This window comes from Rhipicephalus microplus, chromosome 1 (assembly GCF_043290135.1).
Source record: "Rhipicephalus microplus isolate Deutch F79 chromosome 1, USDA_Rmic, whole genome shotgun sequence".
In the NCBI taxonomy this organism is placed as follows: Eukaryota; Metazoa; Arthropoda; class Arachnida; order Ixodida; family Ixodidae; genus Rhipicephalus; species Rhipicephalus microplus.
This window is the reverse complement of record NC_134700.1, coordinates 64394343-64454675: the sequence shown is the minus strand read 5'-3', so window position 1 is coordinate 64454675 and position 60333 is coordinate 64394343. Positions and strand designations below refer to the sequence as shown.

The 60333-nt window shown below is 46.6% G+C and overlaps 1 protein-coding gene across 1 annotated transcript; it reads right to left on the bottom strand.

Annotated features, from left to right (window-relative positions):
- Positions 1-22529: 22529 nt before the first annotated feature.
- LOC119178443 (uncharacterized) lies at positions 22530-59058 on the bottom strand. The gene is made up of 11 exons (XM_075866205.1): positions 58923-59058; positions 58476-58714; positions 30057-30228; positions 27806-27997; positions 25748-25909; positions 25180-25259; positions 24781-24861; positions 24411-24491; positions 24018-24098; positions 23200-23359; positions 22530-22624 (listed from the first exon to the last, which is right to left on the bottom strand). The coding sequence occupies exons 1-9, from the start codon at positions 59056-59058 to the stop codon at positions 24051-24053; spliced, it is 1191 nt and encodes a 396-aa protein (XP_075722320.1). The 3' UTR covers positions 22530-22624; positions 23200-23359; positions 24018-24050.
- Positions 59059-60333: the final 1275 nt, after the last annotated feature.

The window sequence follows — 60333 nt, the reverse complement described above, 5'->3', positions numbered from 1 at the left end:
GCAGACAAGTGTCTGTGGGTACTTCGGCAGTGAAGCTAAGTCCACGTCCATGCTCTTTGAAAACGCTTAACACTTCCTCACAATAAATACGCTCTACTTCATATAAGGCATCCTTACTACACATACTTGTTGAGGTACAACCAGACTGTTGAAAATTTAAAATGTTATCGGGGGGGTGTATAGGGCGCCCGTTTTCGTAAAAGATTTAAGAAGTCGTCAACATATCTAAAAATCTTTAAAACCTTCCCCCCACTTAAAAAGTTATCCAATGTCCTATCTACGTCAGATAAAAAATATCGCACAGAACTGGGGCGACACCGGATCTTATACAGATTCCTTGTCGTTGTAGATAGGGCTTGTCCTGAAAGGTAATAAATGTGACGTTAAGATAAAATTCTAAAAGCACTAGAAAGTTGTCAACGGACACGCTCACATCGTTCATAAAAAAAACGTCACCGTTATCTTCTATGCACTTTTGGACAGACTCTAAAAGCTTATTGTGAGGAACAGAACAGAACAAGTCTTCAACATCTACCGAAAAAGCAAAGAAAATCTGCTGGTTAGACCGAAAGAAATCACCAACATCACTGGAGCTCTTGGTGCGGAAAGGATCATTCACATAAAGAGTCTTTAGTTTGCTTAAAAGGAACTTTATGTTCCCCAGCCATGAACCCCTTTCACTAACGATGGTTCTGAAAGGTATGTCCACTTTGTGGGTTTTCGCGGAAAAAAAACACATTCAAGTTGATGCTTTTGCTGCTTGCTAGGGTGCTAGCTAGCGTTGGTAAACCTACTTTTCTACAGAACGCGGCAAATTTTGATTTTACGCGCACAGCACTCCTTTTAGCAGGCCGGAAATATTTGTCAATAGTGCTAATCGCCTTCTCATTGTATAAACCCTGAGGCATAACAACAAAACCGCCCTCCTTGTCAGCTTGTACTAACATCAAATTCTGCCTCTTAAAAAATGACACCACCCTATTCAATCTTCTGCTGCAGCTACTATCCGGAACTTGGGCTGTACATTTGGTGATGCAGTCCATACCATCTAGTAGGCATCTTTTTGATCCTGGTTGGCCTTGGCTGAGAGATCCCTGATCAGGCCAACCAGGTCATGGGCAAAAACCCTTAGTGTACACGCGTACTTTTGTCCCTTTCGTAGTAGCTTTTCAATGTCTTCAGGCAGCACTGCACCCCCGAGAACAATGATGTCCTGACTTCTTTCCATTCTTCATTTTCTTTGAAGCCTTAGTAGTGGGGTCAGCTCGCCCCTCCCACTTGATTCAGTTAAGTGAGTTACATGACGCTTGATTTTCCTGAGTTTATAAGCGGCAATTTGTTCCGGGCATTCACACTGATGGATCAAACATAGCCAGTCATAAAACAGCCTTACTTGGCGCCACAATTCCGCTTTAAGAATTTTCAGCACTCTTTTGACGTGTCCTCAAGAAGGTTTCACACACCCAAACAAGGCACTTACTTCTTCTGGAGTGATAGCTTTCCTGATGCAAAATGCGTAAGTCCTTGCTCTGCATGCGCACTCTGTTGTACGTATATAAGAAGGTCTTTTGCGGTGCAAAAACAGTTGGTAGTGAGCGCTGTAAGCTGTGTGTGTTACTCAGGTGGTTGTGTGAGTGATTGTGTGAGTGTTTGCGCAAGTCGAGGTTGCGCTAAATACCTTACAATATATCCTCTAACTGTCCCATGCATGCATCATTACCGATCAACTGAATTATTAAAGCAAAGTTTTCGATGCAATTTGCTGGTTTGGATAGGGCCATTTGATTAGGTTGGAATATGGTCAATCACTTGACGAGGGAATTTGTTCACTTAGACAAACAACAGCATTCGACTGCAGGATTTAATTGTGGGCACTCGGCTCAGCTGGTCAGTGCTGTCCCCAATCAGCCACAGTCGCAAATATAGAAAATTGTCTGAGTGTAGGTTGTGTTCCTGGTTGCTCCACCAATTTCAGTAAATGCTCTCGATAAGGTGAGCTTTAGGAGAATCGGGAATCGATTTGAATCATTATGGATTTGAATCATGAGTTCTCATAAATAAGACTCGGGAACATACTAACCTCTGTTGACATAAAACGCGCACATACATATACCTGCCTACCTGAAACTTGGGAGATTAAAAAAAAAAAAAGATGGGGGCAGAGGGGTCCACAGAAATTTTAGGGATGCTTGCCCTATGAAGAAAATGGGGGCAATTGAGCAAAGTTTGCTGTTTAAGTATTGCTATACTACTCAGGGGTGCAACAGCTGCGCCAATTGTGCCAATTCGATACAATTTCTCATGGTTGTAACGAGCTGCACCGAAACCACGAAGTTGACTGAAATTGCACCACGCTGCACCAAAATGCCTGACTAGCCTCAAAATTATCTCAGGTGCGCTAATTTCAGCGAGAAATAGAGGCGACTTTGGCCACCTGCACTTTGCGTCATCAATCAAACAAAGCGTGGAGACTCAAATCTTAAACCACGGTGTTATATACTCGTTAGGGGAGGACATTCGTGAGGCGCGATCGTCCAGATAAGCTATAGGATAAAAGGTCCGTTCGATTCACCTGCACCACGTGAACCAGTTTACGAGGTGCTGCACCTTGCCATTCGATTCAGCGGTGCAGTATTGACGACCGCTGAACCCTGCCATTCGTTTCGAAAGGTGCAGAAGAGGTGCAGCACTGGTTCACAATTTTCCTGCACCTGCTTTGCTGACGGTGCCGGCTTGGTGCAGGCGCGCGTGCAGCTGAGCAGACGACGCAGCACTTAGACGTAGGTGGCTTAGGCGCCGTACCCGCCTCTACAAATGCGGTGTGTTTTGCCAAGATGTTTGCGCCTCATAAACTGTCCGCATGTGCGTTTCGCCATAGATCAGTGTTTGCTGAACGATATAAATTAACCGAAAAGAAATAAGGCCAACACCTTGTCGGCACATCGTCATTTGTTTCGGGTGTCGTGCTGTGCCTGCACCGCTGAACTCACGCTGCACAATTTCTGAACTTCGCGTGCACATCCGTGAACCGGTTCCGACCGGTGCAGGTGAATCGAACGGACCTAAAGTAACACCGTGCGCCCATCGGTCCGCTGACCACAGCGGATGCCTATCAGTGGGATGATGGAACTTTAACCAAAAAAAAAAAGAAAAAAACCTTTGCTGTAGCCATTATTGCTTTCTGGGAAATATGGGTTTCCTAGTCCCCAACGTGATTGTGGCATGGTAGGAACACATGCCGGGTTTCCCGCACGCGAACAAGATTGATGTGCTGCGAACGCCGTCGTTGCCAGCCGTTACCTAGGTTTCCATAATAACGACATAAACATTTTTCTGGCTCAAAGAAGCGTCATTCCGGTGATGTGTATCTGGCGCCATCGCCAGGCCAACGGGTGTGCGCCGTTGTTACCTCATCTGGTCGAACGTGCCCTGCAAGCAAGCCGAGAAGTGGTGCACAAAATCTCAGCATGAAAGAAAAAAAAGAGGGGTGGGGTGTGTGTGTAGTGGTTCAAAAATTGCTTGACCTTGTTTTAACTTGTGCAGAATGCTGCTTAAGCAATAATGATGATCCTCATATGCTGGTACTCGCCCACAAAGGGGGATCGGCCAAGAACGACTGCCGCGGCTGCATTCGAAGCTGCAATACGGTTGAGTTTTCGGCTGTATTCGCACTGTTTAAGGTATATTGGAAACTTGCAAACGAGAATTGTGAAGCACCTGTCGTTCTGGGCACCGGTCCAGACCATTTTAAAGGCATATGTGTCGTTCTCAGCTACTTGATCGAGGCGCTCCCGCATCGTCTGCTAGGCCGAGAAAAGAGAGCGTGTGCGAGTGATCCGCTAAAATTGTTTTGTCATTGTTGTGTTCGCTTCACTAAGAGTTGGATTTCGGACTGAAAGGAAGTCGATTTTAGAAAGGAGCATTTGCCTGGAGCTAGTACTAAAAACTTGGGGGGCTTGTTCTCTGATATGCACGCTACTGCCTAGTGGTGTAGGGCATTATACCCAAACCTGGAGTTCATGTGCTAAATAGCACAAAATGCCACTAGACTGCTTCCAGCGATATGCGTGATCACCCATTCTCTTCGTAAAGCTTTTGAGTATTACATGAGTTGCGAACGAGAGATAAGCAATGTCCAGAAAATGGGGAACTATGCCAGATGATTCTACAATTTGAGGGCTTAAAGCAATGAAATCGTGGTGGTTTAGAAAACAAACATGAATAGCTGTATATGTGGCATGATTCCTGCAACCATGGCCGATGTTTTGAACAGGCACTACTGTTCAAGTCTAAAGTACATAGCAGACTCCCAACTTCAACCAATGTGACAGGTGTGAAAAATGCGGTCTCTTGTCAGTTGCTTGAGCTCACCTGTGTATTTGTTGACGGATTTTTGTAGCTGCAATGAAGAAGTAGTGGGTCATGCAAAGCTCCGCAAACACATCGTCAGTGCTAAGCACGAGATGCTCGGCCCAGACGTTGTCGCCGCTTTCGCTGGCTTGGCCTACGCTCCTACCTGGTCTCAAGTAACAGTTCTGGCTATCTAAGTTTTTTATTATATTTGGTGGAGTTTGCTGAGCCTCCTCGTAATCCTGGAGCTGCGAAGCCGGATTTGACCTGCCACCATAAACACTGCATCTGCTGCAAGCCCTCCACCTATGGCTCCCCAGGCCATCGTGTGCTCCGGCGCGGTCCGTCAGCGGGACCCTCCCATATTCAACGGCACTGACGATCACGACGTCGACGACTGGCTGGCTATCTACGAACTCGTGAGTGTCTTGAACAAAAGGGGCGAAGCCACGAGACTGGCCACCGTCGGTATTTACCTCAGTGGCATTTGTTGTGTCCGGGGCGCGTGCCGGCGCACGTTGCGTCCCGCGTTCAGTCGTCGGGCCCTCGCCGTCGGACGCCGCTCGCCGACACAACAATGGTGACGAGGATATTCTTCGCCTCGGTTCTCACCACGGCAGAAAGAACCCGTGAGGCCTAGCGCTCTTTGTGTGCAGACTCTGGCAAGCTCTTGCCTAGGCCTTCGCCCTTGCTCCGCTCCACACCTCTCTCTACTACCTCTCCTCTCAGCATGGCTCTCTTCGAGCACCTTCCTGTCTTCCTCTAGCTGCCGGGGCCACCCCCGGTTCCGTGGACTCATTGGAAAAATATGTTTCAGGCCAACCTCGAGGCGGCTGGCGGCAGCGACTGGAACGACGCGTGTCGTGCGTCGGCGCTCGGCAGCCTGCTGGGACGGGAAGGACAGCGGATGTATTTCGCGGCAGTCGAACAGGAAGAAGCCCGACACGAGACGAGCAATGCGGCGTCTACTCCGAGCAACGCGACGCCAATTACGCTGGCGTCTGACCCAGATTCTTCGGCTCTGGCCGTTACAAAGTATGACAGTCTCGTCAGGCAGCTCGACCGGCTTTTCGCCGCGTCCACTAATCCGCTATTTGAACGTCACGAGTTGACTAGTCGTCGTCAACTCCCCGGCGAGAGTTTCCTCGACTACGTGACAGTCCTGAAGGAGAGGGGGGCGCTGCGAGCGCGCGGAGCGAGCAGTCACGCTTCACATTGGCTCCATAGGAAATGCTAATTTTCGGCGGACCATCGACCCCTACAGGACTAATTTTGGTACGTGAGTGATCAACTCGGTGAGTGGACCCCGTCAATACCAAATTTGGGCCATTTCACCCAATTTGGGGAGTTTTAGAGCGATTTAATATGCGAAGCGGGGGAGGCCCCGCTATGCCTAACGACGGCTACCTTCGCTCCGACCATGTGCTCGGTCGGCGCGGCACTCGGGGTGGCCTTGGAGGCCTCCCCAGAGCTCGCCGGGCTTCGGAACGACGAGAACGACCAACACTACGAAGAATTCCAAGCCATGGACACCTCGGCCGCGGATATAAGTGCGGATTCTGCTCTTGCGAGCAGAATCCGCACTTATATCCGCATGGTCATCCGCACTTATATATCCGCATGGTCAGCTTATATCCGCACTTATATCCGCATGGTCAGCTAGGCCTAACCGCCGCGAAGAAGAAAGCCGCCGAACAACCGACCGGATCGCGACTCAACGCCAGCGGGAACTGCTCGACAACGATAGGCGACGGTTTCCCGACCACCACCGGCATCGGACAGTGTGTTACCGCGGTGAACACTGACTGTGACCCGCCGAACTCGTGTGCGGGTTGGACTGTAGTGGCCTCTCGACGCGAGAAGAAACGGCAAAAAACGGGCAGCCCATCGCAGCGGGATACCCTAACCGCAGGTGAGCAGAGCAAGTCTCTCTCGGCTTCGAACGCTGAGTTGAAGGAGGAGCGTAGGCGCGAACAGAAAGCGCAGTACGTTGCCAAAGTGAACGCTAATATGGCAAAGTCAGCCCGCATGCCTACTTTCGCCAAGAAAGACGAGTACCGCGTGGTTGTTGGGCCTCGAGGGGGACTCGTAGTGAGTGCCACCAAAATGACCACGCTGCGCACAGCCATCATAACAGCGGCTAACATTAAGATCGAAAAAGCGGAGGACGATTCGTTTGCGCCGAACGCCGCCCATAACATTATAGTGCTGAGCACTCCTAGCGAAGCGAGATCATTTCGCTACGGATCGATCCGTAATATCATGGTGGAGGAACGCACGTATGAAACGTTTGCGTATAAGAGCACCCCAGACAACACCTCACGGGGTGTAATAAGTGGAGTGGGCAGAGAGGAACCCGAGGAACAGATCACTCGGTTCCTAGTGAACAAGCATAACCCCACCGTTATGGCCGCATACCGGCTCGGAAATTCTGAGTCGGTGGTAATTCTATTTGAAGAAAACAAAGTACCGCGCTACGTAAAGTATGGCGGCTTTGTCACGAAGTGTACGCTGTACAGGCAGCACCGTGAGGTCTGCACTACATGTGGCCAGATAGGGCACAGGAAAGATGTGTGTCCAACTCCGAACGCTAGGGTGTTCTTCGCTTGCGGTAGAAAGAAGCCAGGAGAAGACCATGCAGAATACTGCAAACCAAGATGCAAGTTCTGCGGCGGCTCCCACGTCACGGGCGCGGGCAAATGCAAGAACAAATTCAAAACGCCGCTACAAATCAAGCAGCGGCAGAGGATAAAACAGAACACCGAAACTATAACCGAGATGGCGCCCGCGAAAGCGCCCGGGGAGGCTGCGCTTTCTAGAAGATTCGACTTCCCGGAGCCGGGAGCCAGCGGCACACGTCACGAACAGAACGGCGTGGCGAGCCGCGATAGGAGCAGAGCAGAACCGGAGGACGTGAAGTGGGCTGACGTCACCTCCGCAAGACCGAAAGGAGCGCGTCCGCCAAGACCGGCGCCACAGGTGCAAGCGCACCTGAGCCTGACAAACAAGTCTGATGTCAATCGCGCGGCGATGACGCAAAAGAGCGGGGCCCCGAACAGAGCAGCAGCTGCAACGCTGAAGGAGCCTGGCAAAATGCCAAGCGGCGGCGCCTGCAGCGAATGCAAGAAAGAGACGCGGGAGTTGGAAGCTACCGTTAAGAAAATGGAGAAGGTGATGGAGGAACCCCAGACGGTGATGGCGGCGACACAGCTCACCATCAAACAACAACGAGGCGTCATCGACCAACAACGAGACGCCATTAGAAGGCTTCAAGAGGGGGGATCAAGGAACGAAGCCAACAACAAGATGGCGACAGACGCCGATGAGGACGACAACGGAACCCCAACGAACATCGCGGGCAACGCCTTTGTCAACACTACAACCCCTAAGACCTACCAATTCACCGCCAAAGCGAAGACTCCGACAAGGGCATCCATGGTTGCGGTGGCAAGAGGGTTGGAAGCACAACCCGAAGAGGAACTAGAAAGCGAAAGCAACGAGGAAGAAGATGATAGCGCCTCGGTCATCTCGATGGCAGCTACAAACAATGGAGACAGGACCAAACCTCTCGGCCACGGGAGCTTCAGTAAGAAGATCGGTCGGAACGCGAGTGCTATAAAGAAATGGGGCAAGAGCTTTGAGGGCCTCGAGCACAGAATCCTCACGAAATGCACCCAAGTCATCCAACAACAACTTGCGCAAACGATTCAGCTCCAATTCGAGCAAGCGCTAGAGAGGGTTCTGAGGCCCGAGAAGCTGCAGCCGCTAATTGGTGAAGCGGTGCATCAATATTGCCAAACAGAAAAGGCTCTCCCTCATAATGGACAGCAACAATAAGATCAACATCTGGCACTGGAACGCCAATGGGTTCCGGTGCCGAAAAGCAATCCTATAACAGTACTTGAGATCGCTGGCACCGACGGCTCGCCCGGACGTGATAGCGGTCCAAGAAACCCACACCGAAGACACGCCGACGCTGCCAGGATATCGGACACACGCCTGCCCCCCGTCCTCTCGCACATGCGGGAAGGGTGCGGCGCAGGGCGTGTGCACGTTCATCCGGAAAGGCAAGAGGAGAGCAGTAGGGACTTAACGACGTTCATCACGCATGATGGCTTGTTCAGGTTTAAGCGTGTCTGTTTCAGTCTGGTGTCCGCGCCTGCAGTTTTTGAAAAAATGATGTCCCAGATTTTAAAAGATTGCAAGAATGTAATTTGCTATCTGGATGATGTCATTGTGTGGGGTAAGACTCAGTCTGAGCATGACGCGAGCCTAATTGAGGTCTTGACTTGCATAGCCAACAGTGGCATGAAGTTGAATAATAAATGTCTTTTTTCCGTGAAAGAACTTAGCTTCTTGGGACACCGGATTTCAGGTGATGGCATATCGCCGTTAGAAAGTAAAGTGAAGGCTATAGTAAATGCCCCAGCTCCTACAAATATTAAGTCTTTACAGTCATTTTTAGGCCTGGCAGGATACTTTGCCAAGTTCATTGATCACTATGCAGACCTAGTTGAACCGCTTCGTCTCATGCTCAGGCAGGGCCAAAAATTTTGCTGATCGGAGGAGGCCCAATGCAGTTTTAACCAGTTGAAAACGCGCCTGACTTGTTCGCCTGTCATTAAGGTGTTTAATCCTGAGCTACCTGTGGTGGTTACAACGGATGCATCTGACGTGGGCATCGGGGCTGTGTTACAGCAGCGGTATGGTCCTAAGCTTGAAACAGTAGCCTTTGCGTCGAGAACCTTGTCAGATACTGAAAGAAAGTACTCTGTGGGTGAACGCGAAGCGCTTGCCTGTCTATTCGCGTGTGAAAGGTGGCATATTTACCTCTGGGGTAGATGTTTCACGCTTAGAACCGACCATCAGGCTGTAGTTGCTTTGTTAGCCGCAGGTGATGCAGGCCGACGGCCTTTAAGGATTTCGCGGTGGTCAGCTAGACTTTTGTATTACAACTTTGACATAGAATTAGGCAAGGGCTCAGAAAATGTGGTCGCTGATGCCCTGTCTAGGCTGCCAATTCAGACCTGTCAAGAACTTAGCAAGGATGAAGAAATGGTGTCTTTAGTGACATCTGTAGTTGACAAAGAAACCGTCCAACTTGCAACGAATGGAGATGTGACGTTGCAAAAAGTCTGTGAATGTGTATCCAAGGGCTGGCCTTTTAAGAAGCATATAAACAATGAGTTGATGGCTTACTTTCATGTTAGGAGTGAACTCTCTTGTGTTGACGGATTACTCATGCGTGGTGACCGTGTAGTCATTCCTAGCGTTCTGGTACCTACTTTCCTCCAATTAGCACATGAAAATCATCAAGGGATAGTACGTACTAAGCAACTTCTGCGTGAAAGGTATTGGTGGCCCCAAATGGATCGTTCTGTAGAAGAACATGTCAAGCATTGTCACATATGTCAGCTGATAGACAAGCCGGCCAAGCCGCGTGTAGCACCGTTGCAGCCCGTTGAATGGCCTGAAGGGCCGTGCAAAAGTTGGGTATGGACATTGTCGGCCCGTTGAATGCATCTTTTCCCAGGTATCTTGTTACCTTAGTCGACTACTATTCAATATGGCCTGAGGTTCTTGGCACGAATTCTATCTCCACAGAGGATGTCATTAAGTTGTTGAAATTGTCGTTTAGCCGGGAAGGGCTACCAGAGTTCTTAGTAACTGACAATGGTCCACAATTCGTCTCTGTACAATTTCAGGAATATCTAAAGGAACAGGGCATCTGTCATATATTTTCGTCCAATTATTACCCCCAGGCCAACGGTCCAATAGAACGCCTTAACAGGGTTCTTAAGGAACATTTGCAGGTAGCCAGACTTGAATGTAAAGATGCCTCGAGGAGCATCACAGAATTTTTGAGTTCGTATAGGGTCACACCACATGCGGTGACTGGCCTGTCTCCAGCTTTTTTGCTGCACGGTCGACAACCTCGTTCCAAAGTAGACATTAGCAACTTTAGGATTCGTCCTGAAGTATCGGAGTCGCCCAATGGGTTGCCTCATGTCTGGAATCAGGTTGCAGCGAAACAGAATAAGAGCAAAGGGTATTTTGACAAAAGGAAAGGTGCGCAGCAAACCCGCATAAAGGTCGGCGATTTGGTTAAGGTAAGACTCCATAGGAAAGGCTTTTTCGATTATAGTAGGCCTCTTACAGTGAAGGCTCAGGTTGCACTGTCCACTTTTCTCCTCAGTGACGGAAAAGTGTGGAATGCATCCAAGTTAACAGTAATTCCTAGGGATTCTTCCCAGAATGCCGCCCTTTCTACTACACCCAAAGAACTTATTTACTCTTATTTCAGTTTAGATTTTTGTGGCAGTCAGTCCCCTGGTGCACCTACGTTGCAGGGCTCCACCCCCAGTTTTCAGCCAGAATCTGATTCGTCAGAGGTCTCTTTTAGTGAAGGGTCTGAATCAGTTGTTCCCCAAGGAACGTTAGGAAGTCAGCAGGGCCTGGTGCGGGTACCTTTTTCAAGTAATCCACTAAATCTCAACCCTAGGGAGGGGGAAAGTGAAGGGGCTACAAGGTTTTCAAAGACGACCGAACCTGGTCGCACTTCAACAAGTTCTATTGAGACTTTATTTATTTATTTATTTATTTACATATACTGCCAATCTCAATTAGGGATTATTGCAAGAAGGGCACATACATTGTGAAAGGGCAAGATTTATACAGAGGGAACTCACTGAATTATTATAATAACGAGTGAGACAAAGCCGACAGAAATACATTTGGTGACTACATCAGTACCACTAAAATACATTCAGTAGCATAGGACATCAATTCCAACTAGTACTGAAAAAAAGAATAGTGAGCACTTCAAACAGTGGACAAGAAAAAAAACAGAGTTCGTCAGTTCTGAAGACAATAAATAACATTCGAGCAGGGATGAAAAAGTTTCAATTGATTGACTGTTTGTTATACTGATTGGCAAGTTATCCCACTCGCGAATTGCTAGTGAAAAAAAAAGAATATTTCAGACAGTCCGTCCGGCACTGATATTCATTCAGTGTCTGAGAAGGCTTTTGTCGTGTTGGCCTTGTTTCTTTAAATGACATGTACTTTGAACTGTCTATATTTAGCTGTTGGTGAACTAACTGATAAAGGAATTTCTGACGTGCCAGTTTAGCGCGGTTTTTATTGTTAAGAGACCTGCTTTTTTTAAAAGTTCTGTGGGTGAGTCAGTTATTCTGTACTTGTTATAGACAAATCTTATCGCTTTTCGTTGTATTCGTTCTAGGGCATTTATGAGATTGATTGTAAAGGGAAACCACGCGACGTTTGCATATTCCAAGACAGGTCTGACGAATGCTTTGTAGGCTAGAAGTTTCGTTGCAGGTGGCGCGGAAGCGAGACTTCTACGAAGGAAAAACAGCCGTTTTATTGCAGCTGATGTGACTTGACTAACGTGGATATCCCATCTAAAATCTTGCGTTAACATTAAACCTAGATATTTGTGTTCAGTCACTACCGGAAGTGGAGAGTTATTTATAACGTAAACAAATTCAGATACTTGCTTTTTTCTTGTTATCCTCAAGAGAGCAGATTTTTTAACATTCAGGGTCATTTGCCAAAGAGCACACCACTGTTGCGAAAGACGGACCGATCCCGCCGAAGCCACCACTGTTGCGAAAGACGGACCGATCCCACCGAAGCCACCCCTGTTGCGAAAGACGGCGACGCCAACACGGTCCCGAAGGCGCCACTGCTTCCAACTCCGCCGGGAAGGTCACCAGCCGTTTGGTAGCGTATGTTTCTCAGCTCGCGACTGCTTCTGCGCAGAGCTGATAAGACGAGCGGACGAGACGACGATGAGTTAAATAAGGTTTATGTACAGCATATATACAGAGGCGTTACAATTTCGGCACTGGGGCCGACAGAGACTCGAAGAGCCGAGCTCTCCTCTCTAACACATAGGTCAGCTTTTCGCCTAAGACCGCTGACTCACACACATGTCGGCTCTCCGACATGGGGACTCCTCTCTCATAGGACCGCCGATCGCGACACGCCGCAGGGCTTCTTTTATTTGCACCGGGTCCAACCAAAATGTCCAATCAGAAGCGCCGCTGGTCGTCAGGGCAGACTCCTCCAATGGGGTCGCCGCGCAATGCGTCAGACCACCAGACATGAGGACGCCGGCTCGCTGTCACGTGCGCTGCTGACTCAATGCACGTGGGCCAGAGAGGCGCCGCGCGTGTTCACGCCGCTGAGTTGTTCGCGTCAGGCGGACTGCGGGCTGGCCTTGACCCAGATTGCCTTTTTCAGAGGCACGGACGTTTGACGAGGACTCGCTGGCATAACAGCACCCCCGCCGCCAGACAATGCACCGGAAAGACGAGCTGCTTCCACGGGGCTCGGATGTCAGGTGCGCTCGTTCGCCAGGTCCCTCCAGGTTCGCCTCCAGGGTCATGGGGAGAATACAGCTCCAGACTGTTCCGGGAACACATCCCATTTTTGACGACGGATCCCAGCTCCACTGGCTTGTCGCCACAACTTGTCGACCAGCTTCACTCGTCTCTTCTGACCACCTTCGGTTTCAGTACTTGTCGATGGTTCTGCAACTTGCCAAGAACGGATCGACAACAGACAACACACGACACACGCAAGTGCCTTCGGTCACCCGACAGAACACCAGACAAAGTATAGTACAACATATACCTATCTACGTGTTTATCGGAATTTTGTTCCCTCTACATCAAGAGGCACATGTGGGACAAAAGACCCTTAAAATGACAACTCAATTTTTTTCCCACGTACAACAACGTAACGGATTAGAATACCACATAAAGTTGGCCCCTTGAGATCACTCTGAACGAGAGCGCTCAGCCCAGGTCGTGATGAGGTCAAAATTTTGCCCCGAATCGCCAGCCAGAAACCGAAAGGTTGAGAAGTTACTAGCTGGAACGCACTGCTCAATGCACCTGCATTAGCGTTTACCTTTCCTTTTTTTCTTTAGCGAACGTCAAAGTTGCGCTGTGGAGCAACATGCTCCACTTCAGTAACCGGCCACTTTTAGGCGACGATACCTATGCGGCACCAAGAGCGGCTCACACTTTCGACGTCGCACAGGGGAACAACGATACGGCTTGCTACGGATTGACTCCTCACCGCTTAGCTCGATATCGTGTTCGATCACCCTCATGTTTCCGGGGCGGTCCGAAAACACGTTTTCAAACTCGGAACCAATCTTTCTCAGGTCCTCTTTCTCAGGTCCTCCTTCACTTAAGCTAGGCTCTAGGTTTATCTGCTCCCGGATTACTTTCGATCCCCCTTCGATTACCTCACTAGAACTCAAATTTTCTGCTTCCTCTCCCTCTGAAGCATTCAACAACAGATTTACGACCGCTTGATGTTGAACGTATGGTTTCATCAAGTTGTAAATTTTGTCCGGCCGCCTTCCTAATTTCACTTCATAATTTGAATCGCAAGGCTTCGATAATACTGTGGCGGGCCCTTCCCAATCAACCTCAAGCTTGTTCCTTTATGGACGGCTGCAGCAGCATTACCTGATTATCAACTTCAAAAGCGCGCTTCTTCCCCGATTTCTCGTAGTGCTCCTTCGACAGCACTTGTGCCGCGTTTTTCTGGCTTTCCACTAGCGCTTCAATTTGGCTTTCCACTAGCGCTTCAATCGAGAGATCCTCACGCTGCTCTCGAATGAGCGTCTCTCGATCAACTCTCGGCAGCTCGCTCAAACTTTCCGCTACAGGCGAGAGCGTTGCAACCCCCTTGCTCTGACTCAATGGCGCCATGTCGTCTCCCCTTTCTACGGAAACCGCGCCGGTCGGTTCGGCGACGGGCCGCTCGCGTGACTGCTCACATGACTCATGCGGAAACTTTCCTTTCTGGGGTTCCGTCGACCCGCCGACAAGGTCACTTGAGAGTTCACCGCATGGAACCAGATCAAGCTGCCGCGATAGCTTCCGCGCTTGCGATCGCGTGAGAGCCATGCACGCTAAGTTGGGGAAGAACGATTTACCCTGCTCTTTGAGAAGCTGCTCCGAGTTGTTGGAGAAAAGATAAGGAAAACGATCATTTAGCGCGGCAGACACAGCCGCTTCGGTGCGAAGCTCACCGAACGGGCCTTTAATGACAACCGTGGCGATTGGTAAGCGAACACTCTGCTCCTCGGCGACCTGCCTGATCCACGCGCATTCTCCTGTGAAGTCATCCGGAGACACCAATGAAGGATGGACAACGTCCATGGTTGCCGCTGAGTCTCTAAGTGCTCGGCACGTTTTCTCATTCACCCTAATTTCTTGGAGATACGGCTCCAACAACCGAATGTTTTTTTCTGATTCTCGGATCGTTGCGAAAGCAAACTTTTCCTGACAGTTTCTCGCGATGTGCCCTTCCTTTTTGCAGTTGTAGCAGATTAGCGGCTTCCGTTTGTTTTCCGATTCAAATGCCTGTGTGGTAGAAACCTCACTCGATTTCTCCGCTTCTGTTTGCCCTTCCCCTACACTGTCCTTCGTAAGAGACGGGTCCTTCTTAAAATTACGGTGCGGATCGGGTCTCCGTTGATCAGGTTTCTTTGAAAAGCCCTCTTTCCTTTCATCCTTTTCAACGCGCACTGCCCTGCTATGCAACTTTCGGCGAGTATAATACTCCTCAGCTAACTCAGCTGCCTTGTTTAACTGTACGTCCCCAAGTCTGTCCTGCAGCCAAAGTTTGACATCCTCCTCGATGCAGCGGTAGAATTGCTCCAATGCAACGCATTCCACCACTTTATCGCGGTCGTCATAAACACCTTCGCCCTTGAGCCATTCAATCAAATCGGCTTTAAGACGAAACGCGAAGTCAACGTGTGACTCATTCCGCTTTCTAGCATACCGGAACCTTTGCCTGAAAGCCTCGGGTGACAACTTATAACGTCTCAAGAGCACTTCCTTAACCTCGTCATAGCTCTCAAACGCTTCCCTCGACAAGCAAGTTATCGCGTCGGACACTTCGCCGGGAAGAAGAGCTAGCAGGTTCCGCGCCCAAAGAGGCCGCTCCAAAGCGTTTCGCTCACAGACGTGTTCAAACTTGACGAGATACTTCGCCATGTCCTCGCCTACTACGAACGGTGGCAGTTGGTCCCGAATTCTAAAACCGCTGACCTGAATCGTCGGAGAAGCTACGCTAGGCGCCTGCGAACACTGTAGGATTGCCAATTCTATTCGTTTCAACTCAAGGCGCTCCTGTCTCTCGGCCTCCTCGCGCTCGCGACGTTCGCGCCTTTCAGCTTCTTCACGTTCGCGAGCTTCGCGCCTTTCAGCTTCTTCACGTTCGCGAGCTTCTCGCCTTTCAGCCTCCTCGCGGCGTGCTTTGATATCCACCCAGGCCTCATCGACTTCCTCAGCCGACACTCCCTCATCCTTCATGATCTCAAGGATCGCTTGCTTTCGTTTCGCACGGCCCAAAGTAATGCCGAGTTCCTCACAAATTTCGATGAGTTCATTCACTTTAAGGTTCTCCATCGTTCACACTAGCCTCTTGCTGTTTGCCCCTGTTAAGAATCTACTTGCCGTACCCACTATAAGTCAACTAGCAAGACGCGCAAGCAACTTTTCACTCTCCCGTGTTTACCCCCTCCGCATTAACTTTGGTTTCAAAGCACTTCGACTTTGCTTGAAACGATCAAAGCTCACTTTAATGCTTCACACAGCCCTTCTCTAAACTGCTACAACCTGAGCTAGAGTAGTCTGGTGAACTGAGGGGAAAACATCAGGCGCTCACCGCATCGATGTCGCTGACGCCGGCCGATCCCGCAGCTGCCAACCACTGTTGCGAAAGACGGACCGATCCCACCGCTGCCACCACTGTTGCGAAAGACGGACCGATCCCGCCGAAGCCACCACTGTTGCGAAAGACGGCGACGCCAACACGGTCCCGAAGGCGCCACTGCTTTCAACTCCGCCGGGAAGGTCACCAGCCGTTTGGTAGCGTATGTTTCTCAGCTCGCGACTGCTTCTGCGCAGAGCTGATAAGACGAGCGGACGAGACGACGGTGAGTTAAACAAGGTTTATGTACAGCATATATACAGAGGCGTTACAATTTCGGCACTGGGGCCGACAGAGACTCGGAGAGCCGAGCTCTCCTCTCTAACACATAGGTCAACTTTTCGCCTAAGACCGCCGATTCACACACATGTCGGCTCTCCGACATGGGGACTCCTCTCTCATAGGACCGCCGATCGCGACACGCCGCAGGGCTTCTTTTTATTTGCACCGGGTTCAACCAAAATGTCCAATCAGAAGCGCCGCTGGTCGTCAGGGCAGACTCCTCCAATGGGGTCGCCGCGCAATGCGTCAGACCACCAGACATGAGGACGCCGGCTCGCTGTCACGTGCGCCGCTGACTCAATGCACGTGGGCCAGAGAGTCGCCGCGCGTGTTCACGCCGTTGAGTTGTTCGCGCCAGGCAGACTACGGGCTGGCCTTGACCCAGATTGCCTTTTTCAGAGGCACGGACGTTTGACGAGGACTCGCTGGCATAACACCACTTAGATATGAACTGCAAGGCATTGTTCACTTTTACATGATCTTCTGGGGCGTTAATTTCCTGGTAAAGTATACAATCATCGGCGAAAAGCCTCACATTAACACCAATTCCAACAGGTAAATCATTAATGAAGATCAAAAGTAAAATGGGGGCCAAAACACTGCCCTGCGGTACATCTGACGTAATGTTGGCTATGGTAGAACTTTCGCGATTGACTTGCACATACTGTGTTCGGTTACTCAGATAATTGTCGATCCAGTCAGTAAGTGGGCCTGCGCCTATCGTTGCTTCTAATTTATTTATAATTTGTTTGTGTGGCACCCGATCAAACGCCTTTTAGAAATCTAATAGAATTAAATCAGTTTGTTTTGTACAGTCTACATTGAGGGAGATGTCGTGAATTAGTTCAACCAGTTGGGTAACAGTAGATAGTCCTTTGCGAAAACCTTGTTGTAGTGGCGATAAGATGTGATTCTGGTCAAGGTACAACGTTAGATGTTTAAGAATAATGTGTTCCAGTAGTTTGCAAGTTGTGCTGGTTAATGAAATGGGTCTGAAATTTGAAGGGTCAGCTTCGCTACCAGATTTATGAACAGCAGCTACTTTTGCGATTTTCCATTCTTGGGGGAGGGAACAGGTTGATAGGGACTTATTGAAAAGTATACACAAGTATTTGGCTACCCATTCAGCATATCGCCTAAGAAATTCATTTGGCAAGTTATTGGGAGCGGCACCTTTCTTAGTATCTAATTTTAACAACAAATTAAGCACTCCGGACTCTGTCACAACAAGTGGTTCAACATGTCGGGTGTTGCAAATGTCAACATCAGGCACATTTCCATCATCAATCGTGAAAACAGATTGGAAATAGTTATTTAGCGAGTTTGCTTTATCTTTGCTTTCTTCCGGGGCCGCGGGCCTAATACGGTTTTTGGGATTAAGGTAGTTCCAGAACTTCTGGGGAGACGTTTTCAAAAAGTTGGGTAGCGTACTTGTAAAATAGTTTGCTTTGGACATTTTTATTTGGGATTTCATCTTAGTAATAGCTTGACTCAACTTGTTCCGAATTTGTGGAGTAGGTTTTGCCTTCAAAGTTTTTCTGAGGCGCTTTACTTTACGCTTGCAATGTATAATTTCACGCGTTATCCAGGGATTATGTTTTCGTGTTTTCTTTGTTTTAGATGGTACATAGTTAAGAACGCAATGTGTTACGACTGATTTGAAGCTTGCCCATAGTATTTCCACATTTGTGTTTGAATCATTCGCAAGTAGTTCAAATGAAGCAAGTTCATGGAAAAGATGATCAAGTATACTGGTGTCATCGGCATGGTTAAAGTCAAGATAGGCAGAAAAGGAGTTGGACGGTATAGGGATGCCAACTATAGAAACGGAGCCCTGAATAACTTCGTGGTCTGATATGCCCTCAAGAATTTCAACCGGTGCATTATCTGCAGGAAAATGATCGCTTAAGAACACCAAGTCGAGTATATTAGAACAGCACCCTTGGATACGGGTAGGCTGTTTTACGATTTGGGACAGATTAAATGTCAACATGATGTCAATGAGCGCATCCGTGCATGCGCTGTTGTGTTGCATTGTTCGCCAGTTGATATCGGGTAAGTTAAAGTCGCCGAGCAAAATTGGCCTGGCTCCGAGAACATACCGATGCATATACGTGTGCAATGCCTGCAAGCTATTCTTGTCTGAAGATGGGCTGCGATAAACGCAGCCAACAAATACTGGGTGAGAAGTGAAGAGAAGCTTGCAAAATATTGCCTCGACTCCGATAACCTCAGGAAGTATTTCAAAGGAAAGCTCTTTTTAAGTAGGATGGCCACACCTCCCCCGCGTGTCTGCCTATCTTTACGAATGATGACGTAGTTGGGGGGGTGTTACCTCAAAATCCTTTATCTCATTTGTCAGCCACGTTTCTGTTAAAAGCTACGAAGTCAGTTTCAATTCCAAGAAGTAAGGATTCAAGCGGTACTAATTTTTGAAGCATGCTGCGGGTGTTTATGGTCATCATCATCATCATCATCATCATCATCAGCCTGACTACGTCCACTGCAGGACAAAGGCCTCTCCCATGTTCCGCCAGTTTACCCGGTCCTGTGCTTGCTGCTGCCAATTTATACCCGCAAACTTCTTAATCTCATCTGCCCACCTAACCTTCTGTCTCCCCCTAACCCGCTTCCCTTCTCTGGGAATCCAGTCAGTTACCCTTAATGACCAGCGGTTATCCTGTCTACGCGCTACATGCCCTGCCCATGTCCATTTCTTCTTCTTGATTTCAGCTATGATATCCTTAACCCCCGTTTGTTCCCTAATCCACTCTGCTCTCTTCTTCTCTTAAGGTTACACCTACCATTTTTCTTTCCATTGCTCGCTGCATCGTCCTCAATTTAAGCTGAACCCTCTTTGTAAGTCTCCAGGTTTCTGCTCCGTAGCTAAGTACCGGCAAGATACAGCTGTTATATACCTTCCTCTTGAGGGATAGTGGCAATCTACCTGTCATAATTTGAGAGTGCTTGCTGAATGTGCTTCACCTCATTCTTATTCTTCTAGTTACTTCAATCTCGTGGTTCGGCTCTGCGGTTATTACCTGCCTTAAGTAGACATAGTCTTTTACAACTTCAAGTGCACTATTACCTATCTCGAAGCGCTGCTCCTTGCCGAGGTTGTTGTACATTACTTTCGTTTTCTGCAGATTAATTTTAAGACCCACCTTTCTGCTCTCCTTGTCTAACTCCGTAATCATGAGTTGCAAGTTGCAATTCGTCCCCCGAGTTACTCAGCAATGCAATGTCATCGGCGAAGCGCAGGTTACTAAGGTATTCTCCATTGACTCTTATCCCCAACTGTTCCCATTCTAGGCTTCTGAAAACCTCCTGTAAGTACGCGGTAAATAGCATTGGGGAAATTGTGTCCCCCTTGTTTATGGTAAGAAATGTTATTTCTTTCGTTGGTTGCGGCGTTGTGGCTCGCCTGATGCTTCCGCTTCGTCGTTTTTTTCATGGTTAATGGTGTGACGGCCAGCGCTTACGAGCACAATATCATTTGTATCGTCATCCCATCGGTAGAGATCTTCATTCACTTTTAACTTGTCATAGACCAGAAATACTTTGTCTGCGGCTTATTTTTTGGTTTTTGCAATTTGCCAAAGCTTTTTTCTGATGTATCTTACTCTATTTGAGAAGTCCTCTCCAACAGAGAAAGTGGTGCTCTTTAGTTTCGTGCAGTTTCTAAGAATGGTTACTTTGTCTCGGAAGTCGAGGAGTTTCAGCATCACTGGTATAGGTTTTTGAGTGTTTTGTTTTCCTATCCTGTGGATTCTTTCTATTGGAACAGGTTTCATCTTTAGTATGTTCTTAAGTATCTGCTCACTTATAGTTTGTTCGAGGGTTTCGGGGTGTTCGTCTGCCTCCTCCGGTACGCCATACACAAGTAAGTTTGACATTCTAGACCGGTTTTCTAAATTGTCTATTTTTAACTCCAAGTATTGAATGGTTTTTTGAAGATTGGTTACTTGGGAGACACAGGACGTGATCTTGTTTTCCAGTAACGTTACTTGTTCAAGTTTTGCTTCAATAGATTTTAAACGTTCTTCTTTTATTTCTTTTATGTCATCTGCAATTACTTGAAGCTGTTTCATGATCTTGTTCATATCGGGTCCCGCGTTTGTTTCAATGTCGCCACTGAGCAACAGTAATTCCTTGATACAGGTACACATGTCACTCCATAGGGCACAAATCTGCCTAGGGCACGGCAGCACTATTGGGCATAAGTAATTTGAACGAATACATTTGTCATAACGCCTGCTCACCTGCGGTAGATGAACGAACGGGTTGAGGTGTTGCATCCTGGCAGTGCTGCAGTGCCCTATGGCTTGAGTCGAGGGGTGTCCAGTCTTTATACCACTCCAGTCTGCCAGCAGCGCCATCTTCACGTTGTGGCGATCAGCGTCGGCGCTTCTATGTGTCCGCGCCGTCAGACAAAACGACCTGACTGGCTCGAAATTTTTGTCACTTAAGGTCAAAAGAGTTCTTCCTATAATGCCGTGGCTAGCGCGTCCAGCCACGACATCGCAGGAGACTTTCAGTTCTGTGTTTTTTTTTGCAGTGTATTTCGTTTCACAAGGTGTGACATATCTGTTGTATTAGGCCACTTGTGCCTGTGCGCGAACTGTTCTTCTCCCCGCCGCTCGTGTGACGTGAACATTCCTTAGTGGAGATCCTGGGAGTTTCTCTAGTGTTACCCTGTGATAATGCTCATTTTGTCCACGAGGGGGGGGGGGATGATGTGTCGTGGCGCCACCTGTGAGTGGCGCGCGCACTGAGTGCGCCCTAGTGTGTACTCTGTTCAACAGATGTCGTCTGTAACGGCACACACGTGATTGCATGCAGCCAATCGCGTGTGTGCCGTTACAGACGACATCTGTTGAACAGAGTACACACTAGGGCGCACTCAGTGTGCGCGCCACGACAATACAGAATTGTCCACTTGTGGCTTTGAAACCATGAATCCGACGTTCCAACCTGGACAGCATTCAAGACAAAGTTCAGCGAAGTCTTCGGTCGTCCTGCTGTTCGCAAACTTCGTGCGGAGCAGCGCCTTCAGTCAAGATTTCAACGGCCTGGGGAGAATTTCACCAGTTACATAGAGGACGTCATTGACTTGTACAAACGCGTCGATCGAACATAACAGAGATGGACCACATCAAGCATATTTTTAAGGGTATCGACGAGGACGCAATCCAGATGCTCATTTCAAAAAGCCCGGCTACTGTCGTCCAAGTTGCCAAGCTCTGCAAACTCTGCCAAAGCTATGATGAGCTTCGCCGGCAACGCCTCGTCACCCGCCGTGCTGTCCCACATCAGGAATCGATGTCCGGCTTAACTCCCGCGCAAGATCCCGTCCTCCTCTCGCAGATCAAACGTTTCGTACGCAAAGATGTTGTCCACCAACTCTCGCTCGTCTCCGGCCTACCGGAGCGCAGTGCGCCGCTTAGCCCTACACTACAGGCTATTATACAAGATCAAGATTCGGACGTCCTTCCTCCGCAGCTGGTGCTACCGGTCAATGCACCATTGACGTACGCCGAAGCAGTAGCACGACCACAGACGTTTTAAGCGCCGCCTCCACTGCCTGTTCCTGTTCATGCCGCCCAGCCGCCACGACCTCCAGTCCACCGAGTCTTTAATCCATGGCGCACTGCCGACAACCGATCGAAAGGCTTTTTGTGTAGTCTACTCGGACACGTCGCCTGTGCCGCCTCCGCCCACTCCACTCGCGTGAAAACCCACGTCCATATGAGTACGACCACACCCCAGACAACGCAATAACAACCTCAGTACATCCTCAGTACGCCTCCATGAGTACGTTAATATGTCCTCAGAATGTCCTCTTAAGGTACGAGAGTGGCCCTAATCTAGTCCTGTTGTCCGTACACATAACAACCTCAGGGCATACTCAGAATGACACTTCAGGACTTTTTCAGTATCTTTTTAAGACGACCTTTGTGCAGCCAGTTCAGTACTGTAGGCTCTAATATTATGTTTTATTACTACCTATGATTTATTTCTTTTCAACGTATTTACATGCGTCAAAAGAAAAATACCTCTAGAGGTGTGTACGTATACTGCATCAAGCAACAAAGAGGTGCTTGGCTGTGACAATAAAAGAAACAAAGTTTTTTGACAGAAAATAATTTATTCTAGCCTTAATTACAATTGGTGGTCAGAAGAGGTTTTCAGGCATCTGAGTCTGAGTAGTCCGAGGCAACATCTGGAAAAAGAAAGCAATATTCAGACGGAGAACACAGATTTGCAAAGATGCTGTTCTCGGACACTCCTCCGAAAAAAAATGTCAGAATGAAGGCAGTTACAATTTTAATGACACGATTAACACATGCAAAATGAACCTGATGCTGTCTCGTGTCGAACAACGATTCCATGAGTCTCACAGGTCAAATGTGTAAATAAACATGAAGGCCACTATCAACACCTACGCTCAGGCTGTATGCTTGCAGAGTTGCCGAGAACCTGTGACCTCTTCTTGCGGAGCTTTTCACCAGCATGACGAAGCCACACTTTTATGATGTTTTCGACATCGCTTCTCTTAGCGTCTTTGAAGGCCTGCTTCACCACTCTTGGAATACAAAAATTAGCAGATATGATATTTTAGATTTAAAACATTCTTCTTGAATGTTTCACCTGATTACTGAATAGTACTGTATTCCTAGGTATGTTCAACGGTGAGTTTACACAAATACTTGCCATACAGAAATTGTGCTACACTGAGCTGCACCATATCAAGCAGCTGAGGCTTTACTACATCAGATAAAATTATGGCAGACTTACTAAAGATAACCTCTGGTGTATTGAGGTTCATGAATTTTTTCTTTCCCTTTTGTCCTGCCCAGCTGTACTGCACAGGCACTTCATGGCTGAGCAGCAATTCTAGAATTCGTCTTGTGGCTGTGCCAACTGATGAACCTCCAATGCCAGATAACTGGTATAGCTATAAAAGCAAAATATGTTATTAGTAACATGCACCTACTCTACTTCAGCTAATTAATACGTATTCAAAAGAAAGGAACCATACCAACTGTGACTTCATGGTTGCATTGACGGCAAGTTCACTATCAAAGTTTTCAAATTCCTCGACGTCAAGAAATTGGTTCTCCACGACATCGTTGCTGCTTACTTCAGGTGTTTCGTGGCAGATGCGTCTTTGAATTGCATCCAGCTGCCTATCTTGCTCCTCGTTTCTGATTAAAACTGTCTGGAGCATCCGGTTCTCGGATGCTATTCACATGCTAACACATTCTCGGATGCTATCACTTCTAAAACATGCAACATGCATGAATATGTCTGTCCACAGTCTCGGTCAGTCAACACTTAGAGGACATAAAAAGTCAAATTAGGACAGTAGTAATTTAAAAATGTAGTTTAAATAAAAACTCAAGCAACATCCGAATTTCAGCACCTAAGTCTAGGAAATCCATTTGTAGCAACACACGTATCCTGTAGTATATGTAGTGGCTTAATACTACATCTATACCACAAACTTCTTGGTCTTGAGAAGTTGATGCAATTCACTTGCTTTTTCCATTAATCGCTGAAAATCTTATGGTCACACAACATACTGCATAGACATATCGTAGGGCACGCCTTACCACTATGTGCAGATCTCACTGATGGCCAAACACCTAGTGGGTCACTGGTAGGCCTTTGTATTGGACTAATATATCTTGTTCCTGGCCGAAAACAGAGCAGCAGAGGTCAGACACATCTTATAAGGTAAAAAAAGGATAGGATCTGAATTTCTCCAATGCTACGGTAGTTTAATTCTTTTCAATATCGCATTCCATCAATTTACAGCGCAGCACAAAACCCTTATATTAGGGCACCACACTTGATGTACAGTATACAACACAGTTTCGGGTAACATCTATGACACAAACATTTGGCCTAGAAAAGCTTCATCACTCGAAGCTTCTTTCACTAATTACTGAAACGTTTATGGCCCAACAAAAGACTCCCTCGATATATATTGTAGAAATTCTTACCACTCTGTGCTGAGCTTGCTGACTGCATAGCGGATGGTGGCTTGGTTGCAGGCCTTTGTGCTGGACTAACACATCTTGCTTCTGGTCAAAAATGGAAAAGTGCAGTGGAGACAGAAGTTATGCTTAAAGAAAGGCTAGGATCAACATTTCTACGATGCTAAATAAATCCCCAATGAAATTCCACCAGCTTACAGTGGATAACCGCCTCACACGTACCACAGTTGATGAGCAGTACGTGCCACGATTCAGGGTTACAGTTATGATAACATTTTGGCCTAGGGAAGCCTTTTTGATCGCCTTTTTAACTAATTACAGAAACATTTATGGCCCGAGAAAAGACTGCTTAGATATATATTGAAAAAAGCCTTACCACTCTGTGCCGAGCTTGCCGACTGCCAAGTAGACCGTGGCTCGGTGGCCGGCCTTTGTGCTGCACTAACACATCTTGGTTCTGGTCAAAAACGGAAAAGTGCAGTTGAGACAAACATTACACTAGAAGGATAAGATCTGAATTTCTCTGATGCTAATTTATTCCTTAACATAATTTTACCAGCTCCCAAACCATGACCATGCCTTAATGGTCCAGGAACTCAGTCATAGCACCACACATCTTGCACAATATGCTCAGTGGTTTGGGTTCGCAGCTATGCTACAAACTTTTCGGCCTTGAAAAGCTGCATTTAATTCCCTCAAAACTTGTGTCATTAACTACTGATAAGCTCGTGGTCTCCAAACAGAATGCATGGATATATAGTAGCGGTAAACTTACCACTGTGCACCGAGTTTGTTGGCAACAAAGGACAGAGTGGGTCTCTGGTAGACCTGCGTCCGGGCTAATATATCTTGCTCCTGGCCAAAATTAGAGAAGCATTGTGGAGACAGAAGTTAAGGTTCAAGAAAAATGGCTCTAAATTTCTCCAATGCTAATCTCATCTTCGGCAACATAGACAGCTTATCGTAGATAAGTCTTACTGGATGCAAGCTACACTAACAGATATAACAAGGAAACTAAAATTTCTAAAAACTTGCTCAGCTTGTATAAATGTATGCAAAGTCCCAATCCCTACACTTTGTTCCACTCAATTATTAAATATTTTGATGTGCTCCTTGAAGATTTCTTTTAAACATCTGTGTAAGCTGTTTTCTAGTTACTAAGGAGATGGTAAACAGTATTATATTGAAATAAGAAAGATATTATGAAAAAAATATTAATATTTAAATAAGAAAAATATTTTATATACTGAATTCTTAGATGCTCTTATCTAATATTAGTCTTGCACTTCGAAATTCATGTCAAGGTGCACTGGTTATAATTATGCAGAATTATTTTACAGTACTTTTAAGCATGGAAGCAGGTGGTGATGGAAGCTGCTCTTGTGGGAAGTCCATCGTCCTAGATTTTTTTTTGCGTTTCCCCTTTCGGTAACTTTTCTCATGAGCACTGAAGCTAGATGACCCTGATGCCTTGGACAGGTTCAGTCGTGCTTCAGCGTAGGTGTCTGAAAGAGGTAACTTACATGGACAAAATATACAGAACAATTTACTAAAAAGGAAGAGCACTAAGAAGGAGTAACATTTACTTCTATTTTATATTTATCAACCTTTCTTTCTGCCGAAGTTGTATAGCCCAGAGCACAATGTTTTCTTTGTATACTTGCAGAGCCTTTTTTTTTCACCAAGATTACGTAGGACAGAGAAGTGACACTTGAGTGTCGCAAGAATGATTGGTTCCTTACTGTGAACTTCGGAATTAGTCAAGCTTGACACAAAATGAGCTATAGATACCTGCTATAGAAAAGCTCACTGAATGGTATGTGCCTTTTTGCAGAACATGGACAATCTGCAATATATAGATATGTGTATGCGTGCAGGTGTTCTCGTTTACATAACTCAAAACTTCACACAAAAAAACTGCCCGACTCATTTTGTTAAGTGAATTAAGGCAGTGTCTTGTTACGTGAATCAGGGCAGTGAATCAAAGCAGTAGATTAGTTAAAGAGGTCGTGCAACGTTTTCTGGCTGTCCGTTCAATAATATACTCTCGCTCTTTTGACCATACAGGTTGTTTCAATAGCTATAAAAGCACAGAAATCGATTTCATATCAAGCATTAACCTCAGCTCTACAGCCCACGTCATCTTAGTCAGCCATTGGCCCAATCAAAATTCTGCTGACAAAACAATGGGACACGGCGAGGCCTGCTGGGCCATAATTGGCCAAAGCTCGAAAGATCATACCATGCTAATTGTAGTGCGGTGCTGACGGACTTTCCAAAATTTAGTGTTGTAGGTTAAAAATACAGTGGAGGAATATGAAACGTCTCTCTGTAGCGGTGCTTCGTTAAGCTGAAAACATGTTGACCACTTGTGCGTGTTTTGATAAAATTTCAGGCAGTGGCACTGTATGTAAGGCTATAAAGTTACCGCAACTATTTGGATGGCCACTGTGCAGGCATGTTGCGTGCAGTAGTGAGTACATCTGTGTTTTGTGTTGGTGGATATATGTAGTTTTTGCGTGGCTTATTGCGGCATGAATAGTTTCTTGAATATGTCGAGTAAAAAAGAGGTTTTTTTTCTTGCGCTGCAACACCAGTTAAAGTCGTGTCAGAAGAATTACTTCTTGTTTACAACTCTCAAAGATGACGAAAAACCAGGTATATGATGCACTAATACTTGCAAAGATAATATTATTGCTATACAAAATTGCAAAACGAGCATTCTGTGTTCTATCCCTCATATTGCCCTGGATCCAGATGGAGCACAGATCAGCACACCGTTTGTCAGAAACTGCTAGAGCTGGGGTGGGCGCCATTGAGACATCTCTGGAACGCAGTCGGCTTTCAGCACTACTGTAAGCTAAAAAATTGCCGCATTGCTGTATCACTTCCTATCTTTATTCTAATCTGTAGTTCAAAGCAAATAAAGGTTAATAATATACTTGGGATTTTAATTGTTAGATGATGTTGCATGGTTTTAACACTTACCAATGGTGCCACATTGCCATTTTATGAGCACAAAGAGGCTAGAATTTCCAACCAGCCTAACTAAATATAGACAAAACATGGCACTGAAATATTTAAGAATCGGCATGCCCAATGCTTAGTGAAGCAATGAAGACTACAAACGGGCAGCTTTCTTTTCTTTTCACGACCCCTTCAAGTACCATGATCCTTCCTGTGTGTGTGGCTAACCCTTTTACAGCACGATCCATTCTCTTAAAACATTTGTAAACAATAATGACGAACCAATCTGAACAAGTGTTCAATATGACCAACATTTTACCCAATCACATGAGGTCCACAGAATGATGACACCAATTAATAAATTTAGGCAAAGCAAATTTACTGCACTACACAGGCTATGTGAAAGAAAATCACAAAAGAGAGGACACTGTTACCATATTTATGCAGCACAACACAGGGCACCCGGTACCAGTGAGGACCTGGACTTGCTTGAGCTCTAAACAAGCTGCATAAATGCCTCATTTCGGGTGGCCACATGCACTGGCTGTCGCCAACCAGCCAGTTCTTATGAATGATGTCCGTAGCTCCGTCTTCATTAGGGAATTCAACAATGATGTATGCTCCACCTTATAGTGGAAAGGAAGTAATTTATTAGCACATATATTTACAACTTTTTACAGCGTTTGATTCAGTAGAAATATCAGCCGTCATGCAGACACTGCAGAATCAGGGCGTAGATGAAATATATATAAACATTCTAGAAGAAATCTACAGGGGATCAACTGCTACCATAGTGCTTCATAAAGAAAGCAACAGAATACCAATCAAGAAGGGTGTAAGGCAGGGGGACACAATCTTTCCAATGCTATCTACCGCGTGCTTACAGGAGGTTTTCAGAAGCCTAGAATGGGAGCAGTTAGGGATAAGAGTTAATGGAGAGTACCTTAGTAACCTGCGCTTCGCCGATGACATTGCATTGCTGAGTAACCCAGGGGACGAATTGCAACTCATGATAATGGAGTTAGACAAGGAGAGCAGAGAGGTAGGTCTTAAAATTAATCTGCAGAAAACAAAAGTAATCTACAACAACCTCGGAAAAGAGCAGCGCTTCGAGATGGGTAATAGTGCACTTAAAGTTGTAAAAGACTATGTCTACTTAGGGCAGGTAATAACCGCAGACCCGAACCACGAGATTGAAGTAACTAGAAGAATAAGAATGGGGTGGAACACATTCGGCAAGCACTCTCAAATCATGGCAGGTAGATTGCCACTATCCCTCAAGAGGAAGGTATATAACAGCTCTATCTTCCTGGTACTTAGCTACGGAGCAGAAACCTGCAGACTTACAAAGAGGGTTCAGCTTAAATTGAGGACGACGCAGCGAGCAATGGAAAGAAAAATGGTAGGTGTAACCTTAAGCGACAAGAAGAGAGCAGAGTGGATTAGGGGACAAACGGGAGTTAAGGATATCATAGTTGAAATAAAAAAGAGGAAATGGACATGGGCCGGGCATGTAGTGCGTAGACAGGATAACCGCTGGTCACTAAGGGTAACAAACTGGATTCCCAGAGAAGGGAAGCGGGCGGGCTAGAGGGAGACACAAGGTTAGGTGGGCAGATGAGATGAAGAAGTTTGCGGGTATAAATTTGCAGCAGCAAGCACAGGACCGGGTTAACTGACGGAACATGGGAGAGGCGTTTGTCCTGCAATGAACATAGTCAGGCTGATGATGATGATATTTACAAATGCCAAAAAATATAAAAAAGACCTGGTAATCTAAGTGTGTACTACTGCATGTAATAGAGGAAAAACAACAGTCTGTTTCTTCAAGACAGTTCCTATACATTTCTGGGTTACACTGTGAAGTGGCCACGACTGTAGGCTAGTAGATAGCTATGATGCAACAAAAAATCCCAGCATTGCTGATGAACATGGCACTGAATACAGCTCACTCAGGTTCAGGTACTTCCTCCCAATGATACATGGTTCACCAGATGTATATTGGGCAAAGTTCTCTACAATAACAATAGAGCCGTCACTGAGTTTGCAGCAGCTGTTTCTGCGATCTGAAGCAAGGGCAATGCCTTTAGGCAGTACGACTTCCTTGTACTGCGGGCCTCTGCACGTGGCAATGACTGGTCCAGTATCATGCTCTGGCTTGAAGAAGTGGTTGCCTTCAAAACTATCTTGGACCTCTACATAGTGTTCCTGCTCGGAGAGCCTGTTACAAAGCTGCTCAAGAGGGTTTCCTGGTTTTCTCACCAGCTTTTTTCAATTTCGACATGAAATTTTCAAAAGGAAATGCACTCCATGTATCCAGAGGTCCAAGATATTTGACGTCACATGCAAGATGACAGAGGCCATGCACATTATGGGACACATACTCCTTCCCATATGCTCTTATGAATGAAGGAACAAATGATTCAAGACGCTTGCCAGCATACTCAATTTCACTCACATTAGCAGTGGGTGTTGCAAGCACTGTGACTGCTACATGCAGTGCGAGAAAATTCTGATACATGTGCTGAGGTATCAGTGAAGAAAGCACTACTGGACCTCCGTACAACAAGAAAAAACGAAACTCGGTCGGCTTCCATCGGTCCAGCTCTGACAAGCTTCGTGGCCTTCTATTGAAGTCGCATGGTACATACTTGGCAATCTTCAAGTTTCGTTCGGATACCTCACTTCGCACTTTGCTGCCAAATTTTATTTCCTTGGGGCCCCGGAACCACAACACCAGGAGCTTGTGCACCAAACCCAAACAGACAAGGTACATGTAGTCAAGAGGCACATCTTTCACAATGTCTATCGGCAGTTCCTCCAATATGCTATGTCCTGTGTGGTGTCGTTGTTGCGCCTGAGAACGAAAAGTAGCATTACTTCTTCGGCTCGCAGTTAAATCCGGAAAACACACTCTGCCTTGGCGATACTGCCCGCGCACTTCACATCTGGTGCAGCTATATTAGCCTGTGTGAACTACGATTGAAAGAGCGAAGGCTTTGGCAGGCGCATCACATATTAGGGCATGCATGGTTATGGGGATCTCTAATGTGCCTATTGCAAGGCCCGATGTCATCAGATGTTTCAACTCGTCAACAAAGCTCCGCATAAACTCATTTGCATCCTCCGGCTTGCTGTCGCAGTAAAAACAGCCAATGACAAAAGGAGCTTCTTCCTGCAGGTTGATAACACGGCCTAGGATAGTCCAAAACTGCCCTTTCGAGCTTTTTGTCAGCGGTAGTCCATCAATAATAAAACTGAGCCTAAGTTCACTGGGAATCTGTTTATAGTCCCGCAGAGTTTGCCGTAGTCCTTTCTCAAGGCCGAAATGATGGTATTTGCCACCCGCAATATCCGAAATGTTCACCACTTTCCTTGGTGTCTGCAGGAGGGCTCGCGCTGATGAAAAAAGTGAAGAAAAACATTGATGCGGACGCAGCACGTTTAGAAGTGACGTCACTGCAGCATGAGACGAATGCGATTCAATCGCCCATGCTTGCAATATTTCGCGAAAGTCCGAAACAGTCTCCTCTTTGCCACGTGTGTCGTACACAATGCAGTCATCAGTGTTAGAGGCTCCGTTTTGTGGATTCCACACGGGCACCGAGTCAACTTCCCCCGCGTCTGGCCATGCGTCAGACAAAGATGTCGATTATTCGTTAATCATGTCGGGACCAAGCTGCTCCGAAGCGGTACAGTTCACTGCCATGCGTTTGACTGGCGGAGATCCATTCAGAGGAGGGTCGCTCAGAACGTCGAGCACTCTCATAGAACCATCAACCCGGCGACTGACTTCCCTTCTACGCTTACGACTTACAGTCTCAGACATGTCTAATTTTGTTTAACTATATACAAATATACATATAGACACAACTAACAAAGGAAATACGCTTCGTGGACTAACCTTGGCTGTGTGATCCCATCGTGACAATCAATTGCTTGACTCGGAGTGGCTTGGCTACTTGACTATCCAAAACGGCACCGCAAGGTCAATGGTTGCCATCATGGATCAAGTTTGTTATTACGCGATACGTGATAAGGCTTCTTCTTCTAGGAATTGATGGACAATTTTATATTAACAGTGTGCCATAATTAACTGTTTCAATGCCTCATAGAATTATTTACAAGTGTTTTACAAAAAAGAATAATTTGTAAAATTTTAACATAATTAGAGAGAATAAACAAGGCAAAATTATGCCATAATTAACTAGGTAAAACGAACGTTCAAATTAAATAATAATATGCACCTATTTCGAGTAAAACAGTGCGAGAAAAATACGCTTAGCACATTTTTTTTGTCATCCTTAAAAGGTCCATATAAGAACCTTTTCAGGACAAATAGTTATCCTCAGAAGGCATTCGAAACGACGTTTCCGGGTCGTGTCGTCCTCAGTGCGTACGAGGGTCGTAGAGAAATCTGCGAGGACGATCGTACCATTTGAGGACGACCTCAGGTTGTCGGGTGTTGCCTGGGACGTTTCCCTACACTCCAGATCCCGAATTGCACCCTCCTCGACCAATTCACCGACCAGCTTCTGATCGCCGATCTCCTTTTCCACGTCGTCGCTCGCCCTTCCCGATGCGCCGACGCACCTCTCCAATCGACGCAGAAAACTAAATGACGCAGTTACCGAGGCAAGAACTGCGTCCTAGCCGCAAAGCACAATCCATCTTCGTTCGCCGCCGAATGTAATTATAGGCGTTCTTAAAGGTGTACCTGTACTACTTGCCCTTATTGATACTGGTGCCGCCATTTCCGTCATCGCCGAAAAAGTTTGCCGTTCAATCAAAAAAGTGACAACGCCTTACTTGGGTTCGTGTCTTCGTACTGCCACTGCACAGCCTGTGCAGCCTGTGGCCGCGTGTGCCGCCAGACTTGTAATTCAAGGAGTGCCCTACAGAGTGCAGTTCGTAGTACTCATGCACTGTTCTGATGACATTATTATATATATTATTATATATATATATATATATATATATATATATATATATATATATATATATATATATATATATATATATATATATATATATATATATATATATATATATATATATAGGTATGGGATATGGCACAACGGGAGCGTTGTCAACAAGGATAAATATATTTATTTCCCAACAGTTTCCCATCAGGGGATGAGTTATACTGACATGAACTTTCAAACTTCGTTGCTGCCGCGTCCCTCTCGCCTTGAAAGATGTTTGCGAGAGTGAGAGGGAACTAAAAAGGGAAAGAAAAAACAAAAAAAGGGGGAAGAAAAAAGACGAAAAAAAGAACAAGAAAGAAAAGAAAGAAAGTAAAAAAGAGGAAGAACCACTGTCAACACTGAGAACGAAACCAACTGTCCGTGTACGTCCACATACGGTTCGTATCACGTGCTGTTCAGTTCTCGACGTGTGTCGGGCCACCCAAGATTGTCGCCGCGGTGGCGGGAGGGTCCGTGATGGCGTGCGTAAAGAAAGGGTTTCCCCTTAATGGGCGCCCTGCTGTCGGACCGAGGTGCCCTGCTGTCGGATCGTTGTGCAGGGCCTGCAGGAGTTCTGGTCGTAGAGCTGAAGGCACCACAAGGAGGTACTTGGCTCGAAGCGGTGAAAAGTTTTTCTTTTGGAGAAGACCGTTTCGCAGGAAGAAAGAGGCAAGTGCGCGCTTGAACACCTTCGAAACTTCGGTGGTCCTGCCTTTGAGGTATTCTATTAGGGCCTTAAGTTCCGGGTTGGCCCGCTGTCGTTCAGCGAAGTCGTCGGTAGTTATCGTTCCCAAGAAGTAGTCGTCATCCGGGTCGTCGGGTGGTGGTTGGTCGACAGGTGCACGAGAGAGACAGTCGGCCTCGGAGTGTTTCTTGCAGGACTTGTGAACGACGGTAATGTGATATTCTTGAAGTCTCAGGCTCCATCGTGCGAGGCCATCTGAAGGGTCCTTCAAGGTGGCAAGCCAACACAAGACGTGGTGGTCGCTCACAACTTTGAAGGGCCTGCCGTAGAGATAGGGGCGCAATTTGGACTTAGCCCAGATGATGACGAGGCACTCCTTTTCTGTTGTGGAATAATTGGCTTCTGCTTTGGATAGCGATCGGCTGGCGTAACCAATAACCTTTCAAGTCCGTCAGCCCTCTGCACAAGAACGGCGCCAAGACCTACGCTGCTTGCGGCAGTGTGTATTTCTGTCTCGACGAATTCGTCGAAATGAGCAAGTAACGGAGGCGTCTGGAGGCGATGTTTAAGCTCCTGGAAAGCGTGTTCCTGCGGCGTTTCCCACTTGAACTCCACGCCGGCCTTGGTAAGGCTAGTGAGTGGATCGGCGATGCGGGCGAAGTTTTTAACGAACCGCCTATAATAGGTGCACAGGCCCAGAAATCGGCGCACCGCCTTCTTGTCAGTGGGCGGCGGGAAGTCGGAGATGGCGGCTGTTTTCCGTGGATCGGAATGGACTCCAAAATTGGTAATCACGTGCCCCAGAAACAAGAGCTCTTCGTACGCGAATCTGCTCTTTTCTGGCTTCAGTGTGTGTCCGGACGTCTTGATGGCTTGAAGTACAGCTTCAAGGCGGGCGCCGAAGGGGCTCGTCGAAACACGAGGAAAACACGACGACGTCGTCCAAGTACACAAGGCAAGTCTGCCACTTTTATCCTGCCAGTACTGTATCCATAACGCGTTGAAAAGTTGCAGGCGCTGAGAAAAGGCCGAAGGGCATCACCTTAAACTCGAAGAGGCCGTCTGGTGTTATAAACGCCGCCTTCTCTCGGTCTCTTTCGTCGACTTCGATTTGCCAATAGCTAGTCGTGAGGTTCATTGACGAAAAAACTTGGCGTTATGGAGCCGATCAAGTGCGTCGTCTATTCGTGGGAGAGGATACACGTCCTTTCTTGTGATTTTGTTCAGGCGGCAATAATCGACGCAGAAACGTAGGGTCCCATCCTTTTTTTTTTCACTAACACCACGGGGGACGCCCATGGACTCTTGGACGGCTGGATGATGTCATCCCGCAGCATTTCATCAACTTGTCTCTCCATGACCTCACGTTCTCGCGTCGAAACCCTGTGCGGATTCTGACGGAGTGGTCTGGCATTTTCTTCGGTTATGATGCGATGTTTCGTGATTGGGGTCTGCCGAACTTTCGAGGACGATGAAAAGCAATCTTCGTATTGCAGGAGCAGGGCCTTGAGCTGTTCTTGCGTATGGTTCGGAAGTCTGGGATTGACGTCGAAAGCTGTGGGAGGGGCTTGGTTCCTCTGAGCAAGTTCCGCAGAATCGGCGAGGGCGAAAGCACTGGTGGCGTCCACAATTTCTTTGATGTATGCGAGCGTTGTTCCTTTGTTCACATGTTTGTACTCATTGCTGAAAGTCGTGAGCATAACGGTTGCTTTGCCTCCCCGCAGCTCTGCAATTCCTCTTGCGACGCAAACATTTCGGGTGACCAACAGATGCTGACTACCTTCAACAGATGCTGACGCCTTCCAGGTCAGGTGATTTAGGAGCGCCGACTGAAAAAATGACGCTGGAGCGAGGCGGAATGGTGACTTGTTCTTCCAGCACATTCAAGGCATGGTTTCCTGACGGCGTTTGCCGCGGTAGGAATTATTCCGTGGATAACGTTATCGTTTTTGTTCTTAGGTTGATGACTGTACCATGGAGGCATAAGAAGTCCATACCAAGGATGACATCTCTCGAGCAACGCTGTAGGACTACGAAGTCGGTAGGATAAATACGGCCGTTAATGGTGACTCTCGCTGTGCAGATTCCTGCAGGCGTTACGAGATGACCTCGGCTGTGCGGATTTCAGGGCCTTCCCAAGCTGTCCTAACTTTCTTTAACTTCGTGGCGAACGACCCACTGATGATGGAACAGTCGGCTCCAGTATCGACGAGAGCGGTCACACAGTGGCCGTCGATAAGAACGTCGAGGTCGCTAGTTTGCTGTCTTGCGTTTCAGTTAGGGCGCGGCGTCCGGTCATGGCTGCGTCGGCTTGTTCCGCTGCTTCCATGTTGCGTCGTCAGGCGACCTTCGGTAAGTGAGCTTTCGCCGTCAGGACTTTGCCTGGTTGGCGTTGTGTTCGGAAAGCTCCGTCGCGGCGTCGTCGTCGGAGGAGGATCTTCGGTAGTTCGTCGTGCAGGAACCGCACCTCCATTGGTTGCTGCTCTTAGTTTCCCGGATACGTGCTAGGAGACCGGCCCAGCATTGGGCCAGAGCACTGCCGTGGGTGTGGTGACATGCGGCGGCTGGGCGACGGCCGGCGAACGGGAAGGACTTCGTGGTGTCCATTCAGTTCCTGTTAGGTAGTCGGCGGTGTCACGTGGCCGTTCTCCTGGCTGCAGATGCGGTGCATTGACGGTGAAGCCACGATGTCCCATCTGTCGGTACTGGCAACAGCGGTATGTGTGTCCGGCCTCGCCGCAGTGGTAGCAGAGCGGGCGGTGGTCAGGGGTGCGCCAGACGTCAGTCTTCCTCGGCGAACTGCGCTGGGACGCTGGTGAACGGTAGGACGTCGGTGGGGGTGGCGGCGGCGATGGTGTCTGGCGACGGAAGTGCGATGGGGCAGCGTTTTGGCGTGCGCGTGGAGGAGGGGCGTGGCGGCGGGCTGCAGCAGCATAGCTCATGGCTTGCAGCTGAGGCTCTTGAGACTGAGGAACGCCCAGCGATTGCTGGATCTCCTGGCGTACGACGTCCGCGATAGATTCCACGTGAGGCTGCGCTGAAGGAAGTAATCTTCGCAGCTCTTCTTTCACGATCGCTCGGATCGTCTCACGCAAGTCAGTGGTTCCAAGCCCTTGAATGCCGGCGTAGCTTGTAGACGAGAAGCTGCGGTTATATTGCCGTGGGCGCATCTCGAGCGCCTTCTCTATCGTAGATGCTTCTGAAATGAATTCGGCGACCGTCTTTGGTGGGTTTCTGATCAGCCCGGCGAAGAGTTCCTGCTTTACTCCTCGCATGAGCAGACGGACCTTTTTCTCCTCGGACATGTCGGAGTCAGCGTGGCAGAAAAGTTTTATCATGTCTTCCGTGAATAGCGCCACGTTTTCATTTGTCATCTGCATGCGGGTTTCGAGAAGAGCTGCGGCCTTCTCCTTGCGCACCACACTTGCGAAAGTGGTGAGGAACCTGGCGCGAAAGACGTCCCTCGTTGTAAGGCTTCACTCTTGATTCTCAAACTAGGTCAGAGCAGCATCTTCTAAGACGAAATACACATACCGGAGCTTGTGATCGTCTGTCCAGTCATTGAAGGCGGCGACGCGGTCGAACCTTTCGATCCAGCTTTCCGGGTCTTCCAGTGGTGAACCGCGGAAAGTTGGCGGCTCTTTGGGTTGTTGGAGCAGGTGTGGTGCAGGCTGCACGGGGGCGGTCATAGTTGCAGTAGTTGAGGTCGGGATCCGGGCCTGCCTGGCTGCTTTAGCAAGGGGCTCATATTCTGGTTGTAGTCCCCTTTGCCGGTGGCTTGTTCGCTGTTCAGGGTTAGCGTCCGTGTCTTCTTTGCCGCTTGGGCTGGGGTCGCGGTTTGAAGGGGGCGTCCGGAACATCAAAGAAGCAGCACCTCCACCAGATGTCACGGGGTCGTGACGTGGCCGAAGACAGGAGACTTTGTGTTGGAATGTAACTGTTTATTTGGTTGAACCTGTGCCCGGTAAACGGAAAATCCGATTACAGTAGCAGTCTTGGACTGATAGCGGCGAACGGAGCGTCGGCCGTCGATCAACTACTGACAAGCGGCGAAGCGCGTCGGCATTTATACTCTTGCCATCGAATGTTCTAGCGTTATCGCTGGCGGTGGCGTAGGTTCCAGAATAATCGGTACAGTTCGCAGAGTGGGCGTGATCTTATCGAAATGATCTACTAAAGTCCGGAACCTTCTCGAAAACTGCACGTGCGTTTTGTGCTGAGAATTGTGCTGTGCTCCGGGGCGACAACAAAACTTGAGAAATGGAACGTGGCAATATACGTATGCATATACGGTGCTTGACATCAACGTGGACGTTGACGCTGGCGGCGCCGGCGGCACCATCGACGCCGGCGGCAAAATCCAGCCGAGAGTGTCCATATAATTGTTACCGCAATAATAAGCATGACTAAATAAACTGGGTTAAATCCTTAGCAAGCCATGACGTAGATAAACACGACTATGCTTTGTTCTTTTACAATCGGCACATGACTAAATGAACCGGGTTGAATCCTAAACAAGTCCATGTTGAGTGAATTGAAAATCACTAGCCGATTTGGTGACAGGGTATGGTCACATTAGGCCGGCCCAATTAAATTCAATTAAACAGGATTAGAGTAATTTGAAATTTGTACCATCTAACTTTGAGTAAATAGACATTGCCAAGCCATTTGGATGTACGAGTATGGCCACAATAAGGCAATATAAATGAGGCCAGATAAAGCTAATCCACATTAGACTAATCATGAGCTAGTGAATTTTGAGTGAGTTGACATAGTCTAGCCTGTTGTATGCTGGAGTATGGCCTCATTATGACCAATTGATTAAGCTAATCCGAATCAAGCTGATCTTGGGCAAGTATCTTAACAGCCAGTGTAAATTACTTAGCAATTTGAATGACTAGAATAAGACAATAGGTTGTAATCACGTGACGTCAGCTTAGTGGGCGTAGCAGCGAAAAGTGTGCCAGCTATGCTGGTATCCGCAGGGCCACCATTTTGAAGGCCACCATACCGGCGGCCGGCAGCATACCATACCATACGATACCACACCAGTTTTGCAATATGTCATGTGAATGAAACCACCACAAGAGCAGGAAGACCATGAAATGTTAATCATGACATTCATGGCTTGCATATCATGATTGTCATGTTGCCACTAGTCATACAGTCATGTTATGCCATACCAATTTTGGTATAGATACCATTATCGAAACGGCCAGGAATGCTAAATGTCGATGGTGGCTGGACAGATAGATAGATATATAAATAGATATGGATGATGTCACCGAGGTTTGCTAAGAAATTCTTTGCATTTAAAATTTTGGTCTCTCAGTAGATTCGCCTGTTCGTCAACCAAAACGGCTTGACCCTTTGCTTTTTATTCTGTGCGTCTTTAATTCCAAAATTCAACCAGATCCGCAGCACGCACCAATATTGCTCTCGTTTCTTCATTCATACTTATGCGTAATATGGATAAAAAAGCAAATGTTGTGCGTGTCTGAGGCAGAACACAAACATGCCGTTATAGTGTGGCGTATTTATTCATACTATAAAAGTCATACATAAGTAATTCTAAGAAACGTAGCGTTTATTACGCTAAGCTGACAATGCAACGCTTTGCACGAAAAGGGGGGTGTTTTCTGCGCTTTGCTAAGATGATATGGTAGCGGCACCTACCCGCTGCGTGGATTGAGGCACTTTAAAGGGTCCCTGAAACAATTTTTTCACATTCAGTTTCCAGCGCCTCCGTCGCGATGTGGTGTGAGACCACATACGCGTAAATCCCGCCGCCAATTTGGTACCGGCAGTCTGTGCTGCGCGTTCCACAGCCAACCAGATCGGCTGGAAACGATGACGTCAGTGGGGCAGAGCGTGTCGCTTGGTGTAGGGGCGGTTGAAAACGAGTCGCAGCGAGTCGCAGGCCGAGTCGCAGTGATCTGGAGCGATTCGAAGCTTTAAAGCGTTGTAATAAATTACACAGTTTACGCAGAGAGCTCAAATCGATCTCTAAATTACCCTTGGAACTTGGTCTACCGGCCCAATGTGTTTGTAAAAAATTGCCAAAACCGTTTCAGGGTCGCTTTAACGCAGTGCCTCTAGACTTTTATTGACCCACTTTCTCATGCAGAACATCAAATAAATATTACGGATGAAGCTCCTCTTAGTCTATCCATGTCATTGGTCACGCGTAACCGAGAGAAGAAGAGACAAGAATGAAAAGAAAGCATTAGAAATGAATGACCATTTCTCGTCTCATTTCCTAGATGGCGTTACTCTGCCGCTACTTTTAAAGTAACTGTAGTTGGTCCCTGCGGGGCCAGAGTAGCGCAACTGTTTTCCAACGCCGCCAGCGCGGCCAGCAACCTTGCGTTGCGGAGAAGCTGACGCTCAGGCCAATTTTGTGTGCGCTGTTAGAGTCGGAAAGAAGGGCGCTCGCTGATGATGGCATCGAACGCTGACAAGAGGATACGGAAAACAAAACATGGTTTATGTCACTATTTACACATGTTTACAGAAAAGAAGGGATAGTGGTTTCACAACCCACGAGCGTGGTGGTTGAACGTTACATAGTTCAGAGCGACGTCCAGCACTCTGCGGCGTCGTTTTATGCCCTGTCGGGCTCCTCCTCTCCGAGTCGAACACCAATCACGCACACACAGCTGAGGGGGCGAGCATGCACGGTCCACGTGAACACTGCACTGTGGTGGCACCAGCAGGGCTCTTCCTCGTCGTGTGTGTGCAGTTAGTCGAGAGTTCCCACGATCCTGGCCGCATACTTCAAAGGGTCCACCGCACAGCTCGCCCAATTTGCGGGCCCGGCGACACGACGTCTCCTCCTCAGGCCAGCAGGGACAATGCCTGGCGGGCATAGGCAGTCAGCCGGTCGGCTACTTGACTGAGGATTAAAGAAGCGCCGCTCCGCCGTCAGCTCTGTCGCTGGTCACGCCAGCTTTCCCGTTGCCCGATGAGTCGCCGAGTCCATTAGTCACCGCTTCTGCTTGAAGGGACGACAAAAGGGTCCGCATTTGAAAGACGGGAACTCGCCTTTGCTTGCTGTTTGGTCTGGATAATTGCTCAAATCTTCGACAACGTCTGTCAGACTGGGCGCTGAAGGGATTGAGAGCCTTTCCATAGGACCAGCTTACTCACAACGGCGACTGCCCTGATGAATTTCCAGGCCAAACTTAACAGCTCCTCCGCCACCCGGAAAATCTCGGCTGGCCAGCGCTCCCAACCACTGGGCACGAAGAGAATGGTTGGTGACGAGGACGATGGCCTGGCTTTTCTCTCTCCAGCTGCGAACTTGAAACCAACTCCCAAACCAGCTCACAATGATTGACAACAGCAAGGCGAACCACACAACACAATACCATGCTGAAGTCAAGCACATTAGACCCGATTAAAACCCTCCAGGCTTCTCAAGAAACACAAACAAAAGAGAAACCTGTACGCTAAAATTTTCAGGCATGCAATTTGGTGCCACCAAAGTTACGACAATCATGGATGTGGAGATGCTTACCAAAGATGGAACTAATTGCCGTGTAAGAAAAGCACACAAAGGCAAACATAATTTGGCCCCAAATAACAGTAATCCTATTTTTACAAAACTAGCTTTCTCCTACCATCCGCACTACTAAGTTGTAACTTACATTTAACTTCATGACTCATTTCATGAAACACAACCAAATACCTAAATTCCACACAAATGCAGCCTGAACCTACAAAAGGTAACTGGGCGCATTCTCTATTCCCTCAATAACCGAACTGTGTAAACCCTTAAAACGCATCCCTAATCTCAACGTTCGGTATATAACATAATGCTCAGCTAAAGAATTTCACCTGATCCCTGAGCACATACTAAAATCACAAAGGGAAATGCAACTCGTGTACTAACACGCTCATAAACTGAATGTAGTTTCATGTCAGCCCATGTTTTTAAAGGACGCACAAGACTTTGCTATGTGCCCTAGCACGACATCATACTCTCATCCAAGAGCGTTAGCACACCAATCGCACACCTAATTGTAGGCCATTTCCCAGTAACTAACTAAAACACTTACAATGCTTTTTAAAAAAAATCTAGAAAGGAAAACCTGCTGCTACACGAACTAGCCGGGGAGATGACAAAGGAATAATACTTTAAAACCAAAAATAAGCAAACAAATATGCTTCTTAGAAAATTCCTTTGTCACTCTCTCCAGCTTACAGCCGTCCCTCACTCTTCAGTCGCACACGCGGTGGTCGTGGTCTTTGATTCTGAAAACGCGCGAGACAACAACGTGCATGAGCAACAAGCTGAACTGCAGCGTTACGCCTCATTTGCGATTTCGGCCGACTTCTGTCAGTTTGGCAGAGGGGATTCGTGCAACGCGTGGGAAAGAGTGACGGTGTCCTCTTTGGTCTAGCTCCCGAGCGGTGTTTAGCTATTGTGGCCCTTCTTCTAGGACCACGTCGACACTCTTTTCCACGAAAAGCTCTAAATCTCCATCGCGCATTCCGTCGGGAGGACTTGCGCTGTGGCCTACTACGCTTTCGCCGCCGGCGCCTTACTTCCCGCCACAAAGGGCTTTTCGCTGAACTGGCCGATGAGCTCCCCTTATTTCTTTCGTCCGGCTGCCTGCCACCTCTGTACTCCCATTGCTTCGTCGCGCGCGCACGCTTCACTCTTCTACGGCGACGTCTGCGCCCGACTTTTCCTGCACCGTTAAAAAATTGGCCTCGGGTTGCGTCATCGGTAGTTTTAAATCTCAAGGGTGCTTCTGCACCACCTGCCACAGTACTTCGGCACTTTGATTTTCTTGCTCCGTCGCCTTGTCCGGCCGATTCACCTGTGCTAACGCTGTACTCAGGTGCGCCCTGAAACGTTCTGTGGATAGAACGGAAAGATCGGCGCTCTACACGCAATTCCATTCGCGAACCCGCTGTTCCTTTACTTGTTGTCCGGTAGTTCAGACGCATACAAATGAACTTTGACACCGACGCAAAATGCCTAGTTCTGCTTGCTGCGCTAATAGGCTTCGAACCTTTCTCAACATGCGTAGAGCTGCTCGTCTCACTCGCGGCTTTGCGACGTCTCTTTCGTCTGCGCCGCTTTTTGCGGCTCGTTGCCGAGCCTCCCGATCGCATCTCACACTCGTGAACACTCTCACAGCTTTCCTCAGCGGTCGAACTCGCGCAGACTAAATGATTTTCAACAAAATCATCTCTTTCACATTTTAAACCGGCGGACAGTTTAACACACTTCGTAACAATGCAGCTGTTTCCCTCTGAACTATCTCGCTCGCACTTCTGGGAGCTATCGCCAACTGCACTGTTACCGTCACTCTCTACATTCGCTGCTTCTGAGCTTTCTCCGGTGTTCTTGATTACTTCCACATTTGCAAGATCTACCGTTGCGACAAACACACTTGAGGTCTGTACCAGCTTTTCTACAGCTATCCTAGCTGTTTCACTAACAGCTAACTGGCACAGCACCTCATCGCACTCGCTCTGGCCTTCGTCGGCCTCTCTACGCAGCACAGCCTCTTTAGCAGCACTCAAATTTGGTTCTTCATTGAACCTGCTGCTGTCCTCAAACGTGCTAGCCTTCTCTACAACTCTGGGCTGCACCTCCCACTTCTCGTGCGCTACACTTACGGATGACTGAATTTTGCCGTCTCATTGCCTCGTTTTTCTGTTCCAATTGTTCGAGCACCAAGGCGCGTGCTCGATCACGCTCTTTTCTATCCCTTTCCCGTGCCTCTCTTTCGCGTTCCTCTCTTTCGTTTCTGTCTCTCCTTTCTTTTTCTTCTCTTTCTTTTCTATCCCGTATTTCCTTTTCTGCTCTTTCTTTTCTATCCCGTATTTCCCTTTCTTTTTTTTCCCGTTCCTCTTGTTTCCATTCCTCTCGTTTGGGTTCCTCTCGCTCCCGTTCCTCCACTTCCTGTTTTTTAAAAATCTCTACTGCATTTTTAATCTCGTCCTCACTGGCTTTTTGCGAGATCAGCATCCAAATCGCTGTCCTGCCTATTCTTTCCTCTATTTCAATGCCTAGATGCTTACTCACACACAAAAGTTCACCTCTTAGCATTGCCTTCCACGACATGATTGCCGTTGTACTTTGGTCCTGCATCTCACACATAATTAGGTGATCCCTACAACTCACAAAAGGTAATCTCCCTAATCCACATACAATCCAGCTTCTAATAAACTCACACAATTGAAGCCTGGAAAGTCAAAGCAAAGACCAAGCACTCACCACAGCACAGCACCACGTCGCGAAGTCCATCTCACCACTGCCAACCAGTTGTAAGAGATGGGAAGGAAGGAGTTGCAGGTGATGGCTACCCACCGCTGCCATCAGTTGTTACGGGTTGGAAGGAGGAACGCAGGAGGATACGAGAAACAAAACATGGTTTATGTCACTATTTACACATATTTACAGAAAAGAAGAGATAGTGGTTTCACAACCCACAAGCGTGGTGGTTGAACGTTACATAGTTCAGAGCGACGTCCAGCACTCTGCGGCGTCGTTTTATGCCCTGTCGGGCTCCTCCTCTCCGAGTCGAACACCAATCACGCACACACAGGTGAGGGGGCGAGCATGCACGGTCCAGGTGAACACTGCACTGTGGTGGCGCCAGCAGGGCTCTTCCTCGTCGTGTGTGTGCCGTTAGTCGAGAGTTCCCACGATCCTGGCCACATACTTCAAAGGGTCCACCGCACAGCTCGCCCAATTAGCGGGCCCGGCGACACGACGTCTCCTCCTCAGGCCAGCAGGGACAATGCCTGGCGGGCATAGGCAGTCGGCCGGTTGGCTCCTTGACTGAGGATTAAAGAAGCGCCGCTCCGCCGTCAGCTCTGTCGCTGGTCACGCCAGCTTTCCCGTTGCCCGATGAGTCGCCGAGTCCATTAGTCACCGCTTCTGCTTGAAGGGACGACAAAAGGGTGCGCATTTGAAGGACGGGAACTCGCCTTTGCTTGTTGTTTGGTCTGGATAATTGCTCAAATCTTCGACAGCGTCTGTCAGACTGGGCGCCGAAGGGATTGAGAGCCTTTCCATAGGACCAGCTTACTCACAACGGCGACTGCCCAGATGAATTTCTAGGCCAAACTTAACAGCGCCGACGGCGCCGCTACATTGGCGCGAATCATCGCCAGTCAAGTTCAAAGCGAATCGCGCTGGTGTTTGCGTCTTTTCTGAATGCGGTTGATAGATGCGTGCGGGTGACTGTGAACCAGCTCTATGTGCACACCAGGTCTGCAGTCCTGCCATCACTACCGTCGGAATGTTACAATGACTGTGTAAGCTTGTAAAACATGTTTTACCATATGCTGAGTGCTCCTTCGTTTGTGGTGCACACGCTAAAAGATAACTACACTGTTCTTTGTTGTGCATTGATATCTGTTCAAAAGAAGCCGGATTACCTTTCTTTATGCAAAAAAAAAATATATATTTATTCGCCACTGACGTAGCCACAAGGGCGCGGTCGCTGAAGTCGCAGAATTTTACAGCGAAAGCTCTTATTGGATCTCAAGGACCAACTCCGGCACCGTAGATGTTCGCCACCGCCGGTGTCCGTGATCACCATTGCATGACAATAAAAAAACACACACACACAAAAAAAACATACGTGTCTTACTTGGGAATCGGAGCAGAGCCTTTGCGTAGCAGCAGAGTACTCTACCGCAAAGCTTACGGCAAAAGTGCGTGCCGCATTCTACACTGACTTTATGTAGGCAGCATATCGGGTAAGAATTTGCGTTTACGTGTGAAATAAATTGTTTTAGAGCAGTAAAGTAAGAACCGTGTGTCACACAACGGGAATTGTGCAAAAAGCACACCGTAATGCTCTTACGCACTTCAAAAGCCTAAGTCATAACTCTTCTCTGGATTATATTCACCGGGACTAATCGGGCGATTTCATGTACCGTCAAGGTCATCGAGTGTCACATATTTCATCAGCGTAACGTGAATGCTGAATGTTCCATGTTTCCACTCGTTATTCCGTCAAAAAATCTGAAAATTTGCTAAGTGTGAATGTCTCAAGACCAAATAAGTTGACAATATTCGATCTGCACTTTTTGCCACATGCTGAGCAAAAAGGTCGCTCTTTTTTTTTACCGCGCTATTTAGTCAGCACTTACGTTTCACTTTGTTGGCAATCAGGCAGAAAAGCGGCTCTCCAGCACTGCAAAGAGTGCTGAAAGACGCAAGCTAAGCTAATAAGTGAACATGCAACACGGTGAAAAAAAAACATGCCAGGTGTGTCGTCTGCAGAAACAGAGTGACTTCGCCGCATAGCTGGTTGCTAGCCAGGCAAGATGGCGGACCTATGCGCTACTCTAACGGGACCATATACAGTTACCCTTGTTATTTTTAGAGTACTGTATATGGTACTGTTCTTAGAGTACTGCATAGCAGGGGAGTGAAACTTCCTATACCATCCATGGGACGCGATATTCACTCGCAGCGCCGGACGAACGCCTAGTGTTTGGGGGCGGTATCAAAACATGGCGGTGCATTACAGACACGCACTGGGGAACGCCATCTTAATGATGATTGACGATCCGAGAGGTGGGGTTGGGGGGGGGGTGCGATTAAACGCCAGATTCTATTGGGTTGCATTGTCCAAATGAGCAAGTGGAAGATATTCGATGGTGAGCACGCGACATTCTTATTGTTGCGCAACCCACCACATGATAAAAATGACTATAATTGCGTTCTGATTGATGAAAGTTTTCCCATCGACCTATTTCTGCACCACTTATTCCAAGTAAACTTGGTTTCGGTTTACGAGTACACATAAATTAGACAAGAATAAACAGCAGAGTTCGAATTTTTTATTGCTTAAACTTACAATTAATTCAGTACAAACACAACTTGAATACTTTACATTTTTAGTCGCATACAAAAGTGCACCGCATATGCGTGCATGATACTTACAAGGTATAAAGCCAGTGCATAAACAGTCTACACAAAGACAAAAGAAAAACAGTAACAACTATACACTAGTTTACAGCATGTACCCCGATATAAAATTATCCCGTGGGTGGGACAAGATAACACGGCACACCACACACTCAGGATGCAAGAGTAAATGAATGCAAAAACCATAAGGTAGATACCAGAGTTAGACTTACAATTTTTATTCAGCAGGAGGTTTTTTGAAAAAGCTTAAGGAAATATTTACAAAATATTGATGCCACACTAGGGTGTTCCAATAAGATACCACGAAGCGTTTATGAATATCATCGAAAATGCAGCCGCCCCTGCCGAGATTTGATCCCGGGACCTGCGGGTCAGCAGCCGGGCACTTCAGCAACAAGACGACCGTGGCAGGACCCATGGATTTATGAATTCAACGCCTCCTCTATTTGATGAATTCTTCATTGTAACATACCTATATTGTTCAATGAAAGAACAAAACAAAAAAAGAAGCAAATTGTTCACACACATGCCTGCCTCAGAGACAGAAAATAGAAAATGGAGACTTCGAATTATGCATAGAAATACTAAACGTTTCAGCAACTTAGACAGTCAAATAGCTTATCCACCCTCTCTAGAAAATCAGCCAATGGTTTGGCGAATGCCGGCAACACGCCAAAAGAAATGAATACACGAATACATGAATGGCCACTGAGACTAATTTGCTCATCACCTGGCTCGCATATTTAACTTTCATGCTATCGAAAGCCTTCCGGTAAATGTGATTGTCCGTTAGTTTTTTCGCCAATTTGAGTTTGAGAGTATGCGAACTTTCGTATAGTTGCGTAATGAAAGTCCAATCAACAATTTCTTGTCTAATATGGTGCTTGTGCGGGGCTCGAAGATTACTTTTTGTGTATTTAAGTGGGGTGTGGCGTATAAGAAATAAATATTACAGCCTTCAAGCACAAAAAACGGCGCTTCAGACGTCCCACCTAGCTCATTTGCCAAAATGATGTTGCTCCCTCTCCTGGTCGCAGATGAGCGCCTTCACAAACAAGCAGGCTCCCTGCTTGATCGATGTTATTATTCGATGATGAAGAGTATCTGTGGGCGTTTTGGTCCTTGATACTGTGTAAGCAACAGGCTGAATCCACTTTTTTGAAATGCGTGCCACAAATATCAAAAGTGCTCAATTTGCTCAGGCTGGTGTTCTTTGAGCACCGTTATCTGAAAATCCTGCCACAATGTAATGCTTTGCATCGTACTGCAAATGTTCTTTCAGCCACATTTCGTCAAATAATAATGTGCACACGCGATCTGTTATATGCCAATTCCGGATAGCTTCTTCGATGCCATGAATAACGGTTAGAATGACTCCGAAAGTCATTATAATATTTGAGAACCACTGCTTTAGTGATCTTACAGTTGGCATGTCAAGCAGTCTTGACAAAGGGGTCGACATGCGGGCTAGTTGGTACAAATTCATAATGAAATAATTGGTAGCGCAAACCAACGGGACACAAGAGAAGAGACAAACAAGCGCAGACTGAAACTCAGTTTATTCAGAGAAGAAATATATACCAGAAAGAAGAGAAAGGTAAAAAAAAAACTGGGTTAGATTGTGAAATCTCGTTTTTGGACGACACCTGATCATGATGTATTCTTTTCCCCAGTTTTTCCCTTTCTCTTTTATCTGGTATATATTTCTTCTCTGAATAAACTGAGTTTCAGTCTGCGCTTGTTTGTCTCTTCTCTTGTGTCCCGTTGGTTTGCGCTTCCAATAATTTCATTATGAGTATTGAGAAGTATCTGTACCTTTCGGACCACGAAAGTATAGGTTTAAAGCAAGCTAGTAGTGTTCGGGCGACCCCCTCCTTCCTTTACGTTTCGCACCATTAATTTTAACTTGCGTCTCAAGCAATATAAGGAATCTCTTGCGGACGTAGAACCTGATAGCATTGAACGCGTCTGACTTGGAAGGTTTTTTAACCTTTCTCTTGCCAATTCTTGACAGTGCCATCCAAAGCCTTGAATTTGTCTTCTCCAAGTTGTTGATTTTTTTGGCTGTCTGGAGCGAGCTCCTAGAAGTCTTGTGTTGTCGACCCGGTGGAATCGAACCTGAAAGACATAGTAAAAAAAGTTTAATTCTACTGTATTTTTGTGAAATCTGAGCTCAATTTTTGAAACTTAGTAAAAGTTTTAGCCACTTTCACAATTTAAGTGATATTTCCATTAATAATCATTGTTCATACTTAGTTCTAGATCCTTCAATTATTAAAACTTGGGGCATTGAGAACAGGCATCTAATAAGCACACTGCTGGGCTATTAACGGCATATATCTACACTTAAAGCATATGTGATAGAGAAATCTTCATCGTGGAAAACATGAAGCGCCAACTGATCATTGAAGTTACTGATCATTAGAGTACTCTTTGCTAGCCAACTTTGTTGGTTATGCGTTCAATATGAAATGTTAGGAAAAAATAAAGAATTCCTAGTCTGTTCTTTTAAAAACACCAATTCCTCTTAGGAGGCAACAAACCAGCAAAAAAGGATCAGACAGGCGCTCGTCTCGTCCTGCCTTTCTGTATACATCGCTCTGGTTCTCACCGGCTAGCAATGTACGAGCTCGCCCACCTGACATCAAGTGCATTTTAAGATGTGTTAATTGTTACGTGTCATTAAAATGCTCGCTGCAGGTCACTGATTAATGTTGAATTGTTTTAAAGAGCTTACAAAGTAAACTAATTTGCGTACATGATGGCTCAGCCTGTTGAACTTCTTCATCGGCGCTGTGAGCGGACATTGTAGCGGGCCGAGGAGAGCCTGTGAAATAAGTGTAACGTAACACAGATTTAAGCGCGACATACTTGAAACTAGCATTAGACGTCACGTTAAATAATTGCAGTTAGAATCATCCAGGGTGTTTCCTCACTATTAAACTGGTCTCGTCCATATTCTGTCTCCTTACCAGTCTAAAAAAATGTGAAAACACACGAAAAGAGAACGCTACGCGTCACTCACTAAATAAATGGGTGTCCCAATTATCCTGAACGAAGATTCCGAAAATCTTAATGCGCTGCAGTCAGAAAAAGTTAACCCCGCGGTACCAGTGATGGCTTAGCGCGTAACCGTAATCTTGTCATTTGTGTTTATTAGGCCTATTGAAAATAATAGTAAATTATTAATAATAAAGCTTTAATAAATAAAGTACTTTCTAGATTCTTAATTTTAAAAACGACTTTAGACTAGGGTGTCGTAGATTACATATATTTCTAAAAGTCCACTTCTGGTGCTCTTATTGTCAGAGCTATCGCGCAGTTGTAGTAACAGCGGTACCAATTTATCCGCCACTCACTCACCAAGCGCGCAGTCACTGATAACGCGCCACATGAGGCAGTTTCTCCAGTTTTGAGGCAATTTTTTATTCAGTGAAAAAAGTTGCGCTGCCGGTAAAATAGCAGGAAGAAATGATTCCGAATCGAGAAGGTTACACGTAGAGCGTTCTGAAAGAGATCTTTTCTCTAAACTCAACCATTGTGAAGACGGCAAAATTTTTACTTAGCTGGTTATATTTACCAGCAAAATTATGCTGAAGAATTCATGGCTGCTGTGTACACCATGCGTTGGTATTGTTGGTGTAATCTGCGTGCGAATCTCAAAAATACTGAGTCATGATAACTGGCACAGGTACACATATTGAATCTTATGACATTTCTGTAAATACATGTTAGAGGTATGAAAGCTTGTGCTATTGCATGTTGATCGTTGGGCAGAGCACAAAATAGACGAGGCACAAAAGAAATGAAGAAGAAGGGACAAGCTCTGGCCTAACAGTTGTTAGATCAGCGCTTATCCCGTCCTCTTCTTTTGTGCCTCGTCAATTTCGAGCACTGGCCTAAGATGGATACTGTCCAACTCGCCCGTCTTTAAGTCATACTATATTTGTATGTTCACTTTACAGTACTCCCACCTGGACTTTCGACGTGTCTCTGCCCTTCGCAAAAGATGGGAACTGTCAGCACAGCACATCTTAAAAGCCTTGTCTATCCAGGATCCGCGTAGTCTCCGCTGGTGAAATGGACAGAGCACAGCCGGTAGGTACTGTAGATATGACGAAGCGGTAAATGAGCCAGGTCCTCCCTTCTCGCATACTGTAGCCAGACGCGAGATCTGGAACATCAACATGTGCGTGTGTTGGGTTAAAAGGAATTTATTTCTGTTTTAAGGTGCAGATAAGATAGTTTTGAGTGAAAACTGGCATATTTATTTGAGATAAGCGTTATTTGATACATTTCAGACACTCCTTTTTTTATTTGATATTTGTTACAAAGACTACTTGTTATAACATCAATCCTGAAAACAAATTTTAAATGAAAATCTGTCATTATTTATTAGGAGACGCGTATGCATGCTTCTAACTGAGTTAATGGTTGTTGGTGACGACCGCAGCTTTCCTCCTAATCCAAAATATGTTTTTGCATACCATAGCAGCCATCCCACACCAGGATCTCTAAACAACTATTTGTGCATATATACCCTCGCTCACTGCGTATTCTTCGGGTATTTTTCGCAACCCGTTGAAAATCTGTAATGAAAACCTTATCGGAAACTGGTAATAAATTATTTGCTCACGTAAGCCTACATTGTCCAATTATTTTGGGCTTTTAGCTGTAGCTGCATTTTTTGTGAATATATTGTATTTGCAATTAAAGCTTAAACTGAAGCTTGAAATCGAAGTGTAAATTAATAAATTATAAGTACCATAATAATAATAATAATAATAATAATAATAATAATAATAATAATAATAATAATAATAATAATAATAAATAATAATAATAATAATAATAATAATAATAATAATAATAATAATAATAATAATAATAATAATAATAATAATAATAATAATAATAATAATATATTATTATTATTATTATTATCATTATTATTATTATATTAATAATATTAATAATATTATTATTAAATAAAGGCACAAAGTAATTGCTTGGTTTGTATATTTATTGCTACAAATTTCTATGCAAAATGTCGTAGATTCACGTGGGGCCAAAACGAAACACAATTGAAACGCAGTAATAAAATAGCACCCGCCTAAACTTGCAAGTGTAATATCTTTTGTAGTCACTACTTAATTTACATAGTGCTAACAACACATGCTATGAACGTATATTGACCCTCCCTTAAAGCTAGAAGCCTTCCTCCAATTGTACATAGAGTGCTCTTAAAAATAAAGATGACAATATAATAATAACTACAATAATAATGACGCACGCAACGAAAACAACCTCAACGCAGGCAATTTAAAGGTAATGAAAAGAATGAGCATAATTGACACTGTTATATTGTTATTGTATATGTCGCTAGAGATACATTGGTTGCATGCCGTGCATGCACTTGAGCCAAAATGCAACATCGAAATGCAAAGCTTGATCAAAACGCATTAAATTAACAACACAAGTGTAAGTAATCGTGTGCAGCAAATGTAGTCATTAGATTAAATTCCGGATGCTCTGCCGCCATGTCCAGTATAATTCAAGTAGACTGTAATAAATAAATCACGTACATGTATGCTCAGTTAAATTACACAGCTACTACTGCAACCACATCCTAATATGCCGTGCAAGCATAGAAAAACAAAACGAATAGCATGCAGATCGTACCTTTGGTCTGCGGGAATCCGAAATAATTTCATGCCGGTGTGGCGTGAAGAATTTCAGCACCACTCGGGGCAGCATGATTTGTGATGACGACGTGAATCTTCTATTCATGCGTCTGTTTCGCTGAAGCTTACCAGGGTTTCGCTGAAACAAACTTTGCGTTAGTAAAAGCGGCCTTTGGGACCTTGTAGACAGGACGACCTTGAGAGACCGGACGACTGTGCAGTTGGTTGGTTGGTTCCTCAATAACCTGGCGCAACCCACCTAGGGGAATAGGCCATGAATCGGACGGTGCCTTTCTTTTTAAAATAATTCACTTCTTGAAAGAAAGAGTTGAATTCATTAGGTATTACAGGTAGTAATTGAAAGTTGCAGGATTTCAAAACAAAACGAAAAAGAACTTTGAAAAGGATGACTTAATAAACACAGCAAAAACAAAACAAACGTCTATGCAGGAAACAAGTGAATTAAGCTATGCTTAGCATTCCATTCTTTTAGTTTAGACACTTATAAAAATTTTGTAACAGCAATAAAAGCGCTCCTGTGGCTAAAGCCACATGCGATGGTGCCAAATGAACGAATCACCGGAAGTGACAAGCTCAAGTACAACTTTCGTAGGGGTTCTTCTAGTAGTCTTTTCCTGTGACTTTTGAATCATCGGCTTGACAAAAAGAAGTGCTACAAAGATTCACTCTCATTACAGTGAAGGCATAAAAGCGACTGTGAAGGTAAAACTCCACCCGCGAAGGTAAAATTTCAATGAAGGGACTCGACAATGCAGTCTTGTAATCACTATTTCTTCCTTTCTTGGTGAACACCACTTGTTCTTCCGAGGGAACTTTAGCTGTGGATAGTCTGATGAAAACAAAGAAGATTTTTTGAAGTTATTGGCCGTTGTGCGTTTTTCAAAGCGTGCTGTTGTGATATATTCAGAAGTAGGCTAAATATGTAAAAAAGGGCAATCAAGGGAAGATACAGCTAGAGCATCTGAATGCTCATTGAGAGCTAAACCTCCATGGCCTGGTACCCAAACTAGCCGAACGAGTTGCATATGTCTAGGAATGAGCGAGTGGAAAGTTTCTGAAGTATGCGAAAAAGTTATTGAGCTCAAGGCAGTACAGACTGCGACACAGTCTGTTAGAACAATGACCGCTGATAGATGTTGGGGCAGTTTATGCAATGCTAGGACTACTGCCAGTAGCTCCGCTTGGTAAATAGGGGTAAAGTCGGGTAGTCGAATTGAGAAAGCCCCATCTAGAGAAGATGATATGCTTCCTACGCCATCCTTCTCTTCATAAACAGAAGCGTCAGTCGCTATCACAATGGATGTTTCTAGATTGGCCAAATGATCTTCCAAAATGTCATTTATATACCGATATGGTAAATTTTTGCATTCTTGGGATGTATATCATGAAATTCAATCCTAATTGCGTGTACAGCGTTGAGTACAAGTATTTCCCAAAGGTTAACTCTTAAGGGCTCCAAAAGTTTCTGTGTAAATATTGTTTGAGGGCACAGTAATTTAGACCATTGGTGGTTGAAAAATGAGGCCTGCTGGTTAATGAACACAGTGTGACCTTCTCCGAGGTGTTGCATAGATTTTAAGGAATTTTCGTACTGTTAGAATATGAAAACTATTGATACGAGAAGACAGGCGGCATTCTTCGTATAGGATATTGTTCGCAACATATTTAGGTAGCCAAAGCCATGAGCGTAGTGATTCGCGTTCAAACAGAATCAGTGGTCGAACTTTGCAAGCCGGAGCGCCAGAAAACAAAACACAGCTGAATGCTAATATCGGTCGAATGTACATGCAATACATCATGACGAGCACGTCTCTACGCAAACCGGTACGATACTTGCTGAGCCTGCACAGCATCCCTATGGCACGTGCTCCTCTAGCAGCCACGTTTTCTCTGTGGGGACTCCAGTCAAGTGTTTCGGTGTAGGTTACCCCCAAGTACCTAACTGAATCGACCTGAGGTATGACGTCTTGTTGGTACATTATTGAAATTCGCACTGGGGCATTTTGTACGGAAACTATGATTGTGCTTATGTTTATATTGAGGGTTAAGGTAATATCCTCTAGCCACGTTTCCAGACTATTCATGTATGTCTGCAGAATCAGGTACAGTGTGTGAATGTCTGTCGACGCAGCGAAAAATGCGATATCATCGGCATACACATAGACCTGTACATATTTCTGTATGGGAATGGTCAATAGTACTACATTAAATAATAAGGGCGATATTACTGATCCATTTCCCATTTCCCACCCCGGGTGGCGCTCGTATTTTCGCAATCTCGAACAGCTACCTAGGGGTTCGCTTGAGTATTACCTGATAATAATTAAGTAACCTGACAATAAATATAAAATGGAACAACAATGTTCAAATATACTCGTAAGTAGTACAGCCCCCAAACGTTAGGATCACTGCTGTCACAGGACAAAAAACTGTGATGTTGTATCCCCCTGACCAGAGCAGCGCATAGGTCCGCCATCTTGCCTGGCTAGCAACCACAGCTATACGGTGATGGCGCCCCCTGTTTTTGCAGGTGACACGCCTGCCATGCTGCATATCGACATGCTTGGCGTGCGTCCATCACACGCTGTTTGCAGTGCTTGAAGGCACCTTTTCTGCCCGACGATTGCCTACAAAGCGCAACATAAGAGCTGAGAAAATGATGTGGTAAAAAAAAAAACGACGTTCTTGCTCAGCGTGTGGCGAAAAGGGCAGAGCGAAAATTATCAACTTCTTTTGTCTTGCGACATTCAAGCTTCGTGCATTTTCGGAATTTTTCACCGAATAACGAGCGGGAACATTAAGTATTCACGTTGCGCTGGTGAAATGCGATATTCGTTCACCTTGACAGTACGTAAAATCACCCGATTAGTGTCGGTGACTATAGCTCAATGAAGAGTTATGCCTTAGGCTTTGGAAGTGCGTAAAAGCATAACGGCGCACTCCTTGCACAATTCTCGTTGTGTGATGCACGTTTGTTCATTGTTCTAAAACGATTTGTATCACATGTAAATGCAAATTATTACCCGATATGCAGCCTACATAAACTTAGTTTAATGTTCAGGTCCAAAGTTTGGCGTAGTTTTGCGGTAGAGTATTGGACTGCCACGAAAAAGAGTTGGGTTTGATTCTTAAATACGACATATGTTTTTTTTACGTAAGCTTTCCTTTTTTTTAATTTCGGGCCATAGCGGTCACGGACACCGGCGGCGCCGAACATCTACAGCGCCTGAATCGACCCTTGTGATCTTGTGTCCCAGGAATAACAACTCCTCGTACGCAAAGCGGCACTTTTCTGGCTTCAGGGTTAGTGCAGAGGTCTTGATAGCTTGAAGTACCGCTTCAAGGCGCCGGAGGTGCTCGTCGAGGCTAAAGGAAAACACGACGACGGTATCCAAGTACACGAGGCAAGTCTGTCATTTTAATTCAGCCAGCACGGTGTCTATAACGGGCTGGACCGAATGGGCTGACCTTATGCAAAGACCAAATGGCATGACCTTGAACTCGAAAAGGCCTTCTGGTGTGATAAAGGCCGTCTTCTCTCGATCTCTCTCGTCAGCCTCAGTTTGCCAATAGCCAGTTTTTAGGTCCATCGAGGAAAAGTACTTCGCGTTGTGGAGTCTATCCAGGGCGTCGTCTATACGTGAGAAAGGATACACGTCTTTCATTGTGATTTTGTTCAGGCGGCGGTAATCGACGCAAAAACGCAGGGTCCCGTTCTTCTTCTTCACTAATACCACGGTTGACGCCCACGGACTCTTGGACGGCTGAATGATGTCGTCGCGTAGCATTTCATCGACTTGTTTCTTCATGGCGTGGCGTTCGCACGTCGAAACTTGGTACGGGTTTTGTCGAACTGGTCGGGCACTTTCTTCTGTGATGATGCGATGTTTCGCAAATAGGGTTTGTCGAATTCGCGATGATGACAAGAATCAGTTCTTGAATCGCAAGCGCAGGGACATGAGCTGGTCTTGTTCGCACTTCTAAAGGCTCGGGTTGACATCGAAATTTGGTTCTAGACCTCGGTTCGTCGAAGCAGCATCGGCAGCTTGGAAGAGGGAAAATCAATTGGTGGACTCTACGAATTCATCGATGTAGGCGACCATCCTACCATGATTGATGTGCCTGTATTCGTGACTGAATTTTGTCAGGACCACCTTTGCCTAGCCGTCAAGTAGCTCAGCTGTGCCTCTTGTGATGCCAATCTAACGGTCCAGGGCAAGGTGCTGATCGTGCTCGACGATGCCTTCAGGGTTATCGGCTTTTTTGATGCCAACGGAAATGAAGACGTTGGAGGAAGGCGACACGGTGACCTACTCTTATAGTACATTCAATGCTAGATTCCATGGCGTCGTAGGAGTCGGCAGCGTGTTTGCTGAGGTTAAGGTCATTGACTCAGACCTCAGGTAGATGATAGTGCCGTGTTGACTTGAAAAATCCATTCCAAGTATCACGTTCCTGGAGCTACTTTGTAAGATGACAAAGCTCGGAGGACAAGTCTGGTTATTGATGGTGACTCTAGCTGTGCAGACTCCAATCGGCGTTATTAAGTGACCTCCAGTGGTCTGGAATTTGGAGTCTTGCCATGCAGTTCTCAGTTTTTTCAACTTCGTCGCGGAAGACCCACTGACGACGGAATAATTGGTTCCAGTATTGACGAGAGCAGTGACGAGGTGGCTGTCGAATATTACGGCGAGATCGCTGGTTCGTCGTCGTGCGTAGTGGTTGGGTTGTGGCGTCGGGTTATGGCTACGCCTATTTGCTGCACTGCTTTTACGTTGCGTCGTTCCGTCTTCATGATGCGAAGGTTCGACTTCAAGGCCCTCTTCGTCTTGCGGCGGTTGCTTGCGATTTCGTTGCGGCGTCGTCGTCGGTGGTGGCGGAGGATCTTCGGTAGTTCGTAGTACAGCAACCGCACTTCCATCGGTTGCTGCCCTGAGTTTTCTGAGTATGGGCTCGGGCAGCGGCCCCGAATAGGACCGGTGTGCTGTCGGCGTTGCGGTGACATGTAGCGGTCTGGCGACGTAGAAAGGTAAGGTTGTCGGGGTGTCCACGGTGCTCCTGCAAGGTAGTCGGCGATATCTTGAGGTCGTTCACCCCGATGTGGTCACGGCGTGTTCACGTCGAAACTGCGTAGTCTCATTTGTCGGTACTGGCAGCGGCGGTAGGTGTGGCCAGCTTCCCCGCAGTGGTAGCATAGTGGGTGATAGTCGGGAGCGCGCCAAACGTTGGTTTTCCTCGGCGTGTATCGCTGGCCTGCTTGCGGGCGGTATGACGAGGCTGGGGGCCTCGATGTTGTCTCGCGGCGAAACTGCCACGATGCGGTGTCTAAGCGGGGACGTGGGGAGGGACCTGCGGACTGCTGCAGCATAGCTTATGGCTTACTCCTGTGGCTGTGAAAGCTGAGGAACGCCCAGCGATTGTTGGATCTCCTGGCATACGGCGTCCGCGATGGAGTCCACTTGAGGCTGCGCTGAAGGTAGTAATTTCCGCAGCTCCTCTTTCATGATCGCTAGGATCGTCTCACCGCGGTCAGGGGTTCTCACCGCTTGGATCTCGGTGTAGCTTGCAGCCGAGAAGCTGCGGTTGTATTGCCGTGTCCACATTTCGAGCGTCTTCTTGATTGTGGATGATTCCGAGGCGAATTCAGCGACCGTCTTCGGCGGATTTCTGATCAGTCTGGTGAAAAGTTTTTGCTTTACACCCCTCAAAAGGAAGCTCACTTTAAGGTGAAATACGTGGCGCAAGGTTGCCAAAGAGAAGAATGAGAAGACAGAAAGAGCGCCAACTCACAACTAAGTTTATTTTCATGAAGCATTCACAATATATAGGCTCTTGAAGGACATGCACAGAACATTTCATTCACTGCACGTGCAGGCATGAACATTTTGATGATGTAATAAACGATTATTGCAATCATGATATCTGGGAACCAGCAACAAACGGATATGCCTGATGTAAAGATGTCGAAAAAAAATCAAACACACCCAAGTTTGCGAAAAAAAAAATGCGACGAAAAAACAACAAAAAGGACCGACAGACACTTCGTAGCAACCATCTAAAGTACATCTAGATCCAACAGTTGGAATCCACTATTATGAAGCAAAACTGAAGGCACGCTGACGCACGAGTCACATTTCTTCCTTATGTGAAAGGCTTCGAGTAACTCCCGCGCCAGCGCATCCCGGCTCCTTCCAAGTAGTCGCGTGGCGTGCAGCCACACGACAAGCCAACTGTGGCGTGCAGCCACACGAAGCACAGTGGATGGGCAAATGAAACCCTGTTCCATTCCTAATTGATAAAGAATGCTCCCTTAAACGGTCATTTGTACAGCGCCCTGTCTGGCCTATATAGACCGTGCCACAGCTCAGGGCAATTTCATAAACAGTGCCCACGGCACAACGCAGGAAGATCTTTGCATGTTTTTTATCGCGCACCGCCTTGGCACCTCTTGAAGAAATGCGGGCACAGAGCCTTGAAAGCTTATTCGGAGCAAAGAAGTGTCTGTCAGTCCTTTTTGCTGTTTTTTCCTCGCATTTGTTTTTCGCAGGCTTGGGTGTTTTTTTTTACTTCTTTACATCAGGCATATCTGTTTGTTGCTGGTTCCCAGATATCATGATTGCAATAATCGTTTATTACATCAACAAAATGTTCATGCCTGCACGTGCGGTGAATGAAATGTTCTGCGCATGTCCTTCAAGAGCGCATATATAGTGAATGCTTCATGAAAATAAACTTAGTTGTGAGTAGGCGCTCTTTCTGTCTTCTCATTCTTCTCATTTGCAACCTTGCGCCACGTATTTCACCATAATATGTACCAACTAGCCGAACATAACGTACTGTTAAGCTCATTTTCTTCTTCTCGGTCATGTTGGGGCCGGCGTGACGGAACAGCCGGGTCATCTCTTCTGCACAGATGTTCGCACCTTCGTTGGGAAGTTGAACGCGTATCTCCAAGGCACTAGCGGCACATTCCTTGCGAACGACGCTCGTGAAGTTGTTGAGGAACGTTGTCCAGAAGACATCCCAGGTGCGTATGGTGAGCTTCCGGTTTTCAAACCATGGTTTTGCGGCGTCTTCTAAGTAAAAGTAGACGCAGCGCAGTTTTTCTTCGGCGTCTCAGCTGTTCAAGGTGGCGACTCTATCGTATCTCCAGCCAGCTTTCTGGTTCTTCAAACGATAATCCCCGGAAAATTTGAGGCTTCTTATGCTGCTGGAGCAGGGTGGGTACAGGTGGTGCAGGAGCTGTCATCGTCGCATCGGTCGAGCTCAGGGTTTTAGTCTTACCGGTTGGGTCTCGTAAAGGCCCGAACTCTAGCGGGAGCCCTTGCGGCCGGTGGCTGGCTCGCAGCTCAGCGCTGGCGTCGATGTCCCCTTGACGGTGTGGGCTCAGCTCACGGCTGGACGGAGCCGTTCGGTACATGGGCTGGGAAGCACCTCCACCAGATGTCAACGGGTCGTGACGTGGACGAAGGAAGCAGGCTGCAGGTCGAATAATAAAATGTTTATTTGGGCCGAACTTGTGGCCACGTGAAAGGAAAATCAGATTACAGCAAGAAGCTGGCACTGATAGCGGCGAGTAGGGCGTCGGCCGTTGATCAACTGACAAGCGGCGAAGCGTGTCGGCATTTCTATATGTATGTCCTTTCCATCGAATATTCTAGCGCTATCGCGAGCGGTGACGTAGGTTCCAGAATGATGTGTAATGTTCACTAAGTAAGCGTAATCTTAACAAAACGATACGGCCTCGCAGCTTCTCGAACATCGTATGGCGTGGGTTGCGCTGAACGTAGTGTAACGAGGCGATAACAAAACTTGAGGAGAGGAACGTGGCACTATTCTCTCTAGGCAATTCTCGTTCTTTTGGCGCCCTTCATGACGCCATAGCAGTGATTCACGTAGAAAGATTATGGCACATACTCTAATAGAATGGTTCATATACGAATTGTCAATTACTTACCACCCTGCTTTGTCGTGAATTCGCCACCCACCACCCCCGTTCTTTCCCGCGTCTTGCAGGATTATAATGCGCGATGAACTTGAGGTTTCGCTGCATTTTGTGAGTTTCCGATTACGCAAGTGTAAAAAAGAAGAGTGTAGCCGAGAAGTCCGAAATTCTGATAGGCTCAACGCTTGGCGCTCACATAGCACACATGCTTTATCAAGACATAAATTTCAAAGATCCTGCAAGAATCGTAGTAAAGAGAATGTAGTGCAGTGTAATCGAGAACTAAATCAAAGCAAAATGCTCCGAAAAATTTCGTTCTCACAACGGAAGAATTTTTTACAGAGAATGCAACGCAGCTCTGCATAACAAAGGCTAGCATGCTTCAGCGGTATTTGTAGAATTTTTGATTACGAGAAGCATTATATGGACGCTATCTACAGGCTTCCATCATCTCTGTCATGTCCCGTATGAAGTCCAAATAAATTACTTTTGTATGTACCCTGTATAATGTTCCCGCGGATAAATCTCAAAAGCGCTGTAGCGAGGAGCACTGCTTAAACATTGATAAAATGAACTGCCCATCTCTACCACACGAAGAGCGCACCCGATAACAGCACTCCGCGTGCAATGCCTACCATTGTTTGCTCCTCAACCGGTAAGAAAGCCTGCCTGCCTTTTGCTGGTGAAAGGAGTTTGAAGGGATACTCGGGTAGCAGGCTTCGTGGCTTGATCCGCATCTGTGAACTTTGA

What these genes read in the sequence shown, in the direction of transcription:
- LOC119178443 (XM_075866205.1), bottom strand. Translation starts at nt 59,058, where the DNA reads ATGTACCGAACGGCTCCGTCCAGCCGTGAGCTGAGCCCACACCGTCAA. An exon ending in TGTTGTGCTGCATAAATATG is followed by an intron (nt 25,910 to 27,805) that starts GTAACAGTGTCC and finishes TACCTCTTTCAG; the next exon opens with ACACCTACGCTGAAGCACGA. An exon ending in ACCTGCTTCCATGCTTAAAA is followed by an intron (nt 25,260 to 25,747) that starts GTACTGTAAAAT and finishes AATTTTGGCCAG; the next exon opens with GAGCAAGATATATTAGCCCG.